The sequence below is a fragment of the Anguilla rostrata genome, chromosome 17 (genome assembly GCF_018555375.3).
Source record: "Anguilla rostrata isolate EN2019 chromosome 17, ASM1855537v3, whole genome shotgun sequence".
NCBI classification, from domain to species: Eukaryota; Metazoa; Chordata; class Actinopteri; order Anguilliformes; family Anguillidae; genus Anguilla; species Anguilla rostrata.
The window spans coordinates 5,644,529-5,715,524 of record NC_057949.1 but is presented as its reverse complement, the minus strand read 5'-3'; the positions used below and the strand labels follow the sequence as shown (position 1 = coordinate 5,715,524).

The following is a 70,996-nucleotide window of genomic DNA, read 5'->3' as shown; positions in this document are numbered from 1 at the left end:
GTGCGAGTGGTACGCCTTGGAGGACGAGGAGGAGGAGGACGAGGAGGAAGAGTTCGTGTCCAGCGGGTAGTGGTGGTAGGAGGACCGCCTGGACCCGATCGCGGAGCCGTAGCGCCCCGCCTCTCGGTCCCGCTCCCTCTCTCTCTCCCGGTCGCGGTCCCGCTCCCTCTCCCGCTCCCTCTCTCTCTCCCGCTCTCTCTCCGAGTGGGCGGGCGGGTCGTACTGGGAGCCGGGCGGCGGCGGGGGGAAGGGCGGGTGGAGCTGCATGTGCGGGCCGCCGCCGCCGCCGCCGCCCCCGGGGTTGGAGAAGGGGGGGTAGGCCGGCGGCTCGTTGGGCCGGTAGGGGCCCGCGGGGGGCGGGGGGTAGGCGGGGCGCCCCCTGTGGTACGGCGGGTGCTCCTGCGGCAGGGCGTGCGCGTCCTCGTGGTACCGGGAGGCCTTGTAGCCTCCCATGGAGGAGGAGGAGGAGGACACGGCCGAGGAAGAGCAGGAGGAAGAGGGGAGCAGGTCCGGAGGCGGGTAGCTGTTCCCGCCGAAGCCCGCGGCGCCGTGTCTGGAAGGGAAGCACACAGGAAGTGCGTCAACGCTCAGCGGCTCCGTGCGGTCCGGATCCCCTCTACACACCTGAGGGGTTTCTCCATTCTGAAAGTGCATAGGTTCCACACTAGAGGAAAGCCTCACATGGGTCTTTTGTTCTTCCCAAAGTATTTTGTTTTTGAAAAGTGCTATACAAATAAAGTTTATTATTATTATTATTATTATTATTATTATTTTGTTCTTCCTAAAGTATTTTGTTTTTGAAAAGTGCTATACAAATAAAGTTTATTATTATTATTATTATTATTATTATTTTGTTCTTCCTAAAGTATTTTGTTTTTGAAAAGTGCTATACAAATAAAGTTCATTATTATTATTATTATTATTATTATTATTTTGTTCTTTCTAAAGTATTCAGGCAATTCTCTTCTTCCAATCAGCAGTGCGAGCGTTTAGCGTGCTGCCGAACAGACAAGAGCTCGATGTGACTATCCACACAGAACGGACAGCGTTAGCCCTCCAGCAAGGCATAAGCCCATATTAAAATTTCATGGTGCCGATCGCTTTATCCAACACTTTCACGCTATGCGATATTACCTTGATAACTATTGAAAAACGCTGAAAGACTTAAAGCAGTATTAAAATATTTCAATTAATTAAAAATGCGAATTTACATCAGTCAGAAAACCTCAGGTTTCTAAAGTTTTATTGTTAAACAAATGTAAAAATTTTGTTAACATTATGGCCAAGTCAATAACTAGTTATAACCAAATAATTGAATCCAGAAGTAAATAAACTTTTTTCCAACAACAGTCTGGCTTTTTGTTTTAAACAAGACAATATTTTTACAGCCTAATCAGAGATAAATGTAAACATTATCACCCGCTTTTAAACAAACAAAATGACGCCGTGCCTACTGAGCGTCAGCGAATGATAAGTGCTCCCTCTAGTGTCCGTAGCCGGTTATTACTTTTCTTCTTCAGTTGTACGAGGTTAAATAACACAAAGGTGGAACAGCCGGTTATTTCAGTAATGACGGCAATTTAAATTTAAATATGACGCTTTAATAACCGTTAATGTTTTGTTTTTACCGACATGCAGTTATATAGAACACTGTCCCCATGACTACCCCCAAGCCCTTGTGTACTTCTGCAGTTCTGTAGTTGTTATTTTCTATTTTCCGGAAAACTTCGCAAATCACAAATCGCATTTCCACTACATTCCTTTAGAAGACGATCCGTAAGAGAAACGTAAGGGCGTTCGGCAGATTTATACAAGCAGCAGCGCCTGAATAAGCGTGTAAATACAAGTTAGGGGTGGGCATTGAAGGGCAGCAACGATTAAAAAGAAATCCAATCAACAGTGACGATCCTTGCTGCACTCTGAAAACCATCTTACTGCTAATACTCAAAAATTTACGGTCCAGTTGTAATAATTCTGAATATGGAGATTACATCCAGTAACAAACCATAACAATAAAAACATAGATCCATAAATAAAACACCTTAAATCCCAAACTGGGGCACCCCAAAACAGGACACCCCAAACGGGACACCTCAAACCGGCCCACCCCAAAGCGGCACCCGAGGACCCCAGAGCCCCGCCCACCTGTTGGAGAAGCCCGAGTCCTGGGAGAAGGGGGTCCCGGAGCGGGGGGTGTAGGGCGTGCCCCCGCCCTGGGAGGAGGCGGACGAGCCGGGCGTGTAGGGCCCCCCCATGGAGGACGGGGGCGTGTCCAGGCGCTGCTCGCTGAAGCCCGTGTCCGAGGAGCAGGGCGTGGTGCTGCCGGGCGTCAGGGGCGGCGCCGCCATGCCGGCCGCCATCGCGTCGGCCGAGAGACGCCGCCGGACGTCCGAGGACTGCAGCGGGAGGGGGTTACGGGATGGGGGCGGGGTCAGGGAAAACAGGAACAGGAAGCCTGAGTTTAAGAGGAGAGCGGATCGCCAAGTCCGCAGCATCACACCGGCTGTGACATCACTGTGACATCGCTACAGCTGCTGATAGGGCGGCTGTGCTCGCTGCGACGCGTCACTCAACTGCTTCCGCCTACGTCACTGGCTAGAGCAGAGCCCCCCGGGACACGCCCACCAAATGGCAGCAAACACACACTACATTTCCAAAAGCACACGGACGCCCCTTCTAATTAGCGGTTTCGGCTATTTCGGCCACACCCATTGCTAACAGGTGCATAAAATCGAGCATACAGCCATGCAAACTCCATAGACAAACATTGGCAGCAGAATGGGTCGTATTGTAGAGCTCAGTGGCTTTCGACGTGGCACTGTCATACGACGCCACCTTCGCAACGAGTCAGTCTGTCAAATTTCTGCCCCGCCAGAGCCGCCCCGGTCAACCGTAAGCGCCGTTATTGAGAAGCGGAAACGTACAGGAGCGACAGCAGCTCGCAGAACAGGACTGCCTCAGTTGCGACGCCCAGTACAGAGATTCCAAACTACCTCTGGAAACGACGTCAGCACAAGAACTGTTCTTCAAGAGCTCCCTGAAATGGGTTTCCGTGGCCGAGCAGCTGCTCACGAGCCTGAGATCGCCACGCGCGATGTCAAGCATTGGCAGGAGCGGTGCGAGCGCGTCGCCGTCGGACCCCGGAGCGGCGGAAACGCGTTCCCCGGAGCGACGAATCGCGCTTCGCTATCCGGCAGTCTGACGGACAAATCTGAGCCTGGCGGAATGCATAGCGCCAACTGCACCGGCCCGAACGGCGCCAACGGCTACCCTTCAGATGGAAATAAGGCGTTATTAATATGGGGACAGTTCAAGTGGGGCAGGACCAGGTGGTGCCAATTAGGCACCCCCCCTATTTACTGTATTCCCTCTTGCTGCTCATTTCCTCAGTCATTGTGCTCTGCTCCTCTTATTCGATACCTTATCATCCACACGATTCTGGTAAATGGTAAATGGACTGCATTTATATAGCGCTTTTATCCAAAGCGCTTTACAATTGATGCCTCTCATTCGCCAGAGCAGTTAGGGGTTAGGGGTTAGGTGTCTTGCTCAAGGACACTTCGACACGCCCAGGGCGGGGTTTGAACCGGCAACCCTGCCAGACACTCGGTCTTACCTCCTGAGCTATGTCGCCCCGTTAGGGATTCTGAGCCCTTATGAGTAAAATTTGCAGAACGATCCCATGTTGTAATGAAAAAACATAATTAAAGTGATTCTGCGAAATTGGGAGTGGGCAAATGTAAATAAAAAAAAATATACTAATAAATGCTAGCTGAGGGCCAATCAGAGCCTGCATTTCCAGAGGTAAACGCTAGCTGAGGGCCAATGAGAGCCTGTATTTCCAGAGGTAAATGCTAGCTGAGGGCCAATGAGAGCCTGCATTTCCAGAGGTAAACGCTAGCCAAGGGCCAATCAGAGGCTGCGTATTCAGAGAAGTAAACATTAGCCAAGGTCCAATCAGAGTCTGTGTTTCCAGTGAGGTAAAGGTTAACAGAGGGCCAATCAGAGTCTGTGTTTCCAGAGAGGTAAAGGTTAACAGAGGGCCAATCAGAGTCTGTGTTTCCAGTGAGGTAAAGGTTAACAGAGGGCCAATCAGAGCCTGTGTTTCCAGAGAGGTAAACGCTAGCTGAGGGCCAATGAGAGCCTGCGTTTCCAGAGGTAAACGCTAGCTGAGGGCCAATGAGAGCCTGTATTTCCAGAGGTAAAGGCTAGCTGAGGGCCAATCAGAGTCTGTATTTCCAGAGGTAAACGCTAGCTGAGGGCCAATCAGAGTCTGTATTTCCAGAGGTAAAGGCTAGCTGAGGGCCAATCAGAGTCTGTATTTCCAGAGGTAAACGCTAGCTGAGGGCCAATCAGAGCCTGCGTTTCCAGAGGTAAACTCTAGCCAAGGTCCAATCAGAGGCTGCGTATTCAGAGAAGTAAACATTAGCCAAGGTCCAATCAGAGTCTGTGTTTCCAGTGAGGTAAAGGTTAACAGAGGGCCAATCAGAGCCTGCGTTTCCAGAGACGTAAACATTAGCCAAGGGCCAATCAGAGTCTGTGTTTCCAGTGGTGTAAACACCAGTTGAGGGCCAATCAGAGCCTGCGTTTCCAGAGAGGTAAACGCTAGCTGAGAGCCAATCAGAGCCTGCATTTCCAGAAGTAAACCGGAGCTGAGAGCCAATCAGAACCAGAATTTCCAGTGGTGTAAACACCAGCTGAGGGCCAATCAGAGTCTGTATTTGGGAGCTGGGGAGGTGGGCGGAGCTGCGGCCTCACCGTGTCGGGGTGCGCGGGGACAGGGGGCTGGAACCGCTCCGTCAGGGCCTTCCCCCCCGTGGGGACAGTCTGGGGGGTGTACGAGCCACTCACTATCAGGTCATAGTATTTCATCCTCTGCTGGCCTGCAGAGAGAGAGAGAGAGAGAGACATAGACACAGACAGAGAGAGAGAGAGAGAGAGACATAGAGACACAGACAGAGAGAGAGAGAGACATAGAGATAGAGACACAGACAGAGACACAGACAGAGAGAGAGAGAGAGAGAGACATACAGACAGAGAGAGAGAATCTTTGGCATTATGTATATATATACACCACGCACATAAAGCTCATCCGAATTGGAGAAGCAGAGAGCTTGTAAAGTACACGCCATACATTATCTACAGTACACATACATTACCGCCTCTCAGGGGCTAAGCCATATGCTGTGTTTAAATCCAGCTACATGTACAGGGAAACTGACCAATCACGAGCAGGTCTCAGACGAACGACCCGCTTCGGCCCCGGAGCCAGAAAAGGGCGGAAGCTCTAAAAGGAGCGCGGGGGGGGGGAGGTGGGGCGGTACCTTTGATGTCCAGCTGCGCGTGGACGATGTTGCCCATGACGGAGGTGTTGTGCAGGTGCTTGACGGTGTCCTTGGCCCCCCGGGTGCTGGTGAAGAGCACGCGGGCCAGGCCCAGGTGCTTGCGGGTCTTGGGGTGGAAGAGGATCTCCATCTCCTCCACCTCGCCGAACTTGGCGCACATCTCGGCCAGGAAGGGCTCGCGGATGTTGTCGTTGAGGCGCGCGAAGGTCACCTCCTTCAGGGGGATGGGGCCCACGTAGTACTCGTCCAGCTGCGCGGGAAGGGGAGGGGCTTCGTTACTGCCAGGCTCAGCAAGACCCAGCCTCATAATTACATTACATTAAAGACATTTAGCAGTCACTCTTATCAAGATCGACTTGCACGACATTCTACACAGCATTTACATTACATTTACATTTATACAGCTGGATATATACTGAAGCAATGCAGTTTAAATACCTTGCTTGGCAGCTCGGTACAAGGGCAGCGTCCTACCCAGGACAGGAACCTATGACCTTCCGGTTACAAGTCCAGTTCCTTACCCACTATGCTACAATGCCGCCCTCATAAGGCAGTGGTTAACAACCCTGCCCCTGGAGATCTACCGTCCTGTAACTTTTCATTTCAACCCTAATGTGGCACACCTGACTCTACTAATTAGTAGCTCCACACGATTTCTTGCTATCGAATGGGGTGTGCTTTGTTAGGTCTGAAATGAAAACCTAGTAGATCGCCAGGAACACGTTTGGATATAAGGCGTCTTAGAATAGGCGTGCTGCTCCAAGATCAGTTTGGGTTTTAGTCTGCAATGGAGGTAGAGAGGATATGGATGGAGGAGGCTGACCTAGAGCAGTACTCCAGCTCAGAGATGCTTAATGAATAACCAAAAGGTCACACGTAAATGCTTAATGAATACGAGTCCTGCTCTCTCTCTCTTCCTCTCCCTAGTTGCTGCTCATTATGAACACGATGTTACATTACATTACAGGAATTTAGATGGTCTTATACAGAGCAACTTACATAGCACTAATATACTGAAGCTCAAGGGTACAATGGCAGTGTCTTACCTGGGAACTGAACGTGACCTTCAGGTTGCAAGACCAGCGCCTCACCCATTATACTACACTGATGTGACAGATCCAGTAAATCTGACAGGGATTAAAGGCACTCACCTTAAATTTGGGCACTGGAAGGGCCAGCTCTGTGCGCTTGGACCAGATCCTGCGAGGTCGCGGGTCTCGCAGGTCTCCCACAGGGGGGAACCCCGAGTCCTGAGGGGGGACAGAAAGGGGTGTCGCTGGCTCAACAGTCTCACAAAAGCACCTGTGTTCCCACAAACTTCCTGCAGTTTCATCTCACAACCACAGGGTAAAAAGGCACCAGCACATTCACCTTCAGATGACAACAGTGTTCTGGGGGGTCAGTTTGAGTCTTTTGCGTCAGTTTGCACAAAGATGCACTGCTATAAACAACACCACAAGCCAAAATACAAACGGACTCTGTTTACGTGAAATCTGTGTTCATGCATGTTGGCTTTTCCTCCGTGACTCGATAAATATTACAGAGATACATCACTGCATTCTCCCTACCAGGGTAGGATGGTAAGGGTGAAAAACATTACATTTAAATCGCTTATCAAGGGCTGTTTATATTATTCTGTACATTTAGTGGCGGTAATTATAAGACGTATCAATACAGCCTACACTCGCATATTTAAAAAACTACACCCGCGCGCGCTGGCGCGCTCCAGACACGAGTTCATGCAGACACGCACCGGCACGCTGAAGTGCACCCCATCGTATCGGTAGACTTTCTGGGCGACCCTGCGAATGGCGGGGTCCTGGATGAGCTTGTAACTCTTCCACTGCAGACTGAGAGCTCGCTGACTGTCGGCCCCGCTGTCCGGATCCATACTATCACTACGGGAGAGAGAACACACAACAACAGGACGTCAAATTACAATCATGCATTACGCCGCGTAACGTTAACAACTAAACAACAGGTATACATAAACGGGCCATTACATTTTACTCTGCTTGCCTTAGTGTGTGATTTGGTCCAGTTTGGGTGGTAAGAATGCAGTTACTCCAATGTTAGCATAAATGAAAACCCTTACAGTGTGTGCACACGATATATTCGTGTAATTGTCCAGTCCATTTGAACACGGCTGTTTGCGGTGTCTTACTACACAGGTAAATGTGCACCGTCATATCATTTATGTTCGACAAAGCTGCAATTGTTAATTGCATTTAGTTACAATTAATCGCGAGCGATAATACACATTATTGCATACCGAAGCTAGCTCACCGGCTAACTTACATGAGCGGGGTCGTTAAACCGTTTCCTCCAGATGAGGCATTCACGGCGTTAGTCCTGTCATAACAAAAAGCGCAGTTACCGTGCGCTAGCTAACCGGCACCCAATAACCACGATGCGATCGCTAATTACATAATAACTAGCTAACGCTGGACAAAGTTTTTCAAAGATTACCAGAATATGGCTCGCCAGCTAGCTAACTAGCCGAACGCTATAACGTTAGTTTTCTGGATAATCTAGCTGCAGAATGTTAGACCGTAATCGCCATTCCGTTAGCTAAAATTGCATTATTTATTAGCAATGTCAAAAAAACTTACTCGTTATCTATCAAACGCAGAACCCGAGATCTGGGCAAATGAGTGCGATTTTTAATTCCAACAATGCATCGGACATTACACTCGGTCGCTGCTAGTTAGTTTATTTATTTATAAACTGTAGGCCTATCGTAGATTAGTGATGGAGTTTCGCATATAAACAAAGTCGCGTTAGCTAGCTAGTCATCTTGAACTAGTCCGCCAAACTCCCTACGCTCGGTCCTCATCTCACCCTAACCAGCGACACGGGCGAGGCGGGCAACCGAAACTACCACTCCGCTGCTTGGAGACAGGCCTAGGTCGGACGGGAAAAACACAGTGCGTCTTGGAAAGAAAAACGAGCCCGCTTGCGGTTTTACGATCATCAGACCCGCTTCTAAGGGTATCGGTAATATTCCGTTGCTGTAATTTCGTATCACAGGCGGCAACGTGTAACATAATTCCGTGTTCACTTTGAAAAATTGAGTAAAAGTGAATGAGCGGCCATCGCGCACTAACCTGAGAGCCTCGCCTGTTCTCCATCAGTCAGTGCGAATCACCTGCGAGTTTCGGCAGCAGCACATTCACGGAGTTCAGCCCGCTCGCCCGGAGCACAACACAGACCATATATATGTTATTTCATTATACTAATGCCACTTGGCTCAGTTTATATGTGCGTTTCGTTACTGAAATATTGGTGTGATTTTTTATAATGACGAATAAATTGCATGGAAACGAAAGTGTTAGTCACTCTTTCGCATCTCTGGTTGTAGCGAATCTGCTTATCCCATTGTTCAGATAACTACTGTCAAAATTGGTCTCTCCACATTAGCCGAACAAAAGAAAGTTTTGTGTCTTTTGGGAGATTCATTGACATTTCATCGAAAATTATTTGTTAAATAATTTAAAATTATCTATGAAGATCATGGCCGTTTCGTGATCTTACGAACTATCAGGCGGTAGCCAGTACTTTGTTAGAATAGCCGATTTTACATAGCTAACTAGATGTGGCTATTTCGCATACACGAAGTTAGCTAGTCTAAGCAGCCAAAATAGAGTGATCAATCTTTGCAGTAAATTGTGCTCGATAGCTAATTTGCAGATGTTCATGATGAGCAGCCTAGCTTAGCTAACACATCAAACTAACGTTAGTTAGCTAGACTACACATTATCGCAGTAAGGGCTTGCAAACTAACCTTGCCTTACTGTATAGAACAACCAAGTTATTAAGCTGCATATAAACAATGTAACGCCGGTCATATGCAATCTACCAACACTTGTAGCTTGCAAGCTAATTAGCCGCTAACTTTTTCAATCTTTGAATGTCCCAACTTGCCAAAGTCAGCTAACAATGCTAACTATTGTAAAGTAAGCTAGCCCTTTCAAGTAAAATAGCTTCCATGTTAGCAACCATTTAGACGTTTTAATATTTGAGAAAGTGTAAAAAACTGGTGGTTGTGGCTAATTTCTTTGTCAGTGCCATTGTCGAAGCACTGTTGGTAGCTAGCTAACTGCTGTCTTGAGTTTAGCTGGACGACCTTGGATTTTAAATATAAAGCGGTAGTACTAACCAGTGTGATGTGGTCAACCCAACAAATTATTAACCAAGGAAAATGATATTATGCGTTAAAATAGTCATATTTGTTATTATACAAAACAATTATCGCTAATTTGTCCACATTTCAGCGTTCTGTTTGCTACAGAGGCGTTTCAGCTACGCTAATTTACATGTAAAGATTAGTTTGCATAAGATAATAGCCTATGCTATTAGCAAACCGTTAAATTGTCCATCGCGTACAAGTGACTTGACATTGTAACCTGGCTAACACTAACTTGGACAAGTGTGTTCGGTTACCGCATGGGGAAGATATCGAGGTATTTATTGCGGAAACCAGCGTGGGCCCGCAGAACTGTCATTAGGCTGCCATGGGTTAGCTCGTGCTAAGCTCCTAAATTAAGTTGTTTGATTAACATACTCTGAGTTTCATATATTGCTATAGTGGTAACGTTGTCTCTTGTGCTTGCTAATCCAAAATAAATGTCATGTGCTTTTTGCACTGATTGGCAAAAAAGTTCTGCAGACCTGGTTTCCAAGGCCTACATTGGCAGCTGACTGAAACGAAACCACAAAAACCTGCAGACGCTACAGTCCACCGGGACTGGAGTTTGAACTTCTGATCCCGCGGAACTGCGTGCAGTCTAAACAAGGAAAGAAACGCATGCCTCCGATAGAAGAGCACTGAATGGTCTGGCAAATCTGATACAGTAAGGACGTGGTTTGAAGGAATTAATTATTTTTCTGAAATACAGAGGCATGATTAATGCAGTTTTTATATACTTGGCCAGCATGACAAGTTTATATTCAGTTTCTGCTGTTATTATCTTTTTACTGTGCATTTTTTTCTTGATGTCACACAATAGTCGGTCATCAAAGCATCTAAAATGGACACCACCAGAAGGAACAAACGGGTGCCTTTGGAGTTCCAAGTCCAACCATCGTCACTGAGAATTGGGGACTGAGCCTTGAGAAATGTGACGGGCCTCCTTCAGGACACACAGGCTATAATTTCTGAATAAAAAATAGGATGCTTCTGTTATATTAATAATAATAATAATAATAATGTACTCCAGAAGGCTTCTACTATAGCCTCTGCCTCATGCTTTCTCTAGAACAGGGGTGTCCAATCAGAGAGTACCTTGGTAAATAAAAACAACTATGCTAATGTTGATTGGTGGATGCATTCTGGCTTTTCTGGAATCCTTTGTGCTATTTAGGCATTGCCAGAAGGTATCCACCGGTTACCATTGGCATTGTTCTGTTTGCTTCTACCAACATACTCTGTGATTGGCGAAGAGCCCCTCTGTGTATTCTGAGTAAAATGTGACAACTCATCAGTCCTGTCCCTATTTTATTATACCTGTCAATTACCAGGCAATTTTGATTTCCAATGCTGACACCTATCAATATATTTCAGATTGTGGAGTTGATATTTGCTACAATGGAAGTTTTAGGACAGTATAGCCATATACAAAGCCTGGCTTCACTGCCTCACCTTCACCGTCTGTGTTCTGTTCTGACTCAGAATGGCCGTTTGATTCTCAGCCAATGGGAGGCTCCTCTACTGTGACCTCAGAACAGTTTCATGACATCGCACACACCCTCACTAGCCACAAGCATTTCTGAATAGACAGACGTATTCTTCAGAATTAATGGAATTCCTTCCCAATGTGCCAAACCTTGCCCATTAAGTATGATTTGGATGACCTGGCCTTTTATGTTTGGCATGTGATAATCTTCATTTTATGAGCACAGAATCTAGCTCATGCATTACATCTTCCCAGGCTTGCCAGTAGAGGACACAATTTGCCTAAAAAAAAGGTAAACCTTCATTTCTTTGAAATGAAAATCCAAACATAACAATTATACTGACTCACAGGAGTGAAAGGTAAAAACCACAATTCGAAAAAAAAGGCTCAAATATCTCTTAGTTTATATTTTAATATAGACAAAAGCCCTGATAAATATCTAGCAGGTTATTCAAATAGTTGTTTCATGAGAGCAAGCAATTGCTTGATTGATTTGCTTGAGTGGAACTCTGGACAGTGGCTTCTCCTGGTTTAACCCAACAAGATGAAATTAGCACAAACTCCATAAACTGTGCCATAAGGAACCACAGGGAGATGTGCTGTGTGTCATGAAGAACCACAGGGAGATGTGCTGTGTGTTGAAGAACAGCAGGAGATGCATTGTGTCATAAAGAACAGCAGGGAGATGTGCTGTGTGTCATAAAGAACAGCAGGGAGTTGTGCTGTGTGTCATAAAGAACAGCAGTGAGATGTACTGTGTGTCATAAAGAACAGCAGGGAGTTGTGCTGTGTGGCATAAAGAACAGCAGGGAGATGTGCTGTGTCATAAAGAATGAACGGGAGATGTGTAGTGTGTCATACAGAACTGCAGGGAGATGTGCTGTGTGTCATAAAGAACAGCAGGGAGTTGTGCTGTGTGTCATACAGAACAGCAGGGAGATGTGCTGTGTTAGAAAGCACAGCAGGGAGATGTGCTGTGTCATGAAGAACCACAGGGAGATGTGCTATGTGTTGAAGAACAGTGGGGAGATGTGCTGTGTGTCATAAAGAACAGCAGGGAGATGTACTGTGTGTCATAAAGAACAGCAGGGAGATGTACTGTGTGGCATAAAGAACAGCAGGGAGATGTACTGTGTGGCATAAAGAACAGCGGGGAGATGTGCTGTGTCATAAAGAAAGAACAGGGGAGATGTGCAGTGTCATACAGAAGTGCTGTGTTCATAAAGAACAGCAGGGAGATATGCTGTATGTTGGAGAGTCAGATGATTTCTGTATCCAGTGAAGAGACCGGTGTGCATCTGCCCTGCTCCTCAGAGGTCCCTGGAGATCACCATGCAATCCTGATGAAAGCGCAACACAAACACGCGATGGATTACATGTCCAATCAACCTGTGTCTCCCTCCTTTTACCAGTCTTTCATTTTAGTAGCATCTCACAAAGCCATGCACATCGGCGCCAATAGGGATACCAGTGTTACGCTAACCCCGATCCAGACGCTGTATTTTAGCACCAAATCACAGGTGACGTATCACCTGCCTGTCCAGGGTGTAGGCGTGACCGGGTTCTCATATCAAACCCCATTTCTCTGTACCCCCGCATGTGGTCACCGTCTGTTCGCAGGTGGATTCTGACGTACCCAAAGCCAGACTATTTCTCCTAGCTGTCTCCAAACTACATTTGTCCTAGCTGTTATGTTCAGTGCCTCTGACCGGACCTGATGATAATTTCTTTCGATTTGTCAGAAAGCGGCTTTGTTGTTCAGCTCACATGGAACATAATCTTGTTCAGGCACTCGTGCCACGGTTCAGTGATCCTGTTCAGTTACCAGTGCGCACCCCAATCTTCACAAATAGATTAAATTAAAAGCAAGTCCGACTGCTCTGCGGCAGTCGTGTTCACTGGTTAACACAATGCTGGCTGGGGTTCAGTCAACGTTCGTGCTCAACTTTGTGTCACAATTAAAAGCACAATTCATCGATCGCTACAACTAATCCGCCAAACTGAGCTCTCTAGATATTATATGAACAGTTTTAATCATTTTGTTTTTAATCTTAATGTCTATTACAGTAAATGTACTATATGAAGTATTCTTTTAAAGAAAAATATTTGAATAATTTTTATCCAACACAAATTCACAGATATTTTTCCACTATGACTTGTTCTTCGTTGCTGGTAAATGAAAGTAAAATAACAAATGACGAGGGTGAGAATATCTATTTTAGTCATGACTGAACCAGGGCCCCTGGCACAACTCTACGTGTCAATGTTCAGGTTTTATGAAGGTCCTTGAACCCCTCTGCAGATAATTATGCATTCTTACTGGTTAATATTTCATCTCGAAACATACAGTGTAAAATTATGTTAAAGCAACTTTGGTAAAGAAAAAAAACTCTGCCTGCCTGTGTGTATATGCTGAGTATACATCAAATAAAATGGTCTTTAAATATACTTCTGGCTCTTCTATGTGTAAGCTTACTGGCAAATTTAACACACGGTCTTGTAAAAATTGTAATAAATTATTTAATATGATCTGCTGTCTTTTAAAAAAAAATTTTTTTTTTTTTTTTTTACACAGAGCACCATTTCAAAGTCCAGGACCGTTTCTCCACCGTTCACTGGAATCTCTACAACACACGGACTGTTTGATTTTGTATGGCAATCGGAATAAATCCAGTTCTGGGAATTCAGCTACGACGACAGAGCAGCCCAACCGAGTGCCTGCCTGTCTTCCTTTAACATCATTTTCAGAGTTACTGTCAAGGGGGCAATTTAGGTACCCTCCGTACAGTCATTCTTATTGATTCTTACGCATCTTAATGTCTCCTACCCTTCCGACTGCTCTCCAAAATAAAACGGAAAAGTACACTGTCTACGTTTCTACCTTGTGAAATAAACAAAATTCATCTTTCAATCCTTCAAAGATGTGGACTTGTTCTGTTCATTCTGAATGAAGCATCACCTTTTTGCAAAAGCACCATTTGGACTTGAGTCATGATTTGGACATGAGTGCCAGACGCATCAGTTAGATGTGTGCTTTTACATTGGAATTGTATTAACTTTTCTCATCCTAAGCTTTGATTTCAGAAGCCGTGATGTAAACTCAGGGTAATTGTGTAGCCTTGGCTCAATGCGCAGTATCAGATTGACTCCACTGCAAAAGCAAATGGTCGCTTTGCAGGATGTTCAGGGTGAAGCCCAGCGATTTCCTTTTGGAGATATCGTCTTGGGGCTCATGCTTACCAATTTGTTCTCCTGACAGACAAATCAGATGATTGGAATGCTAAAAAAATTTAGTGTCATAGACATCTATATTTTGACAGATTCAAATCTGAAAGTGTAAAATTACATGATCAGTTCCATAAGGTTTACCATTTCCTGTTTTTATTAATATTCACAGAATAGCCAGGGAAAAAATACACTTTCTCTCACTTTTCTTCATACATACTGTATGTATCCATTGACACACTGAAAAATGGCCAGCATCTACCTTCCTATGAACACCTCTGTAAATTGTATTGAACATCTGAAGTCAAGGCATGACCAGTGACACATTTAAGCCCAGGGAATGAACCCAAGGTCATTTGAACGCTCAGAAGATACCTTGCGGACAAGAAACGAAAGTGTAAAAGTTACAATTGTTGCTCATGCAGATTTCATGATTCTGATTTTAAATCAGCTTTAAAGCAAGAAAACCAAGGAGTGAAGCATAGTATACCTAACAAGTATAACTAACTGGAGAACTAATATTAATTTTTTTTTTTTTTTAAAACACGTTAATATGAAAGCGTGCATAGAACATCTTTTTTAGCCAGTTTGGAAGGGGGAGTGAAAAGGTTAATGGCGGGACTGGGGTCAGTAGATCCATCTCGCCTCTCTGGCAAGAGGGAGGCAGAAGGTAGACGCGGCTCTGCCTGCGCACAGACGCACGCGATACTCGTCCTGCTAGCATTCGCCAGGCTAACTCCGCTCAGGACAGCTCGTACCGCAGGTGAGCAACACTCACGAAAGGGCACTTTCTCTTCTGTGGGTCCACTGGGGTATTCACCGTGCAAGGAATGCACATTATGACAGGAAATAGTGTGTTAAAAAAGGAGTACCACAATGTTTGGATTGCTATTTTTTTTTTATAATTATAGGAAAAAATTAATAAAGTATGTCCTAAAAATTGACAGATTAAAACGTTGCTAGGGTGATTTAAAGAGCAAGACATGCATAGAATTGTAATAAAAATGTGGTGAGTCATCGTGTTTTAATGCAAATTTGATAAGCCATAACATTTTAATAATTATTAAATAAGCCACAATATTTATTAGATAAACAGAAAGTAAGAGTCTTTGTCAAGCAGCAGAAGTGAAATTTAGTTGTTTTTTTCTGATTTATGTTAGAAGTGGCACTTCCCCAAGTCGGAAGTGTAAGGTCCTTTCTTGGAGTGGAGAGGTGCATCTTCTTGATCCAAGATCATTTTCCAAGAAGTAAATATGCATTATTTAGGGTTTATTTAAAAAATTAAGCCAATTGCTCACAAAATGTACATGCTCTGACATTATGTGATTCATGTAGTCAATACTTGAGTTGATCGATTTTAATAGAAACAAACTAAAAATTTTCATATGAATTTGCAGGCGTTTTAAAAGTGTGAAATTCGGTCTGTAGGGTGACTGGTGGGCTGCAGTGTAAAGAACTGTGAGAGGACACTAAGGACACCTGCACGTCAGCTTCGTCCCAAATTTACAGAGTGTTGCAGTCACAGAACCAGCCTATATAAATATTTCAAAATACAGTCTTAAATTGATTTATTAAAATAATAATGTTAGAAAGAATACATTAAAGTGTACGCTTATGTTTGATTATAAACAGGGTCAGACAGGGATGTAGTGTGTCAGATAGGTTGTAATGTTGGAAATGATTTGGGGTGCTAACCTATCTGCCCTCTCCCCCCCAGCTGGGATGAACTCCTCTGTACTGCTGCTGTTGTGGATTTTGGGGGTGCTGGGAATGTCCCCAAGCTCAGACTTGGGCGGGGACCCCCCCACGGAGGGCTCCATCCCATGCCCCAAGAGCTGCACCTGCCGCCACGACCATTATAACTCCGAGCTGAGCCTGTACTGCAGCGCGCGCAACCTGACGCAGGTGCCCCCCGACGTCCCCCTGTCCACCCGCTCGCTCTGGCTGGACGGCAACCTCTTCACCTCCCTGCCGGCCTCCTCCTTCAAGGACCTGAGCAACCTGGACTTCCTGAACCTGCAGAGCGGCCAGGTGTCCGCCGTGGACGCCCAGGCCTTCCGGGGCCTGCGCTCGCTGACCTACCTCCACCTGGAGCGGAACCGCCTGCGTTCCCTCCCCGCCGGCGTCTTCCAGCACACGCTTGGCCTGGGCTCCCTCAGCCTCCACAACAACCAGCTGGGCCGCGTGGAGGAGCGGCTGTTCGCCAAGCTCTCCAGCATGTGGCTGCTCAACCTGGGCTGGAACTCGCTGGCCGTGCTGCCTGAGGCCATCTTCCAGGACCTGCAGGCCCTGCGGGAGCTGGTGCTGGCCGGGAACAGGCTGGCCTACCTGCAGCCGCAGCTCTTCCATGCCCTGACCGAGCTCAGGGAGCTGGACCTCTCCGGAAACCTCCTCAAGGTCATCAAGGCCAATGTCTTCCTCAAGCTTTCCAAGGTGCAGAAGCTCTATCTGGCCCAGAATCAGATCGTCACAGTGGCGCCCAGAGCTTTTGTGGGGATGAAATCGCTCCGCTGGCTGGACCTCACCAACAACCGTCTCAACGAGCTGCACGAGGAGACCTTCCTGGGTCTTCACAGCCTCCACGTGCTCCGGCTGTCCAACAACTCCATCGGCAGCCTGCGGCCCAGGACCTTCCGCGACCTCCAGTACCTGGAGGAGCTGCGTTTGAGCCACAACCGGATAATGGCCCTGGGGGACAGGATCTTCGAGGGCCTGGGTCACCTGGAGGTCCTGGAGCTGGAGCACAACCAGATCCAAGAGGCACGCACGGAGTCTTTCCTGGGCCTGTCCCACTTGGCTGTGATCAACCTGTCCGGCAGCTGTTTCCAGACTATTCCCGACCAGCTTTTCAAGGGCCTCTCCACACTCCACAGCCTGCACCTGGAGAGGAGCTGTCTCAGCAGGGTCACCACTCAGGCCTTTGTCGGTCTGTCGGGGCTGCGGCGTCTCTTTCTCCAGCATAACAACATCTCTGTGGTGGAGCGCCAGAGCTTCGTGAACCTCCAGGGCCTTCAGCATGTAGACCTGAGGTTCAACAAGCTGGAGACCGTCTCCTCCCACACCTTCAACGGCCTGAAGAACCTGGACTACCTGCTGCTGGCCGGCAACCTGCTCCAGCAGCTTCTGCCCGAGTCCGTGCTGCCCCTGAAGCGTCTCTCCTGGCTGGACCTGTCCGACAACAAGCTGACACTTCTGCCAAACGAGACCTTGCGGCTGCTGCCCAGGCTGCGCTACCTAAACCTGAAGGACAACTCTTTCAGCGTTCTTCCCGCCGACATGCCCGAGAGCTTGCATCAGCTGTGGCTGACCGGCAACCCCTGGCGCTGCGACTGCAGCAGCCACTCCCTGAGGGAGTACAGCCTGAGCAAGCCGCTGGTGGTTCCCCGACAGGCGCAGACCATGGTGGAGGGAGAGGAGCCGCACACCATCGTCAGCATCTACAACAACATCACCTGCAGCAGCCCTGTCACCCTGGCCGGCATGGACCTGAGGGATGTTGGCAGCGAACACTTCCTGGACTGCTGAGTCACTTCCTGTACTGCTGAGTCAACTTCCTGGACTGCAGGTTCTCGTGGGAAATACCAGATGTAATGGGCACAAGCAGACTCTATACAAAAGAAGGAGGAGTACTCAATATTTCCATACAGTTCTCTACTAAATCTTCCCTGTCATCCATGCTATAATACACAAGGTTATTACATTACATTACAGGCATTTAGCAGACAAGCTTATCCAGAATGACTTACACAACTTTTACATAGCATTTACATTGTATCCATATATACAGCTGGATATATACTGAAGCAATGCAGGTTAAATTACACTGCCACTTGTATTGCACTAAAAACATAAACACTTCACCCACTACTACAACTACACAGTAAAACGTTCAGTGTTACATATAACTCTTGCAGTGTACATATGATCCCAATAGGAGTCATATAAACTCTGCTTAAGTTGAATTAAGACAGGGCATTTTACTGTGTACTACTACTATTACTTCTAATAATAACAACAATAGTCATTATTAATGTAAAGACATAATATAGTCTCTTCTCCTACCTTGAAGTCGAGTTGCCCTTCTCAGTACTTTTGTGTTACCTGGTGTCCACATCAACCGAGTAGCCCACAAAACATCATTTTAACTTTTTCCAACTTTAAATAGTTTGTAAAATAGTACAAATAAGATTTTCAATGTCATAAATAAAACAGTTATAGTTGTCTGACAATTCCCAGCACACAACAGATCCTTTTTATCATTATTCTAAATTCAACGTTTGGGTATGACTTCAGGTTTAGATTTGTCTAAATATACAGTATATCTAAATCTGTATCGCTGTATATATCAACAAAGATAATATCGGAGTTGCACCTGCCTCTGTGAGATGACACACTTTAGTTTATTAAACAATGGGCCTCATTCACGAAACATGCGTACAATCATTGTAAACTGTGTGCAAGAACATTTCCAAGAACATTTTGGCATTCATCATTTTTTCTTACCTGTATTTGTTTGTGGCAATTTCCTCATGCTAATCACATAAACACGATTGTACATAAAATTTACAGATAGGCAGCTTTTATCATACCCCTGGGATATGCACAAAAACAAAGGTCTGCACATGGGTGAGGAATCCCATATTGGTTTTTGGAGGAAAATTTTTAATAACAAAAGTAAGAACAATTTAAGAACGAGGCCCATTATCTTTCTCTATATAAATCATTACTGACAAACCACCCATAATGTAGTTTTAACTAGGAATGACACATACTTCATCATATATTCTAAATCTGTGCATGGAATATATGTCACCTTAGTGCAGTGCTCAGAGTGGCAGTTACAGCCCAGGCAACCTGCTTTCTCTGAAAATCTGATTTCCAATAAACTGACCTCCTAAAGCCAGGCTATTTATAGGCATGTTCCAAAGTGAAGCAGCGCAAGGTTTTTTTTTTTGCAAGCCTGCACTCAAATATCTTCTGTTTGCAACAAACCAAAATGTCAACAGTGAGTCCCCTGAGAAAGAACACTAAACTGCGTTCTTAAAGTTAACACCAGAACATGCAAATTTACACTTCATAGCCATCGCCTGTCTGGAATAATGACCTTGTTGTGCTCCCTCCACCTGTGAGCCTTTACAACTATCTGCACAAAACTATTAAAGACTAACAGCAGGCTTGGCAACATACACATAATGCTCAAAATGTCTGAAAATACCATGATACCATGACATTGTTTCACTATATTTCTGCATCTTACTTCTTGCTTAGAGCAACATTACTGCCATAAGCTGAAATGTTTCTGTGGAATACTGGTCAGTCAATCTCACTGGTGTGGATGATAATTATTAAACAGGAAATAAACATGATGTACATACTGTTTAAATGCTTTTTGCAGCGCTGGCATTAAATGCTTGAAAACTTCAAAGCCGTAGCGTGCTTGTGTGTCTGTACACCTCAGTGTTAACTTTCTTCTTTTGAACTTAAAACTGAAGGCAAGATTAAACAGAAGGAATATTTACTTTCCCTCTTAAATAAATGTTACCGAGAGAGGGTCCAATGTGTTCCGGTAGGAATGAGATTAGACTAAATATTGACTTCTACAAATGATTATGACAGCAAACAATATTAGCTTGTCACAATTAAAGGGACATGAACCAGGTCAGATGCTGCAGACTTCACTTGTAAGCATGCATTTCTGAATTAGAGGCTTGCATGTGAGAATAGCACTATTTTACTGCTGAAGACTGCATGAAAAACATTGTAATATTTTCACAAAACATTTTAATATCTTGTTCCATCTTTTTAGTTTATGTTTCTTGTGAAGCGCTTTCGGCTACACAACAACTTGAAATGACATGCTATATAAATAAAATTTTCTATTATTATTATTGTTTTTATTATTATTCTTATTCTTCTTATTTTAAGTAGTAGTACTAGTAGTATTGCTGTTCTGGACTATTTATTAAAAGACACGAAGGCCTGTATTCAATCAATTTCAATCAGATCATTTTGTTATTAACTCACTAGAAAATTCCAGTGCTACACTTTTCCCTAAATTTCTTAACGTATCAAACCGTGAAGGAAATAAGTATTAATGCTTTTAATCATCTCTCAAATTTCAGGATAAATGTATAATGTAAATTTTGGATCTTTTAATGTGTGTTTTTTTTTTTTTTGCAAAAGAGAACAGGAATTCCATGGAATGTAGTTACGCAAAGGGACACACCAAAAAATAAATTCACCCGATGAAACAAAACAAAAGACATATATTTTTGCCTCACTACCTACTGTGTTCCTTCTATCTAGCTGGGGAATGAGAGGCATTAAAAATGAACAAAATAAATTAAACTAAATATTTATTTTCAGGCAGGACACCTATATAAATGGTCATTGTTACGTGCTGGTGATTAGACTAAACCCCTGCATGTGATCTGTGCTTCTCTCTCTACCTCCTTAACAAGCTGCTGATGGCCTGCTTGGCTTCACCTGCCTTTGGTCCTACATAAGCCTGCTGCAGCTAAAGAAAGGAGTTACTTTTGCTGAGTGATTTTGTGGCTGGACCACAAAATGGCTGCACCATGATACAGACTTGTGGCTTTTGTTCGGTTGTTTCTGCCTTTTAACGTTCTTTTTCTTTCATGAGCACATTTTTTTAGGCTTTAGGTCAGATAACAAAACATGCGGAAGACTCACACATTTTGTTTTTATCGGGAGAAAGAGGACTACTTGTAGTTGCCTAAGTTCACAAGTCTTCTGTGGGCCCTGCTTTGGACTGACCTGTTTTGTCCAACACCTACCACTGTTTGTATATTTACAGTGGCTTTTGGGTTTAGTTTTTGTGTCTTTATAAAAAATGTGTTTGTTTATAGTGTGTTGATGAAATTTCTTTTGAACTTTGTTTTGGGCACAGGGGACTTCATGTTCCAATTCTTGTTGTCCTTGTATTGTGGGCGGATTTTTGGGACGTAACACCAATATATAATCTATTTAAAAAATACACATTGTAAATGCTTTTGGAACGAGCTGTAGAGATCTCTCCTTGGAAGAGATGGACGCAGCCTGTTGTAGGAACCCACACAGACTGGGAGTCCTGTCCTTCACACCGGACTCTCACGGGCGCGAGAGCTCCGCCCACGCCACACCTTCGCAGAGCACCGCTCCCAGTCTGGAAGTCGCACGGGTGGGCGGGGCCTCACGACACGGTGTGACAGGTAGACCGTGCCTGACGGACACGCAGGGCGACCAACCGTTTTGTATTGGCCAGAACATCCCATATTTCAGACAAAAGTCGTTTCTGGTTAAATGCTCTTTATCCCATATTTTTCTGCCATCATGGAGCTACTCTGGAGCACATTTAAAAACTGAACAGTTGAATGATATATCTGGCACCCTTGGGGGCAACTACCAAATCTAAAGGGGTACTCTGTTATTCATCACATTACATCTGGGACACAGTCACCCCTCTACCCAACCCCCTTGTGACCAAGTGACTGGCGGGCCACCAGAACCTTCTTGGAATTAGTGATAATTTAGCAAAAACCACAGCAAAGTCAGTCCCCACAGTAATTCCACAGGGCTTTTATAATTAACTCAACACAGAACAAACGGAAAAATTAAGGAACTGTGACCTTAAGGAGGTTCGATGAACAAAAAAAGCCAAACCGCCTAGTTGCCCTTTGGAGCCTTAGCTAACCCAGTCCGGAACGTTCCTAACGATCCGAATAGCCAGGCTGCTCAGCAAACACAAAAGAGCAATCTTCTTCCAGGCACAAGTCTTTCACAAATCAAGTAGTCGCCCAAAACAGACCATACAGAAAGACAAGTCAAAGTTTTCACCAGTAATGCCAACCAAGTTCAACTTTTCTTAGGGCTTAATGGGGCTGTCTGCGCTTGCAGTGGAAAGGGGAGGAGCCAAGCAGGTGGGTGGGGTTTTGACCCTCTATGACGGTGCCCCAGATGGCATTACACAACACTCTGTCTTTTTACCCAGAAAGCCGATTTTGGCAACCCTAGCACAATGGCACAACCTTTCTCTCATACGTCCGACCCCATGCCAACACCAAATTTACCTTAAGATAAGATTTCAAAACACACACACTGACACACACTCACACATTAACAAACAAACAAACACTCACACACACACACACACACACACACACTCGCACACACACACTAACAATCACAGACACACACATACACACACTACATTTGACTTTGTAACAGTAAAGTCAAGTTGTCCGCACACCAATATGTCATTCCTGTAAAATGCACACCATCAGAAGGATTGTTTCTGAAAAACACCGAAACGCACCGTACTAAAAATACCACACAGATCTCTGGAGAAGAACCCAGTCACATGTAATAATAATGTCACATTAGTGGAAAATAAAGACATTGAGCAGAAGTGAAGAACATGCTGCTCCTGTCTCCTCTGGCTTTGAACCTTCTAGCACTGTGATGTCACTGGATCAGATCAGAGTAGGTGATGGCCTCCGATTCATCAGGGCATCCAGAAGATGGCCGTCAGTTTGAATAGTCAGCCTATTGCAGGTTATGCGAGTGTCCTGAAATCATATCAGTGAAAATCACACAGAATATTGACTCTGCGGTCTGCAGGTCTGCTTCCAGTTGAAGTCCGTATCAGTCTCGAACACAAATAAACGTGAAAAAAAAAAAACAGATTTATACTGGAAAACATTTCCCACACATAAAGAGTAACATCCTGTAATTTGAGGTCAAATTCCATTACAAAAAAAACAATTTAGACATCTAAAAGGCAAATAAAGACATTATGACACTTTTTTTTTTGTTGTTGAGAAAACAATTTCAGTTTTATAATGTCTTTTTGATGGATCTTAGATTTATAGGCACGGTCAGTACTGTCCACAGTACGGCACGGTCAGTACAGCCCATAGTACAGCACTAGCAGTACTGCCCACAGTATGGCACGGTAAGCAGCATGGTAGGCAACGCCCACAGTACGACACGGTCAGTATTGTCCACAGTACAGCACCAGCAGTACTGCCCACAGTACAGCAAGGTCAGTACTGCCAGTGATTCCACAAAGCACGTGGGATTTACCAGAATAATGATAGCAATGCTACCGCGATTCACCAGGAGCGGCATCGGGTCAGCCGGCGTAGTTAGCGAGCAATTAAAAATAAAAAGAAATGCCTTCATCTGCAGGTGAAAATGGGACAGAGCCCCATAAGACTGTGGGCCTGTAATGCACACAGCCCTGATCTGGTAAATGGTAAACGGACTGCATTTATATAGTGCTTTTATCCAAAGCGCTTTACAATTGATGCCTCTCATTCACCAGAGCAGTTAGGGGTTAGGCGTCTTGCTCAGGGACACTTCGACACGCCCAGCGCGGGGGATCGAACCGGCAACCCCTCCGACTGCCAGGCAACCGCTCTCACCTCCTGAGCTATGATCTAAAAGAGGAAAAAAGGGCAGGGGTGGGATCGCTGCCAGATTACGGACTGTACCCGCCGACCCCGCTCACACAGAGTTCCCACAGCCCAGGAGCCCCGTGTCCTTGTGCAGTCACGCAGGGGTTGCATCATCGTTCAAAAAAAAAAAAACCCGCCCTGCCCCGTTAACCAAATTCGCAGCTTCTCTGTGGGAAAGGCGATCGAACGGCTCGTGGTTCTTCTCGGAAGTCGGTCCGGGGCGAGATGCGAAAGCTCTCTCGTCCCGGGCGTCGGTCGGACGTTCTCGCGGACAGCAGAACGTCGTGTGCAGACCCTGGCGCCCGACACCTTTGCCAGGTCCAAGACCCGACGCAGCTGAACTCCTCTTTGTGTTTGCAGAGCGGAGCCTGCGGCTCTGTGCTGTTGTTTGTTTTAGTTGTTATATTGATAGTTTAATGCTCATCGGGGTGGTTTTTGTTTGGACACCTCGGTTTAATGTTCAATAGGGTAGTTGACCAGCTGCCAATCGAGTCCAACCCTTCTTGCTCTTTGGCGAATTCTCCCAGCACGGTGCTCAACCCCCCTCAGGGTACATTACGTGACATTACAACATTTAGCAGAAGCTCTTATCCAGAGCGACTTGCACAACTTTTACATTACATTGCATCCATCTATACAGCTGGATATATACTGAGGCAATGCAGGTTAAGTACCTTGCTTAAGGGTACGACGGCAGTGTCCTAGCCGAGAATCGAACCCGCGAGCTTTAGGTTACATGACCAGCTCCTTACCTGCCGTAATACTCCACTGCTGCCCCAGGGGTAATTAATGCACCGGGATCTGCAGTCCTTGTACTCGCGTTTGCCTTGTAAGTCACTCCGGATAAGAGAACCTGTCGAATGGCAGTAAAGCAAAAAAAAAAAAAAAAAAAAAAAAAAAAACCCTGCATGTCAGCCTGCAGGAACCCACACTAGGGATTCTGGGAAATGCGTATACAGTGAGGCATTTGTTCACTGAAAGTTTCATTCAGGCTGAAGTCGAGCACCACTCCTCAACTCCTGGGAATGAGGCCCCAAAACAGCCACCGGTAATGGTACTGCCCACGTGACAGTTTCTGTACCACCAAACGGGACATATTCTCAGACCGGTACGTTGAGTGAAGCAGATGTACCTGTAACGTCAGAGCAGAAGAGTGTTCCTCCTTCCTCCTCCTCCTCTTCCTTCTCTGTGGGCAGTAGGCTGGGCTCAGCGATCAGAGGAGCAGGGCCTGGATACCTGTTGCCCCGCCCACACAGCTGCCCTGCCCATACATACTACAGCACACACACACACACACAGGCCCCCATCTCTACTGCACACACACACACACACACACACACACAGGGGCCCCTCTCTACAGCACACACACACACAGGGGCCCATCTCTACAGCACACACACACACACACAGGGGCCCCTCTCTATAGCACACACACACACACACACACACACAGGGGCCCCTCTCTACAGCACACACACACACAGGCCCCCATCTCTACTACTGCACACGCACACACACACAGGGGCCCCTCTCTATAGCACACACACACACACACACACACAGGGGCCCATCTCTACAGCACACACACACACACAGGGGCTCCTCTCTACAGCACACACACACAGGGGTCCATCTCTACAGCACACACACACACACACACACACACAGGGGCCCCTCTCTATAGCACACACAAACACAGGGGCCCCTCTCTACAGCACACACACACAAAAACACAGAAGCCCCTCTCTATAGCACACACAAACACAGGGGCCCCTCTCTACAGCACACACACACACAGGGGCCCATCTCTACAGCACACACACACACAGGGGCCCCTCTCTATAGCACACACACACACACAGGGGCCCATCTTTACAGCACACACACACACACACACACACACACAGGGGCCCCTCTCTATAGCACACAAACACACACACACACACACACACACACAGGGGCCCCTCTCTACAGCACACACACAGGGGCCCCTCTGTACAGCACACACACACACAGGGGCCCCTCTCTATAGCACACACACACACACACAGAGGGGCTCACCTCTACAGCACACACACACACACACACACACACACACACAGGGGCCCCTCTTTATAGCAAAGACACACACACACACAGGGGCCCCTCTGTACAGCACACACACACAGGGGCCCCTCTCTATAGCACACACACACACAGGGGCCCATCTCCACAGCGCACACACACACACACAGGGGCCCATCTCCACAGCGCACACACACACACACACAGGGGCCCCTCTCTATAGCGCACACACACACACACAGGGGCTCCTCTCTACAGCACACACACACAGGGGCCCCATCTCTACTGCACACGCGCTCACACACACACACAGGGGCCCATCTCTACAGCACACACACACACACACACACACAGGGGCCCATCTCTACAGCACACACACACACACACAGGCCCCCATCTCTACTGCACACGCACACACACACAGGGGCCCATCTCAACAGCATGTCTACCCTGAACTAACATTGATATCCCTGATTTAGGGATATCTCTGTCCAGTACGTTGATATCTCTGATTTAGGGATATCTCTACCCTGTGCTAACATCGGTATCTCTGATTTAGGGATATGTCTACGCTGTGCTAACATCGATAGCTCTGATTTAGGGATATCTCTATCCAGTACTTTGATATCTCTGATTTAGGGATACCTCTGCCCTGTATTTGAATGTGCGCTTTCAAATCAGACAGCAGATTTGTGAACACAGAACCTCAGATAGAAACTCTAGAGGAAGAGGGTTTGAAAAACAATGACAGACACAAACAAGGGCGTAAGATCAAAAATCTTTTTAATTCCCATGATGATAATAAAAATAATTCCATGAATTCTGTAAACCATTGCATAAATGCTATAGTGTAAAAATTTGAACAAGTGTTAATTTTAAACAACACACTACAAGTAAATGATTATGCATTATAAATAATACCTTCTACTTTATCGTTTAAAGAAAAAAAAAAAGCCATTTGTGTATTCAATCTGTTCTAGAGCCTCAGCTATCGTAAGGTCATCCATAAATTAAGCACAGGAAAATTCCCAATAATATGTCATTATGGTTGTATATTGATAACAACACATATACAAATTAATATACTGACAGTAATATTTCTAGGGATATTTAAACACTAGTTAAAACACTAATTAATATGAGCAAATCTATATATCAATACATACTGTACCAAAATATGGGATGTTTTCTCCTATATAATAAACATTTTATTCCCAATCAATTTTTTCCGTGAAATGTAGTTTAAAGTCTGTAGGAACTGAACACCTTTCTTTATTCTACAGTTATTACTGTAAAACCCTGAGAAAATTAAACAACTTTACCTTCTGGACCCCCTCTACCACTGGCTAATAAATACACAAACCTGCAAACTGCATTTGTGTTAAAAGTCTTAATAACGTACTTGTATAGAATGTAACCAGTCACAAAGCTAACGCTACGTCATAATAGCTTAACTGATCCACCTTATCGCTGTAGCCAATGTCCAATTTGGAATGATACATTCAATATCAGGGTTCCTACGTAAGAATGAACTCTGTTACAGGCAGTTCCAGTCATCCAGACATCGTTTAATCTTTACCTAAGTTTGATAGTTCATGCTGCGTATCGTTTTCATTTTTTTTCTTATATTAAATGTAAAACTCCTGTGAATTGTAGATGCGACCAACTTCGTTCTTTTCCATGATATCCACAATATTGCATAAATACCCTCTGAAGCAATAATTACAATATCGATACAAAAGGATTCACAGGAATGGGAGGAAAGGAGTATCCACAGTAGAATGTGAATAATTAATACAGCTCATTTACACACTGCAAACGGTGAGGCTTTCCTCTTATGTGCTTTTCTTTAGCATCAACTGCCTGGTGAGTTTATTATGTCCTGCTGAAAGGGGTTGCCAATGCACTGTGGTACAGGGTACAGTGGAATCAAAAGGACTTGCATCAGGTGGTGGTCACGACGCACAACACGTCCGTTTAACGGCCAATACAGACAGTAGAGCAGTAGGTCACGAACACCACTGAACCAAACACTGCATTTAAAGTCATTACTATCTCCTACTAGCTAATGTGTGTCATTAGCCACACGGTGGTCCTGGTACAAGGTTTCAGGGTTTAGCCTCATCAAGCTCCAACCACTGTACCAAAAGGCTGCATAAGGAACAGCTTACAGGGAGAGACAGGAAGTAGGGCAGGGAAAGTCCCACACATGAGGAACAGCTTACAGGGAGAGACAGGAAGTGGGGCGAGGGAAGTCCCTCACATAAGGAACAGCTTACAGGGAGAGACAGGAAGTGGGGCAGGGGAAGTCCCACACATAAGGAACAGCCTACAGGGAGAGACAGGAAGTGGGCGAGGGAAGTCCCTCACATAAGGAAAAGCTTACAGGGAGAAACAGGAAGTGGGGCAGGGAGAAGTACCTCACATAAGGAACAGCTTACAGGGAGAAACAGGAAGTGGGGCAGGGAAGTCCCTCACATGAGGAATAGCTTACAGGGAGAAACAGGAAGAGTCCCACACATAAGGAACAGCTTACAGGGAGCGGCAGGGAGACCGGTGGGGAAGTCCCACACATGAGGAACAGCTTGCAGGGAGAGACAGGAAGAGCGGTGGGGAAGTCCCACACATGAGGAACAGCTTACAGGGAGAAACAGGAAGTGGGGCAGGGAAGTCCCTCACATGAGGAATAGCTTACAGGGAGAAACAGGAAGAGTCCCACACATAAGGAACAGCTTACAGGGAGCGGCAGGGAGACCGGTGGGGAAGTCCCACACATGAGGAACAGCTTGCAGGGAGAGACAGGAAGAGCGGTGGGGAAGTCCCACACATGAGGAACAGCTTACAGGGAGAGACAGGAAGTAGGGTGAGCAAGTCCTGCACATAAGGAAAAGCATACAGGGAGAAACAGGAAGAGGGGCAGGGAAAGTACCTCACATAAGAACAGCATGCAGGGAGAAACAGGAAGTGGGGTGGGGGAAGTCCCTCGCATAAGGAAGGACAAGTTCACAGGTGTCTCTGCAGTGGATAAACATGATGAGCATGAACTCGAGACCCTTAACCCTCAACGATTGTCTGCTGCAATGTTTCACACGGCAACACTGCCCCAAATTTTGTTTTGTTAAATACTGCATATTTGCATTAAAAAATTATGGAATTTGAGGGCCAATTTTCTTATTCAAAAGAAGCCAATACATCTAAAACATAGAAACTGTGAGTTCACTCTTTTTAAGTAGGTCACAGAGCAAAGAACAGTTGGTTTAGGCAAAGGATGCACTTACTGTGTCGCTTTGGATAAAAGCGTCTGCCAAATAAATGTAATGTCATGGATGTTCCTCAAAGCCAGCATACACAGGGAGCATGCCAGAGTCAGCACTGAGCTGCTTTACGAGCGAGAATGAGCCCTGCGAACCACAGCTAGCACTGCGCTGCTTTATGAGCGAGAATGAGCCCTGTGAACCACAGCTAGCACTGCGCTGCTTTACAAGCGAGGATGAGCCCTGTGAACCACAGCTAGCACTGCGCTGCTTTACGAGCGAGAATGAGCCCTGTGAACCACAGCTAGCACTGCGCTGCTTTACGAGCGAGAATGAGCCCTGTGAACCACAGCTAGCACTGCGCTGCTTTATGAGCGAGAATGAGCCCTGTGAACCACAACTGTCTGTACTGACCATGGGAGGCTGGAACTGCACTTAGCAGCAATAGCAATTTAGCCACCAGAGCTTAGCCAGGCGAGGGCTGGTCACGGACAGCACAAACCGACTCCGCAGATCACAAAAATGGCCATCCTTCAAGAGAAACACTACATTTTCATCTAAAAAAGGACAAGAAAGCATGCCGTGAACTCTTGAGGAACTGTGTTGTGTACGCAAACATGGATCCAACAAACCAGCCGCTTGAGCACTAAAGAAAGCACCTCACAGTCCAAGTGAACACTTCATCATACTGACAGAATATAACAGTGCACACCCATTTATATTCAGTATGAAAGAGGCTTACCCAGGCTTACAAAATCAATAAAATGAAACTCATTTTAATTAAGTAGTAAATCGATATGGCCACTGAAGAATAACAATAATAATGATAAAAACCATTACTTCACTATGAACTGCTGCCAGTTTAAATCATAAAGGTAAAATCTGTGCATTCAGTATATATGTACAAACCACAATCTTTTTGTTTCTGCAACACAATATTTTGTTGCCATTATAATTAATATAAATGCACCCACTATTTTAAATAAGGTTATCAGGTTTGGTCGTTTCTCAAAATCAGATTCCCAGCCACTTCTTGCCTAGAATATTAAAATAAAAATAGTAATAAAGACAACAACAAAAAAGACAAATATCATAAAATAGTAAAGGTCTTTGGCAAACTACAAAATGGGCTAACAGTCCATTAATATTGTCAGCAAAAGCAGTTGGCATAGATTCTTCCTCCTTCATTAAATATGAAATACATTTACCTTTACTATACTAACTGTAAGTTTTTAATATCTGAATACATAACCTTGAAAGCAACACCAAGAAGAAACTACTGGTTACAGCACTTTGGTTCATTTGATTTAAATCTACATTAGTACGCAATGCTTGCTCAATGAAATATTAAGCCAGAACAATCTGAATTACTGTGGTCAGTTGAACTAGGTGGTTTTACAGCCAATTTCATCAACTCTACATTAAAATGTATTTTTCCTCCAGTTGATAACAAAACTGAGAAATGCTGAACTCAAATGACATTCTGTGGTCAGCATAACAACTAACCAAGAGCTTGTAGCAAATTCCCACACTTTGCACAAATACAACATACTTTTTTAACAATATGTGCACGTATTACAGACAATATGTAATGGATGTTAAGTTATGTTGCTGAGATTTCTGAATGTCTTTCATGTCACAGAAAGAAAATACTCAAAATCAAAAAGGTCAAAGCTCATCTAGCATGGCAGTCTACTGGAATAAACTGGAATGGAACATGCAATAGGACTTTTTTTTTTTTTTTTTTTAGCCTGCGGGTTTCTTCTAACCTTACACAAAAACGTGAGCCGTACGCACAAAAGTGCGTTACGAAAGACGCGCGGACACGTGGGAACCGGTACGGCTTTAAAATACACTCCCGAAGCTGTGCACTGAACTTTCCTTTTCTTTAAGGTATTGGAATCCGCAAAGAAACCGTCTACTCCGCTCTCTGCGACTAACATGGACGACAACGAGCCGTGCGCGATTTCTAACGCTTGTGCCGACTAGCGTGAATTCCAGGCTACGAATCGATCCGCCGCCCCGGATCGCAAATTGAACCGGACCTCTTTCTTTCGAACATTGCAGAACATACTGATTGCTGTAAATATTAAAGGACGGGGTCTAAGGAGCACATACAAATACACTGTTCGTGAACACAGTAGTAGGTCATTTCAATTAGATTAACCTAAGCACATTACACTGTCGTATTTGACAACACAGTTTACAGATTCCACATTGCTGACATCCTCCGTAAAGGCCTTACGGAATGTTGCTTCTCAGCGTTTAAAAAAGACAATTGCAAACACTGCCGGTTTGATTTTTTTCCTCCAACATAGTTTAAAAAATTAACATTAAAACTGTTACCCAATTTTTTTTGGGCCCATAACACTTAAATGAAAAGGATGCTCAATGCTTTCCGGATACTGCACCAACGATTACCAAAAACAGCACCAATTCCCTTTTAGACAGGAGAAATGGGGATGGGGTTTTAAAACTGATGCAAGGGTACAGGCACGGACAGAGTTACTCTGTCTGTACACCCCATCTGCAGAAAGAGTTACTCTGACAGTACACCCTATCTGCACAGTTACTTAAAGTCTGTACACCCCACCTGCAGAGTTACTTTGTCTGTACGCCCAACATGCTGAAACAGTTACTCTGTACATCCCACCTGCAGAGAGATATGCATCAGAATAAGCCAGTATACACCGTACTGAATATACTTCATTTGCAAAATAAAAATGAATTACATTTTTGCAGTAATGTGCACAAGCATTTAATTACCTAGTTGTTTTAACTACAATCTTAAATTGCTCACAGAGGCTTAAGTTTGAGGCAAGGCACTTGAGCGAGTCGTCGAGTATCAGTGATTTACTACTCGACAATTCAGAGAAGCTAGGAGTCCTGCTAAACGCACTTCCTCAGCCAATCACAGACTACCTCAGCGTCCAACCACTAAACAACCAAACAGAAAACAACAACAACAAAAATGGCAGCCGATTTCCTAAACGCTTTAGCATAATGTATGTGCCTTAATGATATCATGACTGCTGGTTATGCTTAAACGCATTACAGTCTGCACTTTTTTTTATTCATTTAAAAATGTAAAAATCCTAAGCAACAACAATACAATTAATATCTATTTTTAGTACTTCTTTATATGAAAACTAACAATATATTTACTATACAATGATTTAACAATAAGAAATGTGAAATATTCCATTATGTTTCACAGTACACAAACAAAAGCTTCATACATTAGCATATTTAGTAAAAAATATAAATCTTAAAAATAAAAATAAAAACCCACAAAAAAAACCTACAAAGCAGCTTAAAGCAATTTTCTAGCGTAAACCTTTAAAGAATTCCCAGGTCGACAAAGTGCTTTTACAAGAAAATAATTTTCACATGACTAGTAGCTATGACAATGTTTGACTGATACTTTTCCAATTAAAACATTAAAAGTCACACAAGGGCCACGTAAATATAAATACTGAAGAGACAAAACAGCGTTAAACTGAATGCCTTCCAAATTGTTTCAATGATTTGTCCTTTTAAAAAAAAAAAAAAAACAAACAAAAAAAACAAACAAATTAAATATTACAGGACCTACCCATGTGTCAGTCAAACACTATTGCTTGCGTTCTAATAAAACTAATCAAATCCAATCACTACATGAAATACTGGGGGGAAAAAAAAAAAAAAAAGAAGAGAAATTGCTGTTCTTAAATTGAGAGCATTATATACGCATTAGTAGTTCTTCAAAGGGCTAAAAGCATAAATAGTACCTCGGACAGATCTACATCACCACTTGTGTATTTTCGTCTTGCAGTAAGGGCACTCCGCGCTGCCGGGCGCGCAGCTCTCGCACAGTACGTAATGCTGACAAGGTTGCAGGACGACGGAGCGGTCGTGCTTTTGGCATACTACACATTTCTTTGATTGAAGCTGATATATTACCTGCGTGTCCAGAAAAGAAGAATTAGTGGACGTCACAGCAAGTGAAAAAAAAAAAAAAAAACCACAAACACACACATGCTGGCGTTTACGAAACACAAGCCGCACTGTTTACTGATCTAGTCTTCAAACTGTTACTCTGCAACACGTGCAAGACTGAATGTGCTTTTATAATGATACATAGCTACACACATACATATGATATTATGACACATATGGACTGCACCATAGCAGTGTGAAGTGTTTCTGGCCTGTGGGCTAATGACTGTGCCGACTGTTAGAATGTCGGGCTGGGCTGCCCCTTAGCGCACGCTAGCTGCACACCCCCTGAGTAAATGTACAGTAAAGGGAGCGCGGTGCCTGTTCCTACCCCGTCTATCAGGTCCAGGTCGGTGCGCAGCTGGCTCTGGATGGAGTGCAGCTTGGGGAGGGGCAGCTGGTCCAGCTCGCCGTAGCTCCGCAGGAGCGGCACGCCGGGCGAGCGGCACAGAGCGTCCAGGTCGTCCTGGAGCTCCTTCAGCCGGCGCTCGGCGTCCTGCCGCTTCTGCGCCGCCAGCTGCCGCTCGGCCTCGGCGGCCTTCGCCTGCTCCTGGGCGTCCCGCGCGTCCTTCTGCCAGGCGGCGCAGGCCTGGGGGGGGAGGGGGCGGGGTCAGCCAAGTTCGATTCTGGTCTCTGCACCTTAGAGCGTGCTACACTGTAGCTGTGCTTCGCCGGAATTTGCCAGCTGAACAAATGGATTGTGCGTCAAACTGTGAACGCGCAGGTCGTTCTAGATTAACCTCTGCGCTACCAAACAGCGGAATGCCATCTGGCCTTGTGTGCACATCTCCGCAGTAGCATGTAAGTGGACGAGAAATATCTGTTCTATTAGCAAGACACTCTGTTTGAACTGTTGCCGGGCGGAAACTCACCCGTTTGACCTGTTGCCGGGCGGAAACTCGCCTGTTTGACCTGTTGCCGGGCGAAAACTCACCTGTTTGACCTGTTGCCGGGCAGAAACTCGCCCGTTTGACCTGTTGCCGGGCGGAAACTCGCCCGTTAGACCTGTTGCCGGGCGGAAACTCACCTGTTTGACCTGTTGCCGGGCGGAAACTCGCCTGTTTGACCTGTTGCCGGGCAGAAACTCGCCTGTTTGACCTGTTGCCGGGCGGAAACTTGCCCGTTTGACCTGTTGCCGGGCGGAAACTCGCCCGTTTGACCTGTTGCCGGGCGGAAACTCACCTGTTTGACCTGTTGCCAGGCGTCCTCCCACTGCTTGATCTTCCTCTTGGCCTCGTCCAGCTCCCTGAGGAGCCGCGGCAGGTCGGTGCTGCCCGAGGAGATGGCACCGGAGGCCCCGCCCCCGAACGCCGAGGGGCCCGGAGAGAAGCTGCGACTCACAAAGTCCCAAATGCTGCCAGAGCCCCCGTTCAGACCTGCAGGGAACATACATGCCCCGTCCCATTAAACACAGCAGCACTGACCTGACCCTAACATGAGCCCTACCCCGTCTCTAAACCCTAACCCCTATCCCTAACACGAGCCCTACCCCCTGTCCCTAAACCCTAGCCCCAACCCCCATCCCAAAACTCTAATGTCCATTCCTAACACAAACCTGTCCAAGGCAAATAAAATGCTAAAGAGAAGCACATTTCTGCACCTACAGGGAGGACCTAATGTCTGAGGACACAACCAAGGCCTGATTGTTTTCATCATTTATCAAGGCCGAGTGCAATTATGATACTCCCTTTATTATTCTTATTTTTAAATAATAAGTCAAATATGCACATTGGTATTTATTGAAGGGTAAAAGTTGTTAGCACTTGACGTGTCCGCCTTGATTACCACCTTCACTGTGCTTGGCATTGATTCCACCAGCAACAGCTCATCTTCCATTTCATCCCAGCACTCTCTCAACACTTCCCATAGATTGTCCGTTGATGTTGCTTGATGTTTGGTCTTTTCCCTCTTCAGCTGCCCCCACAGATGTTCCACTGGGTTCAGGCCTAGTGACTGTGGCGGGAACGCCATCTTAAGCTCCACTTGTTCTCAGAAATGTGTTCTTGCGTAATTGGATGATCGTAATTGCATTATTCCTCGTTAAATAAAGAAAACAACCAGGACCTGTACTTAGACATTTGACCCCTGCTGTATAAACTGGTGTTCTTCTGCGAACCTGAGATGTGAAGATGCCCTGTGAGGCTGGCGCCTCCGTGTGGAAGCATGTGGTAAATGACACTCTTCAGGCTAAACATCTCCCATAGTTCCAATAATGCAAGTTGCATCACCCTACCACTGAAGCCCATGCATTCAAATTTGATGCATCTCATGAATATTCATGAATGGGCGGGGTCAAGCACAACACTGACAGAAGGGAAGGAAGCGGCCGCGGCGGTCTTACCCAAGGAATTCTGGGAGGAGGTGGAGGATCCCAGAAGGCTGTGCTCGGGCTTGGTGGGCGGGGCCTGGGGGGCCATCCCCGACAGGATGGACTGGGAGAGGGAGCCCAGAGGGGAGGCGGAGAGCGAGGAGGAGGACGGCAGGGAGGAAGAGTGCGCCAGGGACCGGGGGATGTTGACGGGGGCGGAGCCGGCGAGCAGCCGCTGACCTGGTGGGGGACACGAGCGAGACGCGGCCGCCGCGGTGGAGTCGGGAGAGTGCAGGCGGGCGCGCGAGCGCCCCGTCTCACCTCAAAGTTACGGGCAATGATACTGCTGAGGGTAAAAGCAAGCCATGCAAGGGTCTTTCAGTAGTAACTAAAGAAAGGAGAGAGGTGCCAACTGGGCTCAGTCTGGGCATTCATTATACTAAATCAGCTTGCTCAGGGGTAGGACACAGTTTAAATTAACATCCACACGCCTAATATTAACTATTTACGAGCAGGCACTCCATTCGAACCCGAGTCGCGCAGCCAATGTGGCGATGCTAAGCGACGGCTTCATCATGCCGTGAGCAAACACAGTACGGCGGTACTCCATGCAGGCCCCTGACCGGAGGACAGTGTGCCAGCTCTCTTATTGGACCAGAAGGAGCGAGCTCATTGGCCAGGCGCAAGGCAGACACGCCCACTTCACCTATTCCGCGCCGCACACCTCTCGCAGCAAATGCGCTTCGGCTGGTATCCTGCCGGCAGTCCATTCACAGTCACAGTCACACACGAGCGGGGAACTCTTACTTGTTAAGCCAATTCCGTTGTTTTCTTGCTCCTCCAATTCTTTATCGAGCGACGCGACGTTGATGTCCCGGAAGTTCAGGTCGAGCGCGGAACCTGCAAGAGAAGCAGCGACGCGTTTCACTCGCCCGCTCGCGATCGGCAGCTCCGGAAACGCGAGCGCCGGCGTCCCGACGATCGTTAGCGGACGATATTCCGGTTTTCACAAGGTCAAAACGAAACGCGTGGCCGTTTTTCAATCCGACGCTACAGAGCGCGCTCCTACAGCAGCCCTCCCGCGACTGAGCGACAGCCGCAGCCACGCGCTTCGGTGACCCGTGAGGGCGACGTAAAAACGCAGAGCACCTGGGATCTGTAAAAGGACAGCCAGAATTCCCTGATGACCGCTGACTCACTTGTCTGCGACAGCAAGGGATTCAGAGTCCTGTCTGCACAGAGCCGTCCGCTCACACACACACACTCGCACTCAGCAGCCAGCTGGTCACGTGACTCCTGACAGCCGGCTCTCTTCCTCCCGCTCTCTCTCTCTCTACCACTCTCTCCCGCACACTCTCACTCTCTCTCTCGCAGTCTCTTGCACACCCCTTCACTCTCTCTCCCGCTCTCTCTCTGGTGCCCCCAACCTCCCTCTGTCCCTCCCCTGAGCTCTGTGCCATAAAGCCTACACAAAACAGTCATAAGCATGACATAACACCTGTCATAACCAGTCATAACACTGCCATAACGTATGAAACAAATTCAAAAACAGTTGAAATGATTCACTCAAAACGAACGGCTGCTGCATGAATTGACATTAAGGCACGTAGCCGAGACCAATCAACCAACTACGCTAAAGCAGAATTAAGACAAAGGTGAAGGTCACAGCGCTCACGGTCCAGACGTTCGCCCGCCATCCTGCTCTGCCTGGCCTTCGAAAGCCGCGCGGTCAGGAAGCAGAGCGCCTGAAAGACGGACACGGGGCCGAGGGTGGCGCGCAGAGGGGGGTGAGCTGAGCGGGGCGGGGCGGGCCGAGGGGAGCGAGCCTGGCTCTGTGACGCACCTATGACGGACTCCACCGTGTTGCTCCCGGGGTAGAAGGGCGTGGCCTTGGCGTTCATGGTGGACAGGGCGGTGGGGGAGGAGCTGTCCGAGCCCATGCTGGAGGCCAGGCTGGAGGTGATGCTGGAGGTGATGCTGGACGCCAGGGCGTGGGAGGCCGCAAACACGCTGATGAGGGTCTGAAAACCCAACAGAACGCTCGTCAATAACCCAACAGAGTGCTCGTCAATAACTCAACAGAACGCTTTTTAATAACCCAACAAAGTGCTCATCAATACTTCCTCTCTAATAACCCAACAGAGCACTTTTTAATAACCCAACAGAGTCCTTGTCAATAACCCAACAGTGCTTGTCAATAACCAAACAGAGTACTCATCAATACCTACTCTCTAAAAACCAAACTGTGTGCTCATCAATAACTCAACAGAGCACTCATCAATACCTGCTCTCTGATAACCCAACAGAGCGTTCATCAATAACCCAACAGAGCGCTCATCAATACTGCTCTCAAAAAAAAAAAGGACCAAATTAAATCGGTTTTCAATTACATTTCAACTATATATTCTATATTATTATTTCTTATTGTTAACCAGCCTGACAGTGGGCAAGGTGTCACAGGGCACCTTCTGATGTTGTGTCACACAAGTACGTAAAATCAACTTTTTCAGAAAGTAATTCCAGCTAGCTAAATTCATAAAGGCCTACTGACACAGTCACAGAGTAATGCAAGTGTTACATTCTTGTTGGCTAAATGACAGGTAATACTTTCTAGCTAAGGTTACACAAATTAGCTAAAACCTATTACCTGTTGGTAGTACTTTCTAGCTAATTAGGTAGCTAGCTACATAGCTATTGATAGCTAGCTAATGTTACCATAACATTTAAATAGTCACCTAACAAACTCACGGCCAGTCTCTCACCTGTTTGTCTTGGTCCGCTAACTTCTGGTTCCCATCTGCAGGGTAGCCCTTCAGGTTTTTGGCCTGAGAACAGACAATACATTAAGTGAACAAAAGGTAGCATGCTAATCAATTTCAAATCAAACTTTATTTAAACCTGCGGAGACAGACAAACCCAACATTGGTCATTAATGCCTTAAAGTCTTTTGGGGAAAAGAAAACCTGCTGTTAACACAGAGACGAGGAGACAGGAACAGCGCAGCAACGGCAACACATTACAAAGAGGAAGCTGAAAAGATCCATACAAAACAAAATGGAGTCACTGAAACAACAATGCACCAGCATCACACTACAGCAGGAACTGGGGGGAGATTTTCAGACCTGTAACTCTGCCACAAAACGGTCAAATTCACAATCTAAGCAAAACGCTGTTCTCCAAGCGCGTCAAATAACCAACAACTATCAAAAGCCGACAAAAACTTTCTGCAAATCCATAACTTGCCATCGTGACACTGCTAGTTTACATGATTACCCAAAGACAACCAGAAGTAGAGCAATGACTCTAACAAACAAAATGAAAAAAGTAATGAAATGTTTCAAATGAACGTGACTCAAAACAACTGATACATGTATGTATCGTGCGTGTAACGGACCCCAAGGTAAACTGGCTAAGCTATTTCTTCCAGAGAGGGAGCGGGCAAGAGGGGGAAGGAGCGAGAGGAAGAAGGGAGAGAAAGAGAAGAGGAAGAGAGGGTGAGAGAAAAAGGGAGGTAGAGCAAGAAAAAGAGAGAAAGAGAAGTAAGAGAGAGGGTAACAGGGGAAAAGAGAGAGAGAGAAAGAGGGGAGAGAGAGGAGAGGGCAAGAGAGAGAAAGAGAGGGGGGGCCAAGAGGGCGAAAAGAGCGAGAGAAAAAGGGGAGAGAAAGAGAAGAGGAGGAGAGGGAGAAAGCGGGGGAGCTGCGGGTACCTGGTCTTCCCGTTCGAACCCCGGGGCTTTGGGGTACGGAGAGGCGGGCGAGGCGGAGTCTGAACATAAACTACCGTTAGTTAAGCTTTTGGGCCCGCCGCCGGGTCCGACCGGGGACAACGAGCTGTTGCTCCCCGAGCTGGACGCTACGCTCGGGCTACTAGAGCACGGGACCTGCGGGAGAGAAGCACAGGGGGTCTCAGCGTTTCCCCGAACCGCACGCGCTCGCGACCGGGGGGGGGGGGGGGCGACCGCTCCTGCCGTGTCCGTCGGTTAAAACTAGGCGTGGCGTCGACGCGTTTGAAACGCCGTTGCGCAGTAAAATCTGCTAATGTTTTCGCAGGCCATGCAAGAGGTGCCAGAGAAACCTCTAAAGTCTCACGTTCAGTGGGCGGCAGTGTAGTATACTGGGTAAGGATCTGGTCTTGTAACCTAAAGGCCACAGGTTCGATTCCTGGGTAGGACACTGCTGTTGTACCATTCAGCAAAGCACTTCACCTGCAGTGCTTCAGTATATATCCAGCTGTATAAACGGATGCTATGTAAAGAGTTGTGTATCTTGTTCTGGATAAGAGAGTCTGCTAAATGCCTGTAATGAAATGTAATGTAATGTAGCTGTACTCATTTGATAAAAACTGGAAACGAATTGCGGACAATCAGCTGGACGGCTGTAATAATACTTAGTCTGGACTAAGTATTAGCTGGACTAAGATGAACAGTCTGTGCTACATTTGGGTGAAATGCAAAACAAATGCAAAAACTGGGAAAGACATGAGAGACAAAAGGACAGAACGCAGCTCGGAGGGAAGAGCAGGAAAGTCAGGAGCTGTGCTGTGCCTCTCACGTTAAAAACACAACCAGACGGCAGTGTGTGACTACCCACTCGCAGAAGGTCAGAGTCCCCAGGGATAGCCTCAGAGAGAGAGGAGCAGAAGAGAGGGGTGGAGGAGGAGAGGAGAGGAGAGGAGAGAGGGGTGGAAGAAGAGAGGAGAGGAGAGAGGGGTGAAGGAGGAGAGGAGAGAGGGGTGGAGGAGGAGCGGAGAGGAGAGAGGGGTGAAGGAGGAGAGGAGAGAAGGGTGGAGGAGGAGAAGAGAGGAGAGAGGGGTAGAGAAGGAGAGGAGAGATGAGAGACGGGTGGGGGAGAAGAGGAGAGGAGAGAGAGGGGTCCAGGAGAAGAGGAGAGGAAAGAGGGGTGGAGGAAAGGAGAGGAAGAGAGGAGAGGAGGCGCAGAGACGCGAAGCAGAGCGGATCTCAGACGTACGCTCCCTGATTGGCCGTTGTTGCTGGCCGCGCTGGTGATGGCGTTCCCCGCCAGGTCGGCCATGGGACACTCGGAGCACTGCTGGCCCAGCTTGGCCTGGGAGCCCGAGTGCATCACAGTGAGCAGGGAGCTCATGGACTCCTCTGTGGAGGGCACCCCTGAAACAGAGAGAGAGAGAGAGAGAGATAAGGCCGTGTGTACCCCACACACCACACCAAACCGAGGAAAGAACAGTCTGGAGTGAGGCCGGCGCCCCCACACAAACACACTCACACGCACACACAAACACACATGCAGTCACATGCACAGAGTCACACACGCGCACACAAACACACATGCAGTCACATGCACAGAGTCACACACGCGCACACAAACACACATGCAGTCACATGCACAGAGTCACACACGCGCACACAGTCACGCACACACACACACAGTCACAGTCACAGAGGCACTTACTTTCCACGTGCGCGAAGGCGCAGAACGGCCCTCTGGGACAGTAACCCGTTTGCCGCATGTCGTTGCATTTTGTAGATTTGTAAATCTGAAGAGAGAGAGAGACCCAGAACCATTACACCACGCTGGGCAGGTCAGTCAATCTGCCAAAAAACACTGAGCCTTCCTCCGACGGTGTGCCAGAGACAGAACTGCTGCTCTGGCCAGGACTAACAGACTCACCTGAGGATGGAGCTGCCGCTTGAAGAGGGACTGACAGACAGACAAACTGACGGGCGGGGCAGGTAAGACTCACCTCGGGGTGGAACTGCTGCTCGGTGCGGGAGTGGCAGTACTGGCAGGACTCGCCGCTCTCGCACTTGGACGGCTCTCCCCACTCGTCCCCGTGCTTCACGTTGGGACACGGCGTTGACCTGCCGGACAAATGACTCCCGCTCAAATCAACAAATAACCGCTCTACATCCCTTAAACCCACACAAATAACCGCTCTACATCCCTTAAACCCACACAAATAACCGCTCTACATCCCTTAAACCCACACAAATAACCGCTCTACATCCCTTTATTCCACCTCAAATTTAACTCACACAAACATCCCTTTATTTAAGCTCAAATTAAATCCACAAATATCTGTTCTACAACCCTTTATTTCAGCTCAATTATTTAGCAAAACCACATTCTTCACCAGATTTAATTTTTTCAATCATCGACATACAATCCAGATTCAAGCTAATTCTGCATGTGAACAGAAACTCTTCAGATTCTGGGAAAATGAGAAAGCACAACTGCCCATCTATGATTATTCTAAATAAAACACATCACTAACCAAAACTTTAAATCACACGAAAGAGGAACTTTATACTGAACATTGGTGAAAGCCCTTTTTTTTATTTTTAAAGCAGTTGGATTTGGGGTTGTGAGTGACGCAGGTGCCCCCGACGCAGGCGCCCCCCCTCCCGGTCACGCACCTGTACTTGTGCTTGCGGGGGTTCCTCCGGCGGTCCCGGCTGTTGTGGTAATGGGGACAGGCGTAGCCCTGCCGGCACAGCCGCGGGGGTTTGGTGCACTGGTCCGTTTTGTAGTTCGCCAAAACGAAGTTGGTGTCTGAGCAAGGTCACAACAAGGGCAATAGGTGAACATTAAATATGAAATATTATTACAGGTCAAACATAAGACAAAAAAGACAAAAAAATATTAAGAGATTTTTTAAATCCAGAGCTTTAAAATGTTTTATTTTATTTTAATAGATTTCTCTCCTCTTTTGGGGGACAAATACCGAATTACTTTTGACTGCTAAACTCTCTTTGCTCCACAAGATGGCGTTACCTCCCTTGAAAACGCTTAACTCAAAACATCTTTGGGAAACTGTTGTGCTGTCAGGCTGCAATATTTACAATTCAGGAGAGAGGAAGTTCTCCATTCTGGCTCAAAGTCACAGTGCCATCCATCCATTACAGGGCTGGCTGTGCACAAATAAATTAGGGCCCAACCTGGCATAAACTCACAAAATCAGCCCAAGTGCAAAACTGCGCACCTCAGTGGTTCAAGTGAAAGCAGAATTGGGTGCTTGGATAATGCACAAGTGAAGGGGAGTTTAGATACACGTGTGGAGTCTGAGGATGTTTCCCACGTTAAGACTGATAAGTGCATTCAGACTGATTTATGTTCATTCAGACCGATATGACTGAATTCACACTGATAGAAGTGCATTCAGACTGATTTATGTTCATTCAGACCGATATGACTGAATCCACGCTGATATAAGTGCATTCAGACTGATTTATGTTCATTCAGACTAATATGACTGAATTCACACTGATATAAGTGCATTCAGACTGATTTATGTTCATTCAGACCGATATGACTGAATTCACGCTGATATGTGCATTCAGACTGATTTATGTTCATTCAGACTGATATGACTGAATTCACACTGATATAAGTGCATTCAGACTGATTTATGTTCATTCAGACCGATATGACTGAATTCACACTGATATAAGTGCATTTAGACTGAAGTGCATTTATTCCATAAAATGGAGGGAGATGAACACCTTTGGCTTTCAGAAAACACATGCACCTTCAACATGTAACGTGTAGGCAGGTGCATAAATCTGCCTAAATTAAAACTGTATTGAATTTCAAATGAGAGCTGTCACTTCGCCAACTTTTACTCTAAGAACTGCATGTGAAGCTGAACATTTGCCCATGCTTGTCTGTGAGGCGGGCTGCCTGTGCAGTTCCTCACCCTGCCAGCGGGGGTCCTCGGTGAGAGTCTTCTCGATCATGGCCTGGCTGGCCAGCACCCCGGGCTGCAGGTCGGGGATGCCCTCCCCCGCCCCCAGCTGCCCGTTCTGCAGGGCCTCCTGCGCCTGGACCTCTCTGGGAAAATAAAACAGAACCAAGCTGCTCATCTAGAGCGAGGGGCGGTAGTGTAGCACAGGGGTGGGCAATTATTTTTTACATGGGGCCACATGAGAACAAGAAAATATTATGGAGGGCCGGACCAAAAGGCTGGACAAAAGTCTGCATAATATTAATTGTTTTGATTAGTTGGTAAGACTGGTAAGAGTATAAGTTAAAATTGAGCAATGAAAAAGAGAGGTTGTCTTAGGAAAAATGACATTTACTCAATAAAATTTCCTAAAATAATGGTTAACAAAATGTGAACATTTGAACAGTTTTTGATTCATTACATTAGTGACCATTTTCAGCCAAATTCAGTAAGATACATCATATTAGAAAAATAATGATGCCTACATTTGTAGTTAAAACATTTTCACTTGTCACTCATTCTGCGTTTTTCAGTTTTTTCTTGTTCAGTGAGAGAAATCTAGTCTCTGTTGGTCTTTAACAAGTGCATCAAAGTCAGGGTGAATGTTTGAGGTTGAGATGCGAAGCACAGCTGACAGATGATCATCAGTGAGAAAGGATCTGTATCTGGACTTATTAAACTTCATCACTGAGAATGTTTGTTCACATATGTAGGTAGATCCAAAGAGAACAAACATCTTCTGAGCATGTCTCCTCATGTTTGGAAACTTCTCTTGCTTAAGAGAAGTAGAATTGCAGCAGTGGTTGTGACTTAAAGTGCTCTGTGAGTACTGCATCAGACTGCAGGTCAATGAGTTCCAGCTGGACATCACTAGGCACATCATCCACATTGCAGGTAAATGGAGAGGAAATCAAGTGCATTTCACTCTCCATTGTTCTGAAATCTTTAAATCGCCTTGAAAACTCATCATGCAGTGCTCCTAACATGGATGAGTACCTGCGGAGGTTATCATCTGATGGTGTGACTTCTTTCAGGGTTTGCATGTGAGTAAGATTGTTGCTCTCCAGTTGCCTCGAAAGAAACTGTAACTTCGTCATGAAAGCCTTCACTAGGTTGTGCATTTCATGGATGAAAAGGCCCTTGCCTTGCAGTTTGGTGTTCAGTGCAGTCATCAGTGCGGTCACATCAACAGCAAATGCAAAATCTGCCATCCACTTCTCATCTGAGAGCTCTGGGATGTCTCTGCCTTTCTTTTCACAAAACTCTCGGATTTCTGCTTTCAGATCCCAGACTCTTTTAGCACTTTACCCAGACTGAGCCATCTCACAGCTGTGTGATAGCTGATATCAACATGTTCTGTCTCGTGCTCCTCTAAAAGTGCAACAAACTGCCTGTGATTCAATGCTCGTGCCCTAATAAAGTTAACTATTTTAGTTACAACATCAATCACATTGTCAATTTTAAGCACTGACTTGCACAACACATGCTGATGTAAAATACAATGCAAAAATACTACTTTCTGATCTGCGTTGTTTTCAGTCACTTTATCTTGCAAACGTTTCAACAGCCCGACATTTTTCCCTGTTAAATTTGGACAACCGTCCGTTGTAACACCCGTCAGTCTGTCCCATTTCAGTCCCAGCGTGTCCATGCATGCATTTACCTCCGTGAACAAATCGCTCCCCGTCGTTGTCCCTTTCATTGAGCGCATTGCTGCCAGCTCCTCTGTAATCTTGAAGTCCGTTATCCCACGGACAAATACAAGTAGCTGGGCTGTGTCACGGACATCACAGCTCTCGTCCAAAGCCAAAGAGAAAAAGTCAAAATTTGCCACATCACGTTGCAGCTGAAGTTCCAAATTTACCGCAATGTCCTCGATCCTTCTTGTCACGGTGCGCCTGGACAGCGGGACGTGCTCAAAAGCTTCTTTTTTTTCAGGACATAGTAGGGCTGCAGAGTCCACCAAGCACTCTTTTACGAACTCGCCCTCTGAGAATGGCTTACTGTTTTTAGCGATTTTGTGGGAAATTACAAAGCTGGTCCTGGTTGCTGCATCCCTGGATGTGTGAAGCTTTGTAAAAATCCTTGCTGTTTTTGTAGCTTAACGACCAAATCTTCCGATATCCGCGCCATTTCAGCATTATTCAAGTTTTTATATGTCTCTGAATGATTCGTCTCGTAATGCCGACTCAAATTGTAATCCTTTAACACTGCAATCTGGTTCCCGCAAACCAAACACACCGCTTTACCTCTGATTTCAGTAAACAAATACTTTGCAGTCCATGTCTTCTTGAAAACCCTGCATTCAGCGTCTACCTTTCTTTTTTTAGTTGACATTTTGGGGGTGAAAGTCGTCGAGACAGCTAACGTCCATTCAGTAACACGCACAGAGCCGAAAAGTTTTTTAGCAGTTTTTTCAGCTCTGTGGTAACACGCATCACGTACGTACCTTACGTCCCTATGCACTACGTAAAAAACACAGGGTGTATAACTTCAAAAAAAAAGTTTATTTTGTAATTTCTTATGAACCTTACGCGGGCCGGTCAGAGTCAACCAAAGGGCCGCATCCGGCCCGCGGGCCGTAAAATGCCCAGGTCTGGTGTAGCATAATGGGTCAGGAGCTGGTGTTGTAGCCTAAAGGTCACAGGTTCGATTCCCGGGTAGGACACTGCCGTTGTTGCAAGGTACTTAACCTATATTGCTGCAGTATATATCCAGCTGTATACATGAAATGTAATGCAACGTAAATGCTGTGTAAAAAAAAAAAGCTGTGTAATTCTCTCTGGATAAGAGCATCTGCTAAATGCCTGTAATGTAATGTAGATCATCACATATACTACAGTGCAGTACATTTATTTAGCACACTCTTATCCACAGCTAATTATGCTACAATGACATTACCTTATTTATTTATGCCAATCTTATTTAGAGCTATGTGCATTAAGCAGGCACTCTCACAACTACAGCATACAGATAGCAGGTGCAAGAGGCAGATGGAGAATACAGTGCGTCATGCAGCAGCATGGTTTCAGTATACAGCTTTAATGCTTCTGCTGATACAGCCATAGGAACAGAATGGTGGCATAAGCCCTACTGAGTCCCTTTCACATGAGCATCTCTGCTGGGAATCGCGAGCTCATCTGTGCCATTAACAAGGGTTCAAAACTGGCTGCAGTGCCAGCATTCCAATACTGGCAAGATGACATCACATGCGGAGGATTCTTCGAATTGTAGCCAAGCACTTATTCCACCACGGCCAATTTTCAACTTGCACTACACACAGATCGGTGACAGCTGAGCACTACCATGCCAAACTGCTGGAGCTAAGCAGCCACACCACCCTGTACCCTTCTCATGGCTAACTGCTGAAGCTAAGCAGCCATATACCCCGTAACCCTTCTCATGGCTAACTGCTGAAGTTAAGCAGCCACACCACCCTGTACTCTTCTCATGGTTAACTGCTGAAGCTAAGCAGCCACACCACCCTGTACCCTTCTCATGGCTAACTGCTGAAGCTAAGCAGCCACACCACCCTGTACCCTTCTCATGGCTAACTGCTAATGCCAAGCAGGTATGGGCTTTACTCATTCTAGTAGAGGGCCAGTAGTGGGCTCTCTTCCCTGCAGACCAAACAGAATGGCCCAGTGGGGACACTGTGCTGCAGGAGGTAACGTCCATCAGATGAGATGAGCATCTGACTCACTGTGGTCGCTAAGGGCCACAAGAGTAGGGGGGCTAACCCCAGTGTCCGGGTCAAATGTTTTGCAAAAACTGGCTAGATCTGAGCACCTAAGGCAGCAGTGTAGTGTAATGAGTAAGGAGTTGGTTTTGTAACCTAAAGATCGCAGGTTCGATTCCCCGGTAGGACACTGCTGTTGTACCCTTGAGCAAGGTACTTAACCTGCATTGCTCCAGTATATATCCAGCAGTATAATTGGATACGATGCAAGTCGCTCTGGATAAGAGCGTCTGCTAAATGCCTGTAAAACTAAAAAAAAAAAAAAAAAAAACTAAAACAAATCATCCTCTACATCTGATTGGCTAGCAATCCCGTGCTTTCCTACCTAATATTATTCCCCAGGTCATTACCTCAAAAGACAAGCAAGTTTTCATTTGACATGCCTGGCTAAACAAAATAAATAAGTATTAATGCTAAAAATAATTCTGCCTCCTGAACACAAACACCAGCTGCTCCGATGCAGTTCTTATCCGATGACATCACAGCACTCGGGCCGCATTCAGATGCCGAGCCCACGCTCAGATTGGGTTTGAACGCCACAGCCGGCAGACTGTCCGGCCTCCTCCACAAGAGAAGGAATCTCACACCTGCCACTCACTTCCCATCACTGCCCCCTACGGACAGGAGGGAGAATTACACCACCCTTGGATCACAATGAAATACCCCGCCGAAACACACAACATGACAAACTTTTTTTTTTTTTTTTTGCTTCATCAAATTAGAAATAAATCTGCTCCGAACTTCAGAAAAGAAGGGGACAGCATTGGGTCATATCAGAGTCAGAGGTCTTTGCAGCCCTGAAAAAAAACTGAACATGAAGATATCTGCGGATAAAAGCACTTGAATAAGTTTCTTTCTTCTTAGTCATATCTCACGAGACGGCAAAATACCAAAATGACAGAAGGGGAACCTCTTGCTTCGACCGATGTAACACATGTAAAAATGAAGCATCACATCAATTCAACTCACAGTTTACAACCCACTCCTTAGCCCAGTACTTCTGTCATTAAACATAAGCCGACTTCTTAAGTCTCTCTTTAGTCATGCAGCCAGATAATACAGCTGTGCGCAAATATTCACAATCCATTTTCTGGTGTAGCTGTTTGTTTGCATGTTTGCTTATTTACTTATTTTTTGCCCAAAGGCTGGGGTGATTAGACAATCGTGTCCATCAACTAAGGGCAGAATACATGGCCCGCTACCAGCGCGAGCTTGTCCGCGGTACACTTCCCTCTCTTAAATACACTGGCAAACGTTTCAGTAGCCAGTAGCTCATAAGCATGGAGGCTGCGGTCTCTTGGCACTGCGTTTTAGCACCTGGCACTTCAGCGACTCCGAGAAATCCCTCAATGCGCTAATTGTATCCTCTGCGGAAAACAAATCAATTGGAAAATAACGAGATGAAGCCCCCAATTAGCACAAGGAGCGCTCCGGGGACCAAAATAATCTACCACCAACAATCCCTTCTGCAGGGACTGCAAGCTAATCAACACTTCCTGAGACCACGAGTCACTGACAGACTTCATAGAGGGCTCCACAAATCTGCGGGAAAATAAACAGACGGCTTTTTTTCGAATTTAGCTTGCGCCGAGCTAGCTCTCGGGACGCTAATTCGTCACTGGAAGAGCCGCGCGAGAAAGCGTTCGCCTTCGCGCCCGGCAAGACCGGCCGACAGGAAGCTGTTCCCTGTTCCGCCATAGTCGCCTGAGCAAACCGGCGAGGCTTAGGAATACTGTAGTCCATTTCAGGTCCTTTCGCCGACTCCTTTTCACCAAGCCGATTGGTTCAATCCACTATAAGTATCTCTCCACCTATTCCTTCGGTTTTATTTCTGGTCCGCTTTTGTTAGCGAGCCAGCTCTCATTCAGCTTTTTACAGATGCTAAAATGGAAACCCCTGCGCTTCTCTCTAACTCATCTCTGCGTAGCGGCTGCACAGTAGTGCAGTGGACAGCACCGACACCCCACAGCGCGGTCCCGGGTTTGTTTCCCCCCCCCGTGGGTTCTCCGGGTTCCTCCCACAGACCGCAGACATGCAGGAGAGTCTAGAATGCCAGTAGATACGAGTGTGCGAGTGAATGGAGTGTGTAATGGACGGGCGACCTGTCCAGGGTGTATTACAACCTTGCACCCAATGGTTACAATTAATTTTGCTATGTTGAATTTGCCAGGGTTACCTTGAATTTGCTTGTACCCGACTCCAACAGACATTGTTGAAGCTAGTAGCTCAAATTAAGACAAAAATGCAACAGGGCCGAGTTTGTCGTGAAAATGTATCAATATCAAATTACAAAATCAAACGGAGCATCGTATCGGAAGCGCATTCACACGGTATGCTACATCACGGATTAAATAAGCACAATTTCATCTCAGCTGTTTATTTTAAATCAAAAGAACACTGTTTGATAGTATTGGGCAATACAAGTACATATATAAATAGGCTATTTGACTGTACACAGAAACGCTGGCAGAACACACGAGGAGGGGGGGCGGATGGGGGGGGGTAGGCGGGTGGGGGGCGGGTACCTGATGTCGTAGACGGGCGGGCGCAGGTCGTGCGGCCCGTGGGCGAAGGCGCAGTGGGGGCCGTTCTTCACGCAGTGCCCGCGGGTGTCCGTCTCGTGGATGCACGTGCCCGTCTTGTAGTAGCGGAGGTGGTACTTGCGCTCGGTGTCGCCGGTGGTCCGGTGCAGGTACGGACAGCTGGACGGGCGGACACAGACAGATTAAGTGAAAGAACAGTAAAATAAAACAGCTAAACACCCAGTACTGTCAAACAGCTATGCTATAAATAAAGAACCAGACATAATGCATGCCATAATATTTACCTATTGCTATTTTGAAGGGATTCTAAAATTCTTTACCCAGGAGGCAAAAACGTTTCTATACCGCCTGCTGCTAGAGGGTTTGGTATTGGTCTTTTAAGACCTTGTGCATGATGTCACAATTTCATTTAAATAAAGCTAAAATCATTTTTTTCCTCATCCATAACAGCATGTTGTCGTGTGGTTGAGCTAAAAGTAGCTGTGTGGTGTTGACATTGCTCTCGGGTGTGGTGAGCGTTTCTTTTGCTCATGCAGCGCCCCTGGTGGTGAGGCAGAGCCACAGCGCTCTCTAGCACGTGGTGGAGAGCTACAGTGTAAAAAGGAATTCTTTGAAAAGCCAGACATCAGTCTTGATAACTGCTGGCATTCTCTACACATAAAGACAAGTGACAGTCTTCAGACAGACAGACTCCACATGCAGTCAGTGCATTATGAAAGCAGCTTTGGTTCAGACTCTTTCCCTCAGCTGGATCTTTAGATTAGAGAGCAGCACATCCTGTACCAGCAAACAGCAGAGTACCTGCACTCTGGGGAATCAAGAGCAGCACATTGTGTACCAGCAAACAGCAGAGTACCTGCACTCTGGGGGGACAGAGCAGCACATCCTGCACCAGCAAACACCAGAGGACCTGCACTCTGGGGAATCAAGAGCAGCACATTCTGTACCAGCAAACAGCAGAGGACCTGCACTCTGGGGACACAGAGCAGCACATCCTATACCAGCAAACAGCAGAGGACCTGCACTCTGGGGAATCAAGAGCAGCACATTCTGTACCAGCAAACAGCAGAGTACCTGCACTCTGGGGGGACAGAGCAGCACATCCTATACCAGCTAGGCTAATGGCAGAGGACCTGCACTCTGGGGACACAAGAGCAGCACATCCTGTACCAGAAAACACCAGAGGACCTGCACTCTGGGGGTGAGCGACATCCTGCACCACAACAGCAAGGACCTGCACTCTGAGGGGACAGAGCAGCACATCCTGCACCGCACAACACAAGACCATGCACTCTGGGACAAAAACAGCACATCCTATACATGCTAGGCAATGGCAGAGGACCTGCCTCACTGGGACAAAGAACAGCATCCTGCACCAGCAAACAGCAGAGGACTGCACTCTGGGGACAGAACAGCACATCCTAACCACAGAATGCAGAGGACCTACACACTGGGGACACAGAACAGCCATCCTGTACCAGCAAACAGCAGAGGACCTGCACTCTGGGAACAAGACAGCACATCTATACCAGCAAATGCAGAGGACCTGCACCCTGGGGACACAGAGCAGCACATCCTGCACCAGCAAACAGCAGAGGACCTGCACTCTGGGGACACAAGAACAGCACATCCTATACCAGCTAGGCTAATGGCAGAGGACCTACACACTGGGGACACAAGAACAGCGCATCCTGTACCAGCAAACACCAGAGGACCTGCACTCTGGGGGGACAGAGCAGCACATCCTGCACCAGCAAACAGCAGAGGACCAGCACTCTCAGGATGTCTGTGAGGTTTTTCATCAGCACTTAAATCCATTAAACTGTTGGGGGGCATTCAATATGCACATCTGACAATTATGCATGACAACAGTAACACTGTCTATGACTATAACTGTAGGTGTCAAAGAAATGTGACAAATTCATTCCAACAGTCACCAAATCCTTAAGCTTTCCATTCTGGGTGAGAAATACGGCTTCTCCCGGCCAAGAGCGGGAAACATAACGGGAGCCGTCACGGCCGTGCCATCGCATACTGACGGGCTTATTTAGAACAATAATCCTGCGCTATTCAAAGGGTTCCGGTTGCCACGGCAACAGCCGCCCATGTCAATGGGGAAGGCTGTCACTAAGGAAGAGAGCGAGGGAGAGGCAGCCAGACATCCCAGCCCCCCCGCCCCCCCCGCCCCCGCGTCCCGCCCCCCGCCCCCGCATCCCCGAAGGACGCTCGTAAACGCGGGCGTCGGAGGCGTCCGCTGGTCTCAGAATGGCCGCCATTATGACTTCTAGCCATCCCTTCGAACGATCGGTGATAGTCCACCGCGGGGTCTCCACGGAGACAGGCAGGCAAAAGATCACGGTGGGAGGTCTCTAGTAGTCCCTCAAATCAGCACGACTCTTCAAAGACAAACGGCTTACATGCAATTACCCACCGCTTTACAAGAGACCCTCTGAGGCGCATGGTATGCGTTTAGGGGTTGGGGGGCGGATACAGAGAGCTTTCATCACATCAGCGAGCGTTCCTCCTCGCCCCACAGACAGCCCCAATCACCAGCCTTTCACATAAATATAACTCGATATTCAACTGCGCAACGTTCGGATAACGTTCAGTCGACATCCAGACAACGTTCAGTCAGTGAGAACGCACAGGGGCCAAACCTACCCCATTTCAGATGGGGGGGACAAAGAAGATATCAGTTTCTGAAAATGATCAGTCCAGAGGTGCGTTCAAATTCAGCGAACAGAGGCAAATGTTCGTGGCAATTTGAACAGCTTTTTAAGAATGTTCCAAATTGTTTGCATTGTACATAAACAGACATGGCAACGAGAGCGTTTGTACTCACAGCCGCTTCTGTGATCATCGATGATAGGAAAACAATAGCTAGCTAGCGAACAATAATAACATTGGCTAGCGTTAGCAATAACATTATTGAAAAAACTGATCACACTTAACGGCATCTTCAATTGAAATACCCATCTGGGAACATTTCCCTCAGTTCAGCGTCCATTTTTGTTCGCCGCAAACTACCTTTTCAGACCGTTCGCTTATGTTTGCAAACGTTCGCGGCGAACACAAAGCTAACGGAAAAAAGTTTGAAGTAGTTTGCAAACGTTCGCCTTGTTCGCTGAATTTGAACGCACCTCAGGATCAGAACCAGTTTGCAAACCCACCGCACTGTACATAAGCCAGACCCTTCTTACTTGAGAAGTTGTTTTTCCTGGAAACCACTCTAGATAGAACAAGCAGCGCTTCTAACTGACAGATTTTGGATTTCCCTCTCAATTTCAGCATTTCGATCCCAGAGGGTTCATGTAGTAACCAGAGGGCCTCCAACACCAGAACTGGGACTGCTTTAGCTTCTCCACACAAGGCTGACAGTTGGAAATGCAAATAAAATTTACCGATCATTCCCTCACAAAGGCACAGGAAACTAGACTCAGAGTTATCACCGATCTCACTCACAAGGTAAGACACTGGGCTCCTGGTAACATTGTCCCGACACCTAAATTTTTACCTTTTTGACAGCTCTAGTACTGACACCAGATACCAATTCAATACAACAGCAATAACCAAAAATTTCTCATGAAAGGTAAAGTTAAAATATCTTTTGAAAGACAAAATCAGAAATAATGTAACAAGATGTGAGCACTTTGTGAAAAATACCACGGCAATTGTTAAACCATCAACATACATTAAATTACACTTGTCATGTATCTACCTGTTAGTATCCATGCCTATCGGGATTTGAAGTTCCTGAAGAGATTGGGGTGGTTGTCAGACAGATGCTTTGCAAGGTTGGACATGTTGTTTCCCTTGGCGAGACAAGCTTCTCAGCATTTTTTTGCGAAAGGCCGCTGTAATAATGCTGTCAGGCTCACCTTTATCATCGGCTTTGTAGGCAAAGTACCGTCATATTTCAGCTTGAGCGCCCTGATTTCCAACAAGTTGGGGACGACCAGCGTTATCTACAGCTGCCGCTAGTCGTTTAAGATTAATCCCACGCTCGCGCACACGCGTTTCAACAACAGGGAGCGAGCGAGTCAGCCAGCCTCTCAGTCAGAGACATTCACCGTTCTTGGCCGGGCCCTTGGGGTCCAGAAAAAAAAGTAGAATGTGACACTGAATACGAAGAAAAATGGCTTGGGAAAAAAAAAAAAAAACCTTGTGCAAATCAATTTATGCAAAAGGCATGAAAACACTAAATGAGACTAGTCTTTAACTTTAGAGAACACAATAGAAACCATTCAGGGCACCAGGCTAAGACATTAAAATGATGGACTTTGGACAGAATTAACCCAACATTCTCCGGTGGGGTTAATTAAACATAACGATGTAGGCCTGAAGCATTTCCAAGCCCCTGATTAAGTCAGATGACTTGATTAGATTTACTGGAATTCTAATAAAAGACCATGATTTATTCTAATAATATATAGCACCTGCAGCTATTCCCAGAAAAAAATCTTCTCTTTATCATATGCATGGAATTTAAATTAATTTATACGTTATTGGGAAAACGCATGCATTATAAAAAATTAATGGAAGGGCACGTCTTCAGTTAAAGGTAAAGCAAGTAGATGGACACAACAAGCCTCCTTATCTGCTTATAACTGTTCTCAGGTGAAAGCTAACATGAGCCCAAATGATGCTTAGACTGCCACCAAGACCAGTGTTCCTCTAACGTGTGTTTTTCAAGACTACAGCCTATATTATAAGTGACTGATAGAATTCCCTGTTACTGGCCTTCATATGTTAGAAAAATAAACTTTATATTCTAGGTAGACAACACCGTATGGCTAATTTATATATTCATCCTTTTAAAGTCTAATCCACCAGCTCTCCTCCTGAAGAGTTGGAAACAAGCACCTCTTAATGGAAGGAGACTGTCTAGACCAGGTGTGAGAAACGCTCTGTCTCTATCATACAGACATTCCCACACAAAACAGTGCACGTGCCGCTATCAAACATGCATTTCCACACAGAACAGTGCACGTGCCGCTATCAAACATGCATTTCCACACAGAACAGTGCACGTGCCTCTATCATACAGACATTTCCACACAAAACAGTGCACGTGCCTCTATCAAACATGCATTTCCACACAGAACAGTGCACGTGCCTCTATCATACAGACATTTCCACACAAAACAGTGCACGTGCCACTATCAAACATGCATTTCCACACAGAACAGTGCACGTGCCTCTATCAAACATGCATTTCCACACAGAACAGTGCACGTGCCTCTATCAAACATGCATTTCCACACAGAACAGTGCACGTGCCGCTATCAAACATGCATTTCCACACAGAACAGTGCACGTGCCTCTATCATACAGACATTTCCACACAAAACAGTGCACGTGCCTCTATCAAACATGCATTTCCACACAGAACAGTGCACGTGCCTCTATCATACAGACATTTCCACACAAAACAGTGCACGTGCCACTATCAAACATGCATTTCCACACAGAACAGCGCACGTGCCTCTATCAAACAGACATTACACAGAGAACAGTGCATGTGCACCAATCACATTTTTGCAGTGTGTGTTAAGCACTTAGCTCAAGGCCCATTTAGGAATCAAATGTGCCCAAATGAGCAGAGCCCATCCCTGCACATTGTGCTAGGCAGTGTGGCAGGGTGGTTAGGGACCTGACTGGTTGCAGAGCACATCCCTGTGCGTTATGCTAGGCAAACTAGCGAAGAGTAAGAGAGCAACAGAACAACAAATCAAAATAAACGTACTTGTGAAAAGTTGAAGACAATCTTCAGAGCTAAAATCCGCACTAAATAATCAGTAACATCAATGGCCAACATTAATGCTGAACAAGCAATTCTGTAGCTTTACTATTAAGATGAAAGCAAACAAAAACAGCATTGTAATTTATTCATGTGGGAGCCACTTTTTGCAACCATAGTCAGGACACTCTTAGCAATTTGGTTCTATCGCAAAACTAAGCTTTTACAGAACACCATTTAAAATGTACGTCAGTTTCTCTATCCAATAACATCCATGTAAGCGCTTTACTGAGCTATAATTTGACATTATATGATTTTACATCTCTAATCAGCATCACGCAGAGTACTTGTAAGCTTATATGAATACGCCAGTCTAAAACTGAGAAACGTGCCCGTCCCGTTCAATAAAGTCGAGCATAAAAACAAATCGGAGCGGAGCTCAGACAGAAAAACAGACCCACTTCGCACAGACGCTTATCTCAATCGTACACACCGAAGGAACGGATGCGCACCACCATTCAGCCAATAGCAGGCCGCTCCGTCCGAAGTACGACCAATCACAGCCGAGTAAAAAAGGGGCGTGTGTGCGCGTTACACCCCCTTCGAAAAACAAAGCTCAGGAAGACATGCAACCAGAACAAATTATCATCCAAACAGACTGGCGTGCGTTCATTAAAAATACAAGTGGACCACACTTGCGCATTTTAAAGCGTAGGATCTGAATGCCTTAAACCCCCCGACACATTCTCTCGGTTTTTAGATCAGTCACAACGCGACACAAAGCCCGCGGAACAGCAGACAGGACAGCGACAGCAGAGCGCAAAAAGTCACCAACACATTACACCCGATGCCTGTAACTAATAAGCGCATTTCTGCGTGTATGTGTCACTATACAAACACAACAGCCTATGTGGTCTCCTTAATCGCGAAAGGCGCCGTTTAACATTAGTCATCTTCACTTGAGGATGCGCTAATGTAAGCTACAAGTGCTATTGGAAAAATAATTTAGTTGCTGGTTCAGCTATAATCAACATCGAAGCCTAGTGGCTGTACATGAAAATAACGAACACTTACGTTTAAAGACAGGTAAACAAGGACCATTCTTAGCACGTGGATATGCACATGGATAGATGTCGGTAATGTGTACCTAATCTGGTCAAGGAATCAGACAATACTTCCTTACTATAACGTTAGTTAGCTAATGGGTCATTTGTTTTGCTAACGTGGACTACGGTCTGAGAACGTGTTGAATGACTAGGCTACGATAGATCAGCTTGAAATTTCGCTCGCTGGCTGTGCAACTTAGCATGGAATTCACAACTAGTAAAACGCGCGTTTCTTCGATGCAGGGAACTTGATAGAAATCACGTTAGCTCACTAGTGCATGCACCGGTCTCTCGTCCCGTCAATTCAATTTGGTAAGCCAGCAATCACCCGTGAAATATCACTCCATATTTCATCTAGCTTTAACATGATATCCAGCCAACGTCCCGTCGAACTGAATAGCAAACAAGACACAAAACCACATAAAAAGGACAATAAAATGATCCGCTCGCAAAAACGTCAGTTCTGCGTATCTTAATACTTACTCATCTCCATCAGGGCAGATGCCAGTTGTTTCGTCGTACTTGGTACAATAAACATCGGGGCTGTAGTTAAATGTCCCGTCTCTTCTTCTAATCGGTCGTCTCCTCCGCTGGTTTAGGAAATGCCAATGGAAACACGTGAAGGGTCTATGCTGGGTGCACTTGTGCTGCAAAAACAGCGGGCACTGTTCGGTCCTAAACTCCTTTAAATAGCTGCAAGGAAGAATGTTACAGTGTTAGGAAACGTTATTTTTTATTAATTGCTTTCGCCAGAAGCACAAGTCCACATAAAGATAAGGTTAACAACCATTTATATTATCCAACGTAGCTTCTGAAAATCTTGCGATGTAATATGCTGTCATTTTCCCGTAACATGTGCGATTTCAATCTTATTGCTCGCTGTTACAAATCAGATTGGATCAGAGCTGAGGTTAGCTAGCAGGAAAGCTAGCTGAAGAATAGCTTTACACATTTCTGTCAATTTCGCAAACTCTGGCCTCGCTTATAATGCCATCATGTCATGCAACGATTAACGAAATTGCAGCCATGCTGTGGTTGTAAGTAAAGTAAAACTGCGGAACGTAACTAACCAATTTTCACTGTTGATCATTGTTACAAGTAATGTCAGTCCAATCTGCCAAAAGTCTACTTGTACTCACGCAACTTGGGTATTTCCATAGAAGTTGCGCACACTTTCTGGCGTAGAGGCAGTTCGAAGTACTTATGTGTACGCCAACAAAGGACGCGTAGAGACCAACAAATTTGGGCCGAGATGGAAGAGGAAAATAAAGTAGAAAGGAAGCAGGGCTGCTCGCTAAGCTACAAAGACACAGTTGCAGTGGCTGCACAGCTAGCTCTCTTGCCTGAGCTACAACTGAGTCACTGGATTTGTTTAATGTTATCGAATTTAGGCATAACAAGCTCATAACAGTCATCTCGCAATTATTCAAATAATTTCGTCTAGCAAGTAGCTACTGTACTTCTCAGCCGCTGGTTTTGATAACTAGCTTGCTTGCTGGTAGCGTATTGCTACGTGTATTGGTAAGATTTTACAAAAGAAAAAAGCACCATTTTAACGCGCTCTGAAAGATGAAATAGCGACTGTTGCAATTTTGCAACAACCAGCTGCACGCCACTGTCCGTTTTTAAGAACCTATTTTCTTCCATTAACGGTAGCTTTACTTACGTGTAGTGGGTCGGTTTCTCGGTTTGAGGAGAAGCGCTCGCCGCCGTTTTCGAAACCGACGGCATTTTCAGTCAAAACAATATAAAGCGCCTGCGCGAAGGCCGCTGCGCTCCCCGCACTTCCCTGCGCCGCTGCAGGGCAACATGGGCTACTGGCGGGACAAACAAACAGCACTAATAAACCCTGGTCCCCAGCGCGGAGACTCGGCCCGGGCACAGCCCGGATCACTGCACTAATGTTCCTTATATCGAACCATATCCTGCCATTCAGCGCTATCCAGATACACTCATAGAGTACCGCGGTCCCTCTATCAGTTTACGAAAACGGGAGAGTAATCTTAGCGTCATTTATTTAAGTACTGGAAACAATATCGTAGATACAATGTTAGGGCATCATGGCTTTAATAAACTCCTGCTCTGCATCCAAATACAGTTAAAAGAAGTATTTAAGACAACGATAAACAGTTATGTGTGTGTAAAAGACATATACATGCTTAATTTGTTATTCTAAATTACAAACATGCAACACTGGATTAGGCCCTGCAATAATTTAGCACAAAGACCAATTCCCAATGCTTTTTATCCCCACTCCAATTCACTGCACTGTAAAGATGTATCCATCTACAGTTCGCACATAATTGTATGACAAGGAGAGTGAAATTACAATTGAATTGCGTAAACGTAAAGGACTGACCAAGCGGTATTAGCATTACACCCCATGTCAGGTTTTATTAGTGATCTGTTCTTTCTGCTGTAATTAATTTACTCCCTACGTGTTTAAATGTTGCTGAACAAAATAGTCTTTAACTCTTTGGTCAACTTTTGCAGGATCAGAATCATAATACAGAACGCCATTATCACATGCATCTTACACTTTAGATAATGGATGCTTGTGTACAGAAAAACACCACAGGCGTCCATGGGTGTTATTATTACTCAAATGTGGGTTCCAAATAATAAAAATTACTGTGAAGGTTGAGGGTAGGGCTGCCCAACCCTGTTCCTGGAGACCTACCATCCAACACTTTTACATTTCAAACCTAATTTGGCACACCTTATTCCACAAATTAGCGCAACAAGATCTCTAGCTGTTGAATGAGGTGTGGCTTTGTTAAGGTTGGAGTGAAAACCTACGGGACGGTAGATCTCCAGGAACAGGATTGGGCAGCCCTGTCCTAGCTGTTGAATGTGTTGTGCTGTGTTATGATTTGAGTAAAAACCTACAGGATCGTAGATCTCCAGGAACAGGATTGAGCAGCCCTGTCCTAGCTGTTGAATGTGTTATGCTGTGTTAGGGTGTGCATGAAAATTTACAGGACGGTAGATTTTCAGCTACAGGACTGGGCAACCCTGCTCTAGGGGGCAGGGGGCCGACCGAATTTTGCCATCTAATAATTACACTTCTGTCCAGTAGGTGCCGGTAATGTGCATTTCAGCTGGTTACAAACCAGCAAAAAAAAAAAAAAAAATGAAGAAATACTGTATAAGTAGAAGCTGAGAAAAAGAAGCATCTGCACCTGGGCACATGTTATAGAGCAGGGAGTACTATGAATGTATGAAATTCAGTCTCGTGAATAGATTTTATGTTACATAATTCAATATTACACCAATAATGAACAATTAATACATATACATTTATACCTATATGCAAATATTAATTCTCAGACCTGGGATGAAATATACTGGGAGGGCCCCCTACCCGCGTGTAAGTTACATCAAAGGAAAACAAATATTTAACAAATAATAATAATAATAATGTTGTTATTTTTGTAGTTGTTAACTATAATAATAACAGTAAAGTTAATATTTCAGACTACAATGTAAAAGTACTGGTTACGCTGACATAGTGTAACAGAAATACAATGTCCCAACATCATTTGAGAAATACACATTACATTGCATTACATGAAATTAACAAACTTGCCCATAGTGATGTACAATAGAAGAGAATGTAAGTCCATCAAGCTGATTGATCACACCTAGTGAACAACATTCCCAGAGTCCTTCACCAGGCCTAAAAACCTGGATCAGGTGGGACTTCTGAGGGGGGGATATGGGAGAGCAGCCCGGATGCAGTCTGAAGAGGTGGGTCACAGTCAGGAGACGGCCAGTGATTCTGCTGTGCTGCCCCATTCCAACACCAGGGGGCGGTACAGACAGGCATTGAGATTGGGGAGCCCTGTGACTCAAATGACGGTCCTTGAAGGTGAGCAACTGCTGTTTTCCCACCCTCCCTTTACCTGGGAGTCAGGTGTGAAGACACGCTGGCCAACCACTAGCACTAATGGCTCAGTTAAGTACCTGGGAGAAAAGACAAACCAGCTGCGATGGACAGGCATCCAGAGTGTATTCCTGCCTCTCACCAAGTGCAAGCTGGGATAGGCTCCAGCACCCCCAAGACCCTGACCATGATAAGTGGGTTAGATAATGGATGGATTGCAAAGAAAACCAGGGCTGCATTGGGATTTGAGGGATTGATTTGAGTATCCATGCTGGGGAGGGTCATGTCACAGGGAAGGAAGAGAAGGTTCCTTCTCAAGTTTTAGTTACATTAAGTTACTTATATTGATGGACAGTTTCTGTTAGTATTTTCGTGTCTGCCCAGGGCTGGCCTGACCTCGTGGAGCTATAAAATCATTATGGCTCATTTAAGATCCAAAGAAATAGCCACGGTCCCGAGGTCAGGGCCAGCCCGGGACCCGCAAATCATCTGGGCAAATGTGACACGTGTCTTACTAACAAGCAGAAAGACATTGCCTGGATGACAGCTCACAGGTGTCTCCCCACAAGAGTTTTTATGTACCGCAGGCACTTAGCCCTGACTGAGCGCTGCCCCCATGGTTGCACTGACTCAGAACACATTCACCATCTGTTCTGGGAGTGCACCGTGGCTAGGCGGGTCTGGGGCCTTGTTGTTTCCTCTGTCTCCCATAACAGGTTGCTGGCGAGATCCTCCCTGACGGCTGAGAGCGTCCTCTACGGTCCCCGAGGGGGACTCAAGACCACGGAGCTCCAGCGTCAGTGGGGGATCGTCAATACCATCAAGCAGGTCCTGTGGGAGACGAGGAACATCAAGGTCTACCAAAAAACAGCAGTGGACCTGGTCACTCTCCGGAGGAAAGTACAGACACTCCTCCAGCACGGCGTTTTGGTGGACTTTTGTAAGAACAAGGACCTGGCGAGAGAGAAATGGGGGGTGGACCACTGGAAAGAACTGATCATATAGTCCACCCCCCTAGGAGGAGCACCCGCTCTTCACCCCATGCCCGAGTGCACGCATTTCTGTTTATTTTTTAAAGAAAATAGTATTTATTGTAAATATTCTTAAAATAATTTTGTCTTGTGATTATTAGTTAAAATATATGCATGGTTGTTTGTATTAGGTTTCCTTTTTTTGAGTGTTTTTAATTTTCTTGTAATTTAGTGAATGTCTATGTCTAAATGTATTTTTTGTTCCTTTTGACTTTTTAAAGGAATATGTTTTAAATATGTAAAATGTAAAAAAAAAAAAAGAAAAAACAATAAAGACACACATTTCATATAGTTTCTAAGAACAGCAACATTTGTCCAGTGATGCAAAACATGATTTACATTCTGGTGGTCATCTTTTATTTGAAAATGAAGTGAAGTGATTTTCCATTTAAATACATTCATTTTATTATGAGGCTGCGTGTCATGTAAGTAAAGAACTTGTATTACAATACCTTTAAATAATTTACTTGAAGTTGAGTTGAATTATCTTAAAAATGAATCTGTGAATTTCTCAATGAAATTATGGGCAGTGGATGCATGAAAGATTAATTTAAGAATTTATAACATGTAGAAATCAATATTGTTACACTTAAATGAATTACATTTAGCTAATTTATATTTCATTACATTTACATTACATTTATCCAATGCGATGTACAGAAGTGCATACCAAATGTATATAATTTGTTTTAAATACTTAAAAGAAATTATCTGAACATACTTAATTGTGAGTTGAATTAACAATGGAAAGTTAACTAAGTCACAAATATGTAATATTACATGAACATGCTTAATAAAACTGAGTTAGATTGTCAAGGTAAAGTTAAGTTTGGTTAATTTAATCTGTTGAAATCATAACTATTCAATCAGTTGAGCTTGCATACGTAATAATATTCTGTACAACCACTGTCCATAATTGAATTAAGTAAATACAGTTTCTTTTTCTTTTCTTTTTTGAGTTTAGGTATGAATATGAATTCTACTTTACTAAATATATGGTGTCACTGTTGAAAAGTTGAAAGCTGAAAGCGGCCTTTTTGTGTTTTATAACATACTCTCAGGTGCTCAAGAAGTAATTTAATCTTACATTTTATCATAGGACCAATACCTAAATTGTGCATATGCATGATTCATAAAATGTGTGTACGAATGAAAAAAGTTTTGTTTATCCCTCATAGGCTTATTTCATTTATAAATCGCAAATATCCCTAAATGTGTATGTGAATGAGCTTTAAGACTCCACCCAGTGATTGCCCTCAATTATCCTAAAATGGTGGCTTCATGGATCTTATTTCACTATTTAAATCGCTTGGAAATTGCTGCTAAATAACACAGTACCAACTGTAGTAAAACATAACGAAAAATAATGGCAGAAAAGTAAGTAAAATAATTCTCTGAATAGTAAATTGAAGTGCTGTTGACGGAGGTATAGCCAAGAGACAACTATTGTTTGGTCCCATCAGCAGTACTGTATCCAGCAAAACTGAACAAGTTGATTGGCAAGCTGTGAAAGGATGGCTGTGGGTAAACAGTATCGACTCATGAGACATTCATTCTCACGTGCAAAGAAATCTTCCCGGTCCCTGAAGATGCGCTCGCGATGTACCGCTCCATTAGTGAGGTCTTCCAACAGTGGTAGCGCACCCATGGAGCCTTGATTGAGAATAGCTCGGACTGATTATTATAGTCATGTCTATAAGGGATATATGTCAAAACTGTAAAGCAATGTGCTTTTTTTCTTCTTCTAGTTGCTAGTGCTATGATGTGCCACTGATTTCAATAACCTTTCTTACTTTGTCGTGCAGAGTAGCTAATCCATATTTTGATTCTCTGTTAGTTTAACGCAATATTTTAATGGCTCAGCTCAGCTATTATTGTTGGTGTTAATGAATGTTAATAGAATCCACATAATTGGCATGTAGGTATTAATGACAGTTTTGTTGGAACTTAGTTTATATTATTCATATTTGCAGTGAGTTTTAACCAACCGAGCTGATGCATTGACACTGTCTTGTTCGTACAAACTTCATGCTCTTCAAATATCACAGATGACAGATCGGAAAACGTGTCTCGTGCCTGGAGTAGCCTACAGCAGAGCAGCCACAATGCATAATTTGTAAGCACGGTCTTTTATAAACATTGTAAAAATTACTCATTACTAATTATTCAAACTTGCGATCCCTCCTATGATGAAATTCGACAGCGTGAACAATCAAGAGGAGGTGTGTCTAACTTCGTGACGTAAAGCGGTAAGCCAATAAGAGAGCAAGGGGCTGGGACGGAAGGGAGTCTCCAAGATAAATACAAACCCAACCCCTCCAACGGCACAGTGATATTTTTGTTTTCTAGCGGAGTACTCCTTGGAGAGGTGGGTAATTAAGAAATATTGTATCTGTATTCCATCTCATTGTCAATTACGCGTTGCTTTGCTACTTCATAAATGCTGTTTAAGCAATTTGTATAAATTGTTTCTACTGGTGCTCCGGCTCGCAAGATTGTCACCTTGGTGAGGTAGCATTGGCTAACTGTGTTTAATGCTTGGATGTAGCCGTCAGCGTGCAAGTGAAATGCAACCAAATATGTTTCTTTTTAGGGCCCTGTTTTAAAATTTATACTGCGATTTCGCTGCACGAACGTGCGTTTGTGTTTGGTGTGCACGGCTTCCTAGTCACAACTCAGTCGGATGTTGGAGTGCTAACAGTTGTTAGCTAACGGCACATTTCAGTCAGACAAAGCATTTGATGGCTTTTTCTCATCTGAGACGCCATTTTAAATAGGTAGTTTCAGCTCGACTGCTGTGTACCGCATTTGGAAAACAAACCTGGTAATAGAGGATTGATGCATGTGTGCGAGCTTATTGCGTCCGAATAACTCGTCATTGTGGCATGGTTTCAACCTATAACGTTGCATGCTTGTGGTAGACCGTTAGGCTATCTTGTGTTGGCGGGCTAACTAATTCTGGCAGAAAGACCTAGTCTAATGTTATAACGTTAGCTACTCTAGCAGGCAGTACAAGCTCTGTCTATCTGAAAAGCTGGCGCGCTCATTTGCTTATGTTTGGCACCCAGGTTGCTTAGCCGTTGGTAAATGTCATCTAGCTGTAATGCCAACACTGACTTTCTGAGTAACGTTAGATGATTCACTCACTGCCCTTATTCCCGACCGGTAACGGCGTTTTCCCGGGTACTTTCAGTTTCCAGCCCGCTGTAGGCTGCTTGGACAGCTGGCTGCTAGCTAGCTACTGTTAACAAGATGGCTTTACCCTGGCAGGAGACCTAAATGTATGCCATCCGCCATTTTCCATCCACTAAACGAGAAGGAAAATTTTTTTGGTTTATTATTTAGTGCCACTTTTGTGGGAAATAAGTTACTATAGTGACATGCTAATTTATTTTCATCCTGTAAATTATGACTGAACCCTACCTCGATAAAGCTGGATTCCAGTCGGAGGATAAAAAAGGAAACGTTAGCGGAAAGTTATCCAGCTGTGAAGCTGGCTGGACTAACCTCGGCAATATAGAGTTTGTTTTGGTAATTTGTATTCTGTACATCCTTACCTGTAAATTTACTGGTCAGATTGACTCGACTGATTTGAGCGATTAAGAAAATCTGACATTTCAGATGGCTAAAACTGTATCCAGTTTGATTTTTTAAATATATAGTTAGTATAGCTGGGTTTATTCCGCCATTTTGTACTCCTTTGTGAAATCAATTGCACATGTAGCCCGTTCCAATCGGCGCAGCCCCTGAAGAGTCTTTGGTACTTGTGGGCAGTTCAGGATTATCATGGGATACAGAGACTGATCTATTTCGTGGTCTCTGTTGAATCTAATCTGGGCGACTCTTCCGGTAACCGTTGTAACGCTGTAACGCCCGTTCAAATTTCCAGGTACATAGAAGCACCAAGAAGCGATGGCTCGTACCAAGCAGACTGCCCGTAAATCCACTGGTGGAAAAGCGCCCAGGAAGCAGCTGGCCACTAAAGCCGCGAGGAAGAGTGCCCCCTCTACCGGCGGGGTGAAAAAACCCCACAGATACAGGTGAGAACTTCCCGTATTTCCCCGAAGTAAAGAACGATCAATTCTAAATTGCCTGAAGTCTCAACTCGTTTGAAGTTGCATCCTAATCCTGATTGCAGCATGCTTTAAACGCCACCTAGGGGATACTTTGCGTACTGGGTAAACCTGCTGACCCGTTTTTACTATAAAGTTAACAGCGCTTTATAGTACTGTATTTTCAGAATTGTTCTTTAAATTATTATTCACCCTATTATTAAAAGCCTGATGGCGTTTGCATGCATTTTGCATTGCACTGCCCCAAAATGTACTCAAACCGCTATACTTTTAAGGACAATATTGTCAATTAAGACACTTAAATGTCAGTTAACTACTCCGTTCTCTGCTTTAGCCATGTCTACACCGTTTTAAATCTGAACTCCACTCATGTTCACTGCAGCGGGGATACAAACACTGGACTGGGAGAATTCCAGGGGACGGGCTAGATACGGAATTCCAAATGCGCGCTGCAGTAACCACCTTCCTAAACTTAATACACAGCCAATCCCTGTTAGCATGTCACCTTGGAAACCAGTCTCACTACACGACTGCATGCAATAAACTGAATGCGAGCTGCAGTACTCTGCGTTTCTTTGGCTTGCTATAACACGTCCAGTTGATTGCATTTGGGAAGAGATTCCGTTTGTGTTTCTTCACTTGTCTTCCCCCTTCTGTGACCCGCAGGCCCGGTACCGTGGCCCTGAGAGAGATCCGACGCTACCAGAAGTCCACCGAGCTTCTGATCCGCAAGCTGCCCTTCCAGCGCCTGGTCAGGGAGATTGCCCAGGACTTTAAGACCGATCTCAGGTTTCAGAGCGCGGCCATCGGTGCTCTGCAGGTACGCTCGCTTATTTATTTTTGGCTGCACACGTTATTTGGGATTTAAAATGAACCAAACTGATGCATACAGATTTTTGTAGGCTGTACATCATGGCTATGCGTAAAACATGCAATCAAAGCCTATTCAGGGGAGGGGGGCTGGGGTGAAGGGTGGTATTTCATGTGAATCAACAGCTCTCGTTGATTCTCATGAAATGGATGAACTCATGTAAGCAGAACAGCCCGAGCGGCTCAGATGGACATTGTTTTTTGCATGGCACTGCGGCTAAGCGCATTGCTTCTATGGTTTCGCGAAACGTTGCACGCGCGTCTGCAAACTTGTGGCAAACACCCCATGTTTTGGTTTCCTTTCAAATTTTCTTTAAACTTGACTCATTCAAGCATTGACAGCACCCCTAGTGGTGGCTAGGGAAGACACCATCGCACTACTTACTCAGAATACGAGTACAAGGTTTTCTGTGAAAGTATATCGTAGCTCATGGAAAAGCATGCTGCCTTTGACTGCCGCACAACAGTTCATACCCTTTTTGTTCCAAAGGTTTGGCATGCAAATTAGATTGTAGGCCATTTGCTGCCAGGAGGAGAAAGTGAACGTTGCACATGCCGAACTTCCTCCATTTGACCTCGTTTCCTGTTTCTTCTCTTGCAGGAAGCCAGCGAGGCTTACCTGGTGGGTCTGTTTGAGGACACCAATCTGTGCGCCATCCACGCCAAGAGGGTGACCATCATGCCCAAGGACATCCAGCTGGCCCGACGAATCCGAGGCGAACGCGCTTAATTTTTAAAATTTTCAGTTTTTTTTTTAAAAAATCGACTTTGGGGACTTTTAAAATCTTATATTGACCTGCGAACACCGTTTTGTGTGGAGGTTGAGGTTTTATTTTGTATTTTGTTAGTATTGATAGAAAAAAGGATAGTGGTTTACAAATGCAAAAAGTAGCAAGACATTTTGTAAAACATTCCTTCAAACTCCCTCAGGTTTTTAAGTCAGTTTGTATCCAAAATTATACCTCTGACTTATTGTGCTGTAGACTAGATTGCATGCATGAAAGGGGATAAATTATTGGACTTGTAAGCTTTTTTTTTCTTTTTCTTTCTCATGAGTATCGGGTTGTAAATAAACTTTCTTACTACCTCACCTTGAGATTCTCGTAGAATTTCAATTGACTGTTTGCTCTGTGATATTGTCCATGAAAGTGCTTACATTTTAAGTAAAGAATAGGGTAATACATGGGATGGCAGTCTTGGTGATTTTGATGACCTTTGACTAGATTCTGTTATATGGTAGAAAAGTGGTCACATGCTATACCTGGGGTCTTAATTTTTCTCAAACAAGCAGACTTGCTGCATTAGAAGCTACCACGAAGCTAATGACAACTTTGAAAGAGCAACAGTCTTCTGTCCAAGACTGGTCAAAGTGCAAATGACGGCACTGCCCAAGAGTTTTGTCCCATAGAGCATGTAGACTTAAAGTATCTGCAATGTTCCTTATAAATTAAAATTGTAATTAAAAAAAAATAAATCTGCTGACCTTTTCTACCAATAAACACCTATGACCAGATCCCTATTTAACTCAATCCAGATGTCACATTTCCTAATTTTCCTTCATTGCGAGTTTTAAAAAGCTTTAAGTGAGATTAATCTTTCATTTTTACTTGAGTTTGTCAGCAAAAATGTGGCCATATGTTTTAAAAAATAAAAAAATAAAAAAGTCTACAGATTTTGGTGCGCTTAAGCACCTTTACAACGGTGTGACCACAACTAACTACCAATAAGCGGTCCTTCTTTTATCCTCTGCATTGCATCACGCTGTGTGGTCTTACCTTGCCTCGGATAATGGAACCATGCAACCTTCATCCTGTGCAGAACCTGGGAAAAAAAGTGCGGTGATCATGGGGTGCCTTGTCTGACAAACTGCTGTTCATGTTCCCCTGGTATCTGAGTGATTAGATGCCCGTTCTCCATTATACAGCATTATGAATTCTCTCCAAACCTTCAAGTGGTCTTCAAAATATTCACTATTTCCAAAGCAACACACTCCATTACAAACAGCAGGATATTAACTGGAACTATTCAAGGTTCAGTACAACAACCCTGGGCTTGAACCCACAGCCCTCTAGTTTCCGGCAACAGGACACACTCCACCATCATGAGTAGGCTATTGTGATCCATTAGGATACTCAGCATTCAGAACGTACAGTCAACGTTTGCATGCATACGCGTTGTCATGCTTCTTTACAGACTAGTGATGTTTGAGCAAAATCACGTTTAGTTTTACTACAACAGAAGCAAACGGTGAAAGTTAAGTAATGAACACTGTATTGAACATCCATCAGAACAATACCAGTGAGTGACAGGGACAAAAAGTGAGGTGTACTATAATATGTAGCAAGAAAACCATTTGCAGGTGTTTTCTTGTCTCTGGGAATGAATATACACATGGTTCATTAATCTGCTCTGCATGCGACTAAAAGTACAAGCAACGGATACTTACAATAAATGCTACTGAGACGAAGTGACCATTTTAAACAAAACCAGTAACAGATGACTCCTAGCATGCTCTCTGAAACTGTCAGACGTGGAGTCAGCTGACAGATGGGATCCCGTTTTCTCTCAGCTGACAGCAAGCTCACGTGCGCCAGGGTGATCTCCGGAATAAGGCACACAGGGGAGAGTAGCTATAAATGAACACGCTCAATAATTTAATGTACAGTGTAACTACAGTCCTCTACCACTTTCGCGGTAAATATTTCCAAAATAATGTTTTTGAGCGAGCTAAGCAAAAATTTGTTCCGGAAGTAATTTTTTGGATATAAGGCTTCATTTTATCTACAATAAATTAAATCATGCTGTCCTTGGAAAGGAATTGGATACTATATGAAAATAAATAAATAAATAAAAACATGCCCCCGTACGTATAAATCTAACAATATGTAACAGCAGTTCAGTTGCCTCCGAGTTGCTACGAAAAACGACGTTCTTTTTTCTGTTATATATTTACAGAATTCCACCTAAAAACAAAACGAGTGTATTTACGGAGGTCAGATTTGGAGATTAGGGACAATAGATCAACATATCGTTTACATATAAAACCATCAGTACATAGTGTCGTTTTGGGGAGACCTTAGGCATTTTAAACGGTGCTTAATATATTAAATAAATCCATTCAACTTATCAACGTAACTTTTTAAGTTAGTTTATCGTTTAATGTTCAAACGGTTCGGCTAATTTGCGTGATGCGTTTACATAGCTTCATCATCGGCATGCTCCAAGTGATTAATGGAAAAGAAACAGCCACCCGGTCACAGGCGTTTACAATAAGCACACTCCAGGTTGGTCTGTATGGTAAGCTATTTGCTTTGTAAAAGCTTACCTGGATGTTAAGAAACAAACAAAAACAACTTTCCTCGTTGGTTTTAACGTTACCACAACTCACTACACAGAAAGTTACGAAGTTGCTTGTTTGTCAATGTTTACTACAGTCTTTTTTATGAATAAAGACCCATGCTTCTTAATCCGAGAATGAGGCTGGTCGTTACAATCGGAAATGTGTTTCCTTGATTAACATGCACAAAAAACCTGCGTACGCACATTATAGGTCGTTTTCATGTACGGTTACAATTATTCCACACCTCTGTTACAATCGTAAGTGATATGAATGTAGCATCGGGCAGCGTGTACTTTGGTTTTAATTGTATCAGACTCGATTAAGTTATGAATGTAATTTAAACAGTTTACGACTACAGACATGTCTAAATTGTTTAAAATAAAATTTCCATCGCGACCACCAACTCCCCGAACCCCCAGGCCGCGATCACAATTTACATTTATTTAGTTTATAATATTTTATTAGCCTACTTACTTCTTATTTCTTCTTCCAAGGGACTGAACATATTAATCTGTCATGTGCACACAAAACGTAGAACTGCTTTTCACGTTTTTCCATCTCACAACAGCTGAGATTTGTCATAACTCTCTCGGTCCAATGCAGGAGTGTCAAACTCCAGTCCCGGGGACAGCAGTGTCTGCAGGTATTTGTAGTTTCCTTTTCAATCAACAGCCAATCAACACCATGAAACCAAGGTGTGTGAATTCTTTAACCAACCAATGACTTAAGTTAATAATTCGTGTTGAACTGCACCGAAAACCAGTAGACAATGGGGCCCTTCAGAGCCTGAAGTTTGACACCACTGGTTCAGTGCCACTAGGGGGCATTAGCTCCCTTCATCTCTTCACGCACTGAGCGCATAGAATTATTGGATGAAAGTATTTATTTTTTCATTACTAGGCTGTTGTCATTATTGCTGTTAATTATCATGATCATCTTCATCATCCAAGGTGATGAAACTATGTTAATGAGGCTTTTCCTTCAAAATTAATGATTGAAAATTGCCTGGATTTTACCTTTTATTTGTCTGATGTATAGCCTACCCAAAAACCACATAGACCTACATTTTTTCCCCAAAACAGCTCATAATACTTACCATATCATAATTTTCAGTCAAATTCTGATCAGCACTGAATGGATTGTAACACATCTGAGACTTCGATGCAAATCACAGTGTGATAAATTCCATGTGCTATAAATTCCACACGTGACGATTGCGTGGGCCTTGCTGGAAATTTATTTGAATTTGTTTCCCTGTTTATTGGTTCCATGGATCTTGATTTTCTCGCAGCTGTGCCGTATTGAATTATGCCAGACACTGAGACGCATCGCTGTTTATCATCCGCGATGATCATGTCCGCATAAACAGGGATTACGCTTGGCATCCCTTCTATCCCAGGAGTGGCCTGCTGCTCATTTTCAGCTTGACAGTTATTCCTCCTCACATGAAACACTTTTGGAGAGACGACGTAAAAGAATCAGGAAAGGACAAGTGCTCACGCTCACATGGATCTGAGCCTGCTTTCTGTCAGTTTCATTTCTTTTAACGAGGTGACATTTGCGTAGCACCGTCAGCCATCTTGTAAACCTAATTTTGTGATGCTGTAGAGAAAATGTTGGCGCGGAAAGGGCAGTATGACAAAATGTCTACCAGATATGACCA

The 70,996-nt window shown here is 45.1% G+C and overlaps 4 protein-coding genes and 1 long non-coding RNA gene across 13 annotated transcripts in view; 3 read left to right on the top strand and 2 right to left on the bottom strand.

The window, feature by feature from the left end:
- The window catches only part of setd1a (SET domain containing 1A, histone lysine methyltransferase), a 32,031-nt gene extending 23,603 nt beyond the window's left edge, over positions 1 to 8,428 (bottom strand). Inside the window, 7 exon segments of the mRNA XM_064316572.1 lie at positions 1 to 553; positions 2,146 to 2,396; positions 4,759 to 4,883; positions 5,325 to 5,595; positions 6,497 to 6,595; positions 7,099 to 7,243; positions 7,644 to 8,428. The exon segment at positions 1 to 553 is cut by the window's left edge and continues 978 nt beyond it. Coding sequence (XP_064172642.1) covers positions 1 to 553; positions 2,146 to 2,396; positions 4,759 to 4,883; positions 5,325 to 5,595; positions 6,497 to 6,595; positions 7,099 to 7,236 — 1,437 coding nt within the window. The 5' untranslated portion in view covers positions 7,237 to 7,243; positions 7,644 to 8,428.
- Positions 8,429 to 8,741: 313 nt separating this feature from the next.
- On the top strand, positions 8,742 to 13,468 carry LOC135244246 (uncharacterized). Its single transcript, XR_010326918.1, has 2 exons — positions 8,742 to 11,897; positions 12,228 to 13,468. It is a non-coding gene; the product is annotated as an uncharacterized LOC135244246 (long non-coding RNA).
- Positions 13,469 to 14,722: 1,254 nt separating this feature from the next.
- LOC135243618 (insulin-like growth factor-binding protein complex acid labile subunit) lies at positions 14,723 to 20,130 on the top strand. 3 transcript variants are annotated; one of them, XM_064315569.1, is made up of 3 exons: positions 14,723 to 14,999; positions 15,406 to 15,492; positions 15,963 to 20,130. In XM_064315569.1, exons 1-3 carry the CDS (start codon positions 14,858 to 14,860, stop codon positions 17,768 to 17,770), a joined length of 2,037 nt encoding a protein of 678 aa, XP_064171639.1. In that variant the 5' UTR covers positions 14,723 to 14,857; the 3' UTR covers positions 17,771 to 20,130. The 3 variants fall into 3 exon arrangements, with proteins under 3 accessions (XP_064171639.1, XP_064171640.1, XP_064171638.1); XM_064315568.1 differs by having other exon boundaries at positions 14,725 to 15,008; XM_064315570.1 differs by lacking the exon at positions 15,406 to 15,492 and having other exon boundaries at positions 14,723 to 15,008.
- A 7,268-nt stretch (positions 20,131 to 27,398) lies between these two features.
- On the bottom strand, positions 27,399 to 70,044 carry LOC135244112 (putative E3 ubiquitin-protein ligase UNKL). 7 transcript variants are annotated; one of them, XM_064316314.1, is made up of 19 exons: positions 69,808 to 70,039; positions 68,440 to 68,593; positions 67,769 to 67,814; positions 57,800 to 60,099; positions 56,617 to 56,826; positions 49,270 to 49,446; positions 42,979 to 43,112; positions 41,699 to 41,834; positions 41,026 to 41,143; positions 40,734 to 40,818; positions 40,275 to 40,432; positions 39,014 to 39,187; positions 38,070 to 38,132; positions 37,151 to 37,328; positions 36,115 to 36,207; positions 35,341 to 35,547; positions 34,182 to 34,375; positions 33,331 to 33,588; positions 27,399 to 32,963 (listed from the first exon to the last, which is right to left on the bottom strand). In XM_064316314.1, exons 4-19 carry the CDS (start codon positions 57,862 to 57,864, stop codon positions 32,808 to 32,810), a joined length of 2,406 nt encoding a protein of 801 aa, XP_064172384.1. In that variant the 5' UTR covers positions 57,865 to 60,099; positions 67,769 to 67,814; positions 68,440 to 68,593; positions 69,808 to 70,039; the 3' UTR covers positions 27,399 to 32,807. The 7 variants fall into 7 exon arrangements, with proteins under 7 accessions (XP_064172384.1, XP_064172381.1, XP_064172383.1 ...); XM_064316311.1 differs by lacking the exon at positions 57,800 to 60,099 and having other exon boundaries at positions 69,808 to 70,043; XM_064316313.1 differs by lacking the exons at positions 57,800 to 60,099; positions 68,440 to 68,593 and having other exon boundaries at positions 69,808 to 70,044.
- On the top strand, positions 63,270 to 67,083 carry LOC135244113 (histone H3.3A). The gene is made up of 4 exons (XM_064316318.1): positions 63,270 to 63,418; positions 64,940 to 65,090; positions 65,790 to 65,943; positions 66,595 to 67,083. The coding sequence occupies exons 2-4, from the start codon at positions 64,963 to 64,965 to the stop codon at positions 66,721 to 66,723; spliced, it is 411 nt and encodes a 136-aa protein (XP_064172388.1). The 5' UTR covers positions 63,270 to 63,418; positions 64,940 to 64,962; the 3' UTR covers positions 66,724 to 67,083.
- Positions 70,045 to 70,996: the final 952 nt, after the last annotated feature.

Coding starts and splice junctions, on each gene's coding strand:
- LOC135244113 (XM_064316318.1), top strand. CDS start 64,963: ATGGCTCGTACCAAGCAGACTGCCCGTAAATCCACTGGTGGAAAAGCG. Junction 65,091..65,789: donor AAAAAACCCCACAGATACAG/GTGAGAACTTCC, acceptor TGTGACCCGCAG/GCCCGGTACCGTGGCCCTGA. Junction 65,944..66,594: donor CGGCCATCGGTGCTCTGCAG/GTACGCTCGCTT, acceptor CTTCTCTTGCAG/GAAGCCAGCGAGGCTTACCT.
- LOC135243618 (XM_064315568.1), top strand. CDS start 14,858: ATGGCGGGACTGGGGTCAGTAGATCCATCTCGCCTCTCTGGCAAGAGG. Junction 15,009..15,405: donor CAGGACAGCTCGTACCGCAG/GTGAGCAACACT, acceptor GATTTATGTTAG/AAGTGGCACTTCCCCAAGTC. Junction 15,493..15,962: donor CCAAGATCATTTTCCAAGAA/GTAAATATGCAT, acceptor TCTCCCCCCCAG/CTGGGATGAACTCCTCTGTA.
- LOC135244112 (XM_064316311.1), bottom strand. CDS start 68,503: ATGCTAGGAGTCATCTGTTACTGGTTTTGTTTAAAATGGTCACTTCGT. Junction 37,329..38,069: donor TAGCGGACCAAGACAAACAG/GTGAGAGACTGG, acceptor TTGGGTTTTCAG/ACCCTCATCAGCGTGTTTGC. Junction 32,964..33,330: donor ACCTGGACCTGATAGACGGG/GTAGGAACAGGC, acceptor CTGGACACGCAG/GTAATATATCAGCTTCAATC.